Source organism: Hoplias malabaricus, chromosome 3 (genome assembly GCF_029633855.1).
Source record: "Hoplias malabaricus isolate fHopMal1 chromosome 3, fHopMal1.hap1, whole genome shotgun sequence".
Lineage (NCBI taxonomy): Eukaryota > Metazoa > Chordata > Actinopteri > Characiformes > Erythrinidae > Hoplias > Hoplias malabaricus.
The window spans coordinates 16427018-16499106 of record NC_089802.1 but is presented as its reverse complement, the minus strand read 5'-3'; the positions used below and the strand labels follow the sequence as shown (position 1 = coordinate 16499106).

The following is a 72089-nucleotide window of genomic DNA, read 5'->3' as shown; positions in this document are numbered from 1 at the left end:
AAGATTTATATGAATCAGTATAAAATACTTACCTGTTCCTACTGGTACTTTGAAAATTGGGGACTTTGTTTTACACTTTTATTCAGCAGACAAGCTCCAGTCACATTCCAGGGGATTATTATGCTTCTAATTGTCTTGTACTTCATTTTATGTCTCTGAATATCATGATGAGCACTGGCTCTGTACTTTTGTACTTTCTGTACAGACCTCCCAGGTCTGAAGGTTCAGCTCATGACAGGATGAGTAGAAAGAAGTAACCTCTGAAGTGCACAGCTATGGAAGGCTTGTCATCCAAAGACAAATATAAAACACAATAATAAGACATGCAAATCTTAATGCACATGTTTTTATATTTATTTATATTTTATTCAATAATTATAAAGAAACCACAAAGTAAGTGTTGTTCTCTCCTTCTTACACCATTAATACAGGAAAATAATAGGGAGCAGGCCGGATTATGTAGTTCCTCACAGTTCTCTGCTTCTTACAGTACAGGGAAACAACGGGGAGTGGGCTGGATTATGTAGAGGACAACTGTTATCCCGTTTTCCTCTGTAAATACACAAAAACAACAGGGAGTGAGCTTTACTTCTATGTTGTGTTGTTCAAGATTTGCTCTGCCATTGGATGGAAGACACCCACATAGAATAATATGGAGCATTTACTTTCCTTGTCTACACACAGTGCACAAAAGATGGTTAAACAACGTACCAACCAGTACCAATTTAAGATCAAGTAAACACGTTTAAAACATATAAAATAACGATTTAATTGCACAAAACATACTCAGTATATACCAGGATGTTGGAATTAAGTGGGTTAAGGTGATTTATGTTGACAATTAGAAAACAAATACATTTCCAGGCCTAAAATTAAGAAGCCTCGCCATGCCTTCTCTCAACACGATGTTATAAAGATGAGTGGGGAAACGTCCTGCTTCCCATACAGAAAGGCTATTGAAACTACGCCCCTTTGGAGAACTTTCTCTAATAAGCTTTTTTTATTTATTAATTATTTACTGTGGTAAACAACATTATCTAGACCGCTCAGTGAAATACCAAGATATAATTATTAGAAAAATAATAGTCCCTGGAATGTGAGTGAAGCTTGCCCACTGAATAAAAACATAAACAATGACTGTCATACATGTACACCATAAATTCGGAGAAATTACACGTATTTGCCCCGATAGTTAAGTACGAGAAAGAACCCGTATATGTTATATTTACCAATTCATATAAAGAATCCGTACCTTATGTGAAGGTACACTACAAGTATGAGGTAAATTTCCCTTAAAATGCCGGAATGCACACCATAAAAAAGCAAATGGATACACTGTAAGTACCAAGGATGTACACGTTAAAACACGGGCTGGTAAGTGTCTTAGATGTACTGACGCATATAATGAAGTTATGGAAAAGTACTCTGTAAGTACCAGCTAAATACACTTTAAATTGCGTGAAGGTACAGTGTAAAGTCTGGGTAAGTAAGTGTTACTGAATATAAGCGCAGCTGTGAAAATCTGTGACTGAAACAGAGCTGTGCTTATTCGGTAAAAAAAAAATAAAAAAAAATGAAGCCCTCCCTTGAGATATTGCTTACATTTCTTGCTTAAAGTTATCATTTACTGTCCTTAATTAAATCATCCACAAAATGTGGTTGAAATTGGGAGATTTTCCAGAGATCCATGCCAAAGACTAAGGTAAATTCTAACCATTTAAAGTCATATTTATGCCATTACGACATTGGATTTTCACTTAACAGGCAAGATATTATGCTGGAAATAGTTGTTTTCCAAAATAAGTTTTCCAACTGTTAACAATTACATGGTTATTGTTTGTTTTAGAAATTCACGTTTGATATTGTAAGTATGATTATTTTTATGTGACAAAATGTTATGTTTTCACACACACACACACACACACAATTTCACACAACCAATTCACCTACTAATGTGTGTTTGGACCAAATTCCTCACAGTGACCTGATGCTTGGACTGAACCCAGGACACTGAGCCCTGGAGCTGTGTCAACTGCAAGGCCTCTCTTTAATAACAATCACTGGAGAAAATCACTTAATGTTCCTTTAAATGAATAACAGGTGGGTTCACACTACTGGGTGGTGCTATTCTTTTTTGCAGCTGCAGGCTAAATGATGAAACTGTGATGAGATTTGAGGTAATCTCGAGGCAGTTGATGAACAATGGAGTCACTGGCAAAGTTTGGTAAGCACTGTGCTTCAAGTAACAAAAAGCAGTAGCAAGTAGAGAAACATCTCATGATTCACGACTTTCAACAGCGAGTGAGAGAGAGATTTGGGAATGGCAGTCTAAGAGGGCATTTAATCTAAATGCTGAATATGGCAAATGGCTGGGTGATGTTTATAGGTCTGTCTGGTTCTCTCTCTCTCTCTCTCTCTCTCTCTCTCCTATGTAAATGATGCTGAAAGTGAGGGAGATGAATGAATAAATGCACCTCTACAGAGACTTGTCTCTCAGCGCCAGAGCTTTTGATCACGCTTGCAAATGAAACATCTGCCCACAAATGTCCCCACAGCATGTGTTTCTGCTCCACCATCGTATCTGCTGCTCAGGTAGCGCAATCTTCACAGATCGCATAATTAAAAGCTGTGATTATGGCCAATAAAGATAAACGTCCATCATTTCCAAACACACTAGAACAGCGCTTATCAACCAGAGAGGAGTCATTTGTTTGGTAGATCTGCCTCATGTACATCAGCCATAAAATTAATGCCTTTTGTCCACTTCACTCACCATAAAGGTCTACTTTATAGTTCCACAATTACAGACTGTAGACAATCTGTTGCTTCAAATACTTTGTTATTCCTTTTGACTTCAATTCTTCAAAGCGGACATGTGAATAAAAAAAAACAACTTTTTTCCCCAGTGCATTAATTTGGGACTTGGGAGCATCTAACAACCCACTGGAATAAAGCAATCCAGTTTTTTGTTTATATATATATATATATATATATATATATATATATATATATATATATATATATATTATGGCAAGCCAAACAGGAAATATTTAATGAACTTTGATATATATAGAATGAACGCTGATCTACAGGGGTTGGACAATGAAACTGATAATTAACACAGTGTCTTTTTAGACTCTGATTGTAGTGTGGCGTACCTTAACATATGAAATGACTAAATTCACGTCCTTAGCTTATTTTTACCTAGACATTTTAAGTCATTTTTTTACACTTTTATTATTATATGGAAAAAAGTATAATTTTATATTATATTGATATTAATATTAATTAATTCATGTGTTTATGACTTGTTTTACATAACAAAACAAAATTGCAACCATTTATTAAACTTTATAAGTGCGTTCTTATTTTACAGTGGCACCAATGTTTTTATTCATACCTGCAGTAATATTATGAACCCATTTGATCCACTTAAACCCAAATAAGCACAGATCCTTAACTCAGCCCTGCCTAGGATGAACAAAAATGGAAAAAAATACAAGCTCCAAGTCTCTTTCCAGATTCATGGAGACTGCCTGGCCAAATATCAGCACTTTGTTAAAGCAGCCAGAGCCAAGTATTTTGCTGATATAATCACTGAAAATACTCACAGTCCACAAGTTCTGTTTATACTTTATTATCTTTACTGCACCCTGCTGTCATGGCCTCTTCAGGCAGCCATGGAGACGCATGACCATTTGTTTGATGTGTGTGTGTTTTTTTTAATAGATATGATAGCTGTAATAAGAGCAAATATTGTACCCTCTAGTCATGGTCCATATGAACTAAAAATTCACACTACCATTTTTATTCAGTTTGAACCTGTGTCCATGACTAATTTGACTATTTTAATTTGTCATATGAGGCCCACCACTTGTCCTTTGGCTCTTTTTCCCACAAAACTGTATCCATAATAAACAGCAGCATCTCTTATGGCACTAATGTAAAGGGCTTTCATTGTGGACACAAATATTCAGGTGTGAACACAGCTTATATTATCAACAAAGGAAAGCATTAAATGAAATGGGATGCTCTGCCTTGTATCCAATGTATCCGTGTTGACTCTGTAACCACCATGGCCCTGATCAGTGTGAAATAAATGAATGGTTTTCAGCAGGTATCCTCTAAACACGCTCATCATCTCCACAGACAAACAAAAGACAAAGAACATGAGTTTTTTCATGTACACTGAGTTTTACAACAAATTAATCTATAGGAGAAATTACAAAGCTGATTACACTAAGATGCAGTTACAGTAGGCTGTTAGGCTGTTTCTGTATAAATGTGCCTTTACTTCCTGACTGACCACCACTGTGTTAATGGAAAGAATTGTGACCTCACTGTATATTAATATGATCACTTATGATTGACAGATCATGAGTCACTATGGCCATAAAAGGAAATCAGATTACAGTGTAGGGTGAACAGAGAGGAAAAAAACTGCTCAAACCAAATGACTCTTTTTACCATACAGAATGTACTAAGTACAGTTAAATGGCAAGAACCAATATTAAAGTCTGACCCCTGATTCACAGACAATCAAGGACCAGTCCAAAAACCCACAGGCATGGTAGCGATCAGGGAGATTGTGTGAAACTGAATTGTTCAACTGATGGTTTAATGAATGGAGTGGAGGCAGAGTTAAACTGTTCTCAGAAAAGATTTTTATAATTTATCTCCAAAATAGTCTCTTAACAGGGGAAGGCAAAAGTCTTCTTTTTATTTTAATGTAATATATAGAGATTTTGGAGAATTGTTATTGGTCTAACTGTCTTGAAATTCTTACACAAGTTAAGAGCAGCTGTTGTGTTAAAAAATGAAACATAGATTTTTTTGTAAGGTCCTTTAACTGTATTTATGACATCTGCAGCACTGATTATTATTTTTGTATATGGGGAAGCATTATGTTGAATATAACATACAACCATGCATAAATAAAGGGAAAAACTAATAGGGTTAACTAACAAGAGAAAGAGAAGTATTAAAACTGACAGTCAATTTTTTTTTAATAAAAAATACAGTGGTGTGGCTGATATTGACAAGCAGATAGAGGCGCAGCTCTGGGGCCTTAGGAGCCTTGGTTGGTTCAGTGTCTGTATGGAGTTCAGTTAGTTCCCCCTGGTTCTGTCTGGGTTTGGACTTGTGCACTCCCGTTGCTGACCCAAAACATAATTGAAATATAAAGGTTGTGTCAGGAAGGGCATCCAGTGTATAAATTGTGTCAAGTTGTGTGTACAGATCATCGACCAGATGTTCTGCAGTGGCGACCCCTCAAAAGAGCAGCTGAAAGTGAAGCAACAATATGGTTTCCTGTATACATCATTATTGTGAGAAGAAACATTCTTTTTATTTTAATTTTGTCCACATAATTTAAAAGTACTAGCTGCTCTTAACATAGTTTACAACTTTCTCAACAACTAACAGAAATGACCAAATAAACATAAACCTATAATGATATAAGATGACTAAGGTGCTGGGTTTTACTGAATTATCAACATTTATTGCAGCATTTCCAAATAAAAATTTCTGAATATATGTACCTAGTAACAAGACCTCAGTTCAATCAGAACTTAGCATGATAAAATTCTGCATCATCCAGTCTTACATTTCTGTTGGATAGTCTGTTATTTTAGTATACAAGCAACGTCATTTGGTTTGGATGATATATACAGTTGAGTGTAATCAACATAGCAGTGGCATTAAATACCATGCTTACAGATTACTGTACCCAGTGGCAGAATTTAGAGGATGAATCATAGAGAACCAAGCACTGACCCTTGCGGTACACAATATTTAACTAAAGTATGGTGTGAGGATTTATTATTCAGATAAACATATTGATAAGTGTCAGACTAATAGGATCTGAACCAAGAGAGAACAGATCCTTTATTAGGTTTTCCAGCCTATTAAGTAACATAACATGATCTATGGTATCAAACGTTGCACTCAAGCAGCCCTTTTCAAGTGATAGATGTAAGTCATTGGCTACTCTTGAAAGGTTTCATGAATGGCATTGTTTTGTAGGTAAGAGCACAACTTCTGTGACACAAACTTTTCTTAAATCTTAGCAACAAAAGGGAAGTTTGAGAAGGCAAGAGTTTGCGAGCTCAAGGGGGTCAAGATTGTTTTATTTATTTTTTATTTTTTTTGCTCTACTGATTTTAGATTACAACCCCTGGCAAAATTTATGGAATCACCAGTCTCTGAGGATGTTCCTTCAGTTGTTTAATTTTGTAGAAAAAAGCAGATCACAGATATGACAAAAAAACAAAAGACATTTCAAATGGCAACTTTCTGACTTTAACACTAAAAGAAATCAAGAAAAATAATTGTGGTAGCCAGTAACAGTTAGATTTTTAAAACAAGCACAGGGAATAAATTATAGAATCACTCAATTCTGAGGAAACAATTATGGAATCACCCTGCAAATTTTCATTACAAACACTAACACCTGCATCAGATTAAAGCTGCTCGTTAGTATGCAGGTAAAAGGGAGTGATCACACCTTGGAGAGCTGTTGCAACAAGTGGACTGACATGAATCATGGCTCCGACACCAGAGATGTCAATTGAAACAAAGGAAAGGATTATCAAACTCCTTAAAGAGGATAAATCATCACGCAGTGTTGCACAAGATGTTGGTTGTTCACAGTCAGCTGTGTCTAAAACCTGGACCAACTACAAATAACATGGGAAGGTGGTTAAAGGCAAGCATACTGGTAGACCAAGAAAGACATCATAGCGTCAAGACAGAAAACTTAAAGCAATATGCCTTGAAAACAGAAAATGTACAACAAAACAAATGAGGAACAAATGGCAGGAAACTGGAGACAACGTCTGTGACCGAACTGTAAGAAACCGCCTAAAGCAAATATTTACATAGAGAAAAGCTAAAAGAAAGCTATCACTAACACCTAAACAGAAAAAACAAGGTTACAATGGGCTAAGGAAAGGCGATCCTGGACTGTGGATGACTAGATGAAAGTCATATTCAGTGAATAATCTCGAATCCGCGTTGGGCAAGATGATGATTTTGTTTGGTGCCATTCCAATGAGATTTATGCAGACGACTGTATGAAGAAAACATGCAAATTTCCACAGTCATTGATGATATGGGGCTGCATGTCAGGTAAAGGCACTGGGGAGATGGCTGTCATTACATCTTCAATAAACGCACAGGTTTACATTGACATTTTGGACACTTTTCTTATCCCATCTATCGAAAGGATGTTTGGGGATGATGAAATCATTTTTCAAGATGATAATGCATCTTGCCATAGAGCAAAATCTGTGAAAACATTCCTTGAAGAAAGACACATAAGGTCAATGTCATGCCCTGCAAACAGTCCGGATCTCAATCCAATTGAAAATCTGTGGTGGAAGTTAAAGAAAATGGTCTATAACAAGGGTCCAACCCGCAAAGCTGATCTGGCAACAGCAATCAGGAAAAGCTGGAGCCAGATTGATGAAGAGTACTGTTTGCCACTCATTACGTCAATGCCTCAGAGACTGCAAGCAGTTATAAAAGCCAGAGGTGGTGCAACAAAGTACTAGTGATGTGTTGGAGTGTTATTTTGTTTGTCATGATCCCATCATTTTTTCCTCAGAATTGAGTTATTCCATAATTTATTTCCTGTGCTTGTTCTAATAATCTAACTGTTACTGGCTACCACAATTATTTTTCTTGATTTCTTTTACTGTTTCTTAAAGCCAGAAAGTTGCCATTTGAAATGCTTTTAGATTTTTGCCATGTCTGTGATCTGCTTTTTTTTCTACAAAATTAAACAACCGAAGGAACATTCTCAGAGACTGGTAATTCCATAATTTATGCCAGGGGTTGTAGTTTAAATGCTGGTATAGGATCCAGTGTACATGAAGATGATTTATATGAATTAAGTAAAGTAAGCAAATAACTTTCATTGACAGGACTGAAGTAGTCTAAGTGTACGTCAGGGCTGACCTGGGGTTCATCAATAAGAGCTGATGCAACTTTGGGCTGATTTTGGATTTTCAGTTGAATGGAATACTTTTTGTCATTAAAAAAGTCATGAAATCATTGCTACAGAAATCAAAGTGGACAAAGGAGTTGACTTCTGTTTTGTTGGAAATTAGATTTCACAAAATGCTAAAAAAAAAGGAATCTAGGGTTGTTCTTGTTGTTTTCTATAAGGAAAGAGATAAGGTATGTTTGTAGTTGGTGAGGCTACGCTGCTATGATAATCGGAAACATTCTAGTTTTGTTTTTCTACATTTACATTCATGGTTAGGGGCAGCTTGTTTTTAAATATGCATGCAATCACTGTACTATCGAACTAGATTTATGTGCATGGTCAACTGTAATTGCTGAAACCAGGAGGAGTGGATTTATTTAGTGCAATGTATTCATTGGGTATAGCCCATGTTTCAAAGAGACATAATTATTTTTGTTATCTGTATAATATCTCTGGCAATGAGTGCTTTAGATGGTAGAGATTGTATATTTAAAAGGCCTAATTTGATACTGGAGGTGCTGGAGTTTTGTGTCAATTTTGTATTTTGTTTTAATTAGGCTGTTATAATTTGATATGAATGATTTTTGGGCATCTATGATAATGGGCTGGAATAAGACCTGCTGTAGCCCCAAAACTGTCCCTTGCCAAAGATAAACATTTCTTAAATCTTTAATCTTTGGCAAACCCAGATATCACAGGTGTTTCTGTCTACATAGCCACTGTGAAAACACAGCTAAACATTATGGGTCGGAAAGGATTTTTAGCTTTCTACAATCTCTTATTGAGGTTGAATAAAAAAACGTTTGAAAAACATTAGAAGCAGAAATGTAATGGTTTTCTAACTGAACAGTGGTGGTATACAAAACTATCCTTGTAGATTACTTTGAAAAGCCTCTGAGAAGAATTTAAGCTGTAACAAAGACAAAAATTGGACACAGTGGATATGGATAGTGCATTTAGTGTTATACATAGTTATCATTACACTCAAAAACTGACCCAAATCCTTGTTTTACTTACAAACAGTCAACATTAAATAAATGTAATTAACTACATCATCATCATCATCATCTTTTCTGCTTATCCATTTCAGTGTCACAGTGGCAACAGTGCGAGCACAGAAGCCCAGACATCCCGCAAAATTTCCACCAGAGGGATCCCCAGGCCAGCCAGGAAATATGATATTTTCGTCTACCCCGGGGCCTCCTTCCAGTTTGACATGCCTGGTATACCGCCAGTGGGAGGTGTCCAGGAAGTATCCTTACAAGATGCCCGAACCACCTCAACTAACTCCTCTCAATGCAAAGGAACAGTGATTCTACTCCGAGCTCCTCGCTAATCACTGATCTCCTCACCCGATCACAGAGAATAAGCCCAGCAACCTGTCGGAGAAAGCTCATTTCAGCCGCTTGTATCCACGATCTCGTGACCATAGGTGAGAGTGTGTACATAGACTGACCGGTAAATTGAGAGCTTTGCTTTATGGCTCAGCTCTCTCTTCACTACGATGGTCTGGTACAGTGACCGCATTACTGCAGACACTGCACCCAACCTACGGTCTATCTCACTATACCTCTTCACATTACTCATGCACAAGAACCCAAGATATTTGAACTCCTTCACTTGGGGAAGGTTCTCACCCCCTACGTGAAGGGAGCATGCCATCTGTTTCCGGGAGATAGCCATGGCCTAAGACTTGGAAGTGCTGATCCACATACCGACCACTTCACAATTGGCTGCAAACTGCTCAAGTGAACGCTGGAGGCCTCCATGAGAAAAAGCCAGAAGAAGATCATCATCCACAAACAGCAGAGATGCCACCTCCCGAGCCTCTCGACAGAAGCCTTCCTGTCCCAGGCTATGCCTCACTACCCTGTCCATGAATAGCAGGAACAGGAGTGGAGACAAGGCACAGCCCTGACGGAGTCCAACGCTCACATTGAACAAGCTTGACTTACTGCTGAGGATGCGAACACAATTTAAACTCTGAGAGTACAAGGACCATACGGCTCACCAAAGCGACCCTGGCACCCCATGCTCACAAAGCACCTTCCACAGAATCTCTTGGGGAACATGGTCATACACCTTCTCCAAATCCACAAAGCATGTGTAGAGTGGAGTAGCAAACTCCCATGCCCCCTCAATCACCAGTGAAAAACTAGAGTTGGTCCATAGATCCACGGCCAGGACGAAATATGCATTGTTCATCTAAAATCCTAGGTTTGACGGACGGATTCTCCTTTCCAGCACCTTGGCATAGACTTTCCCCGGGAGGCTGTGAAGTGTGATGCCACAATAATTGGCACACTTTCTCCGGTCGCCTTTTTTAAAAATAGGAATCACCACCCCTGTTTTCCAATCCAAAGGCACAGTTCCCGAGGTCCATGCAATGTTGTAGAGGCGTGTCATCCAAGACAACCCCACAGTATTGAGGGCCTTCAGTAACTCTGGATGAATCTCATCCACTCCTGGGTCTTTGCCACTGTGAAGCTTTTTTACCTCCTCAGTTACTTCAGCCAAGGAAATTCTAACAAGGGGAGTCTAACACCCCAGGCACTTCTGGCCTTACCTCCCACACAGGAGGCATGTTTCTTGGGTTAAGGATTTCCTAAAAGTGCTCCTTCCAACGCCCAACAAATACGCTCAATCGAGTTTAGACTTTCACCATCCCTACTGAGCACAGCTTGGGCAGTGTACCTCCCTCCCTCTCCTGAGCTTTTGAGTGTTTTTCAGAACCTCTCTGAGGCCGGAAGTCATTCTCCATAGCCTCTCCAAACTCCTCCCATGCTCTGGATTTTGTTTCAGCAACTGCCACAGCTGCAGCCTTTTTCGCCTGCCGGTACTCATACGCAGAATCGGAAGTTCCCCGAGTCAGTCAAGCCCGAAAAGGCTCCTTCTTGACAGCTTCCCCCACCACCGGTGTTCACCAATGTGTTCTTGGGTTGCCTCCATAACAGGCACCAACAAGCTTTTGACCACAGCTACATGCAGCTGCTTCCACAATGGAAGTCCGGAACAGTGAGAAGATAAATGGAAGCCCCCTACCTCCTCCGGAACATGTGAGAAGGTCTCTCAGAGGTGAGAGTTGAAATCCATCCCAGCACACCCTCACTATATGTTTGGACTTACCAGGTCTGTCCAGCAGCTTTCCCAGCCATTGGATCCAACTCACCACCAGATGGTGATCGGTTGACATCTCAGTCCCTCTCTTTATCCAAATGTCCAAAACATATGGCCTCAGATCAGAAGACACAACCACAAAGTCGATCATTGACTTTTGGCCCAGGGTGCTCTGGTACCCAGTACATTATAGACAAACCATGACTAGCACAGAAGTGAATTAACATCACACACTTCAGGTTCAGATCAGGCAGGCTGCTCCACACAATCACTCCTCTCCAGGAATCCCAGTCTTTGCCAAGGTGAGCATTGAAGTCCCCCAGCAAAACAATAGCGTCAGTGCATGGAATCCTCACTAGAACTCCACTCACTACCTCCAAGAAGGCTGAATACTCTGACCTGCTGTTTGGTGCATACGCACACACAACAGTCAAAATGTTCCTCTCTGCAAGTCGAAGCCACGTTGAGACAAACTGTACAGCCGCCAGCCAGGGACTTGTACGTATCCCACACCCGCCCCGTGCCTCTCACCCTGTGCAACTGTTGAGTAGGAGACCAACCCCTATTGAGGAGTTTGATTCCAGAGCCCACATTGTGTAGAGGTGAACCCAGCTATATCTAGCTGGTATTTCTCAACCTCATGCAGCAGCTATTGACACCCCCCCCCACCCCCCAATGAAGTTACGTACCAAGAACCAGTTTCTGCTGCCAAGCTCCATGACGCTAATGGCCCCTTTGCTCCAGGGGAAGGTCCCGGTAACCATCTGCCAGGCAGGGTACACTTAGTTCTAACTGTTGTACTCATAGGATACTTGGATTGTGTTTGTCTGGATCTTCACTCCAGACCTGACGACATAGCCCACCACAACAAGGCCCAGATCCAGGGAGGGTATTAACTACATGTTTTATCAATTACTTTCTCAAGTAATTATTTTTTTTGCTGGACTGTCTAGTGAGCCGACCTAGAAGAAATGGTTTCACTTACTGACTGACTGAATGGCTGGCCAAAAATGGAACAGGTTGAAATGAGTATGCGCAAGGCCTCTTGCTCCATAGCGGCAGACAGGAGCTAGATCTCAATGTGAATGAAGTCATTGTTTGTTCATGTGGGCTTGTGTCTTTGCTTGAAATGTTATTGTAAAGGGAAATAGTGTGAAGATACAGTGTTATGAATGTGCTTGTCAAACTCAGCTGTCCTGGAGCAAAATTCCCTACTCATACCCAAAATCTACTACGTTGTCTGTGTAAAGATCATGAGCATATTAAAATTCTGTTAAATTAATCAGATGGCCCCAGTATTGAAAATTGTTGTGGAAAATGGATGAAGCTGAGGCATATTTTTTTTAAATAGTTTAAAGTTCCAAGTAAATTGGCCAAAATAGATATTTTTAAAACTTTCTAAGTAAGCCGTTACGTATTTGTCGTTCTTGGGATTACTGGAATCTTGTTTCATTTAGAACTAATCTGGAGTTAATTTTTACATAAAATAAACAAAGAACAACCTGATTTATGTACAAATTATGCAATTTTTATGAATACGTCCAAATCCTGCTAATGTCTGCCAATTAAAAAAGAATTGTCTTAGCAGTTTTAAAAACATTAAAAAAAAAAAATCACACAAAGTCTTTAGAACGTTCTGATACACATAAGGCACCAATGATTTTCAAGGACCTCTAATAAGGAGGCTATGTATTTTGGACCCCAACTTTCCATTGTTGAAATGCCAGAAGACACCAGTATGACAAACACTACGCATGGGTCTAGGCTTGGCTTTCCTGGTCTTATTCTCATAAAAATGTATTATTTTTTTTTTTTTTAAGTGCAGCAGCAAAATCATAAAACCTAAATAACAAACAACTACACTTTTTTTAACACCTGTCATTAAGAAGGACCTAAAAATACTACCAATTTACATGATATTATATACACTTACATTTACACTGGCATGTTTTGCTTTTATGCAAATATGATGCAAAACGAGCTCCATGGAGTGAAAGCATGGTCTCAGTTGGTTTCTTGTAGATAAACAACAAAAAAAAAAGCAATTCAATTTCAAGGACACCTGGCACCTCGGAATCCAAAAGCACAATTGATTTTCATTTACAGGCAGTTACCATGAACAACAACAATTATAAAAAAGCAGTGTTGATAATTGTGTTGTGAGCCAAAGGGCCATATAATTCCATGCATAATTTATTACTCATAAGACACACAAAGTTCTGTTGAGGACTATTACCTTTCACGTGGCCTCTTCTCAGGTCAGGTTCTTCTAGTTGGGGGAAAAAGTAATCAGTGCAGAATTCAGTGAAAAGATTAACACTCGTAATCCAATATTACTCTTATATTAAAGGGGCAATCAGTCATGTTTACTTTGTAGTTCCTGAATGAACCATTTTCATTCATAGGGCCCATCCCTATGGCCATGGTCTGGCTATGTTTTAAACAGGCTTAGGACAGAGTCTCTGATTCATCCAAGACCACTAGATGTGAGTATAATGGTGGCCTCAAAATATGACATACTGACTGATCTTTAATCCTACGCTCCAGAGATAGCAGCAAACATATTTTAAAAAAAGATTAAGGCTGTCAAAATAACTCATTAAATTTTAAGCACTCAAATTTTTTAAATGATCTGTTAAAACCTCCTTAATTTATCAGTAATATTATATATATACTTATAAATAAATAAATAAATAAACCCTGGAAGGGAGTCAATGGACACTTTTGCATCACTATATATATATATATGTGTATGTACAAACAAAGAATGAATGTATATATATAACTCATGATAATTCTCTGATTAGAAGCCAACAAATCAAATTATGTTAAAGTTTCATTCATTCATTCATTGTCTGTAACTGCTTTTCCAGTTCAGGGTTGTGGTGGGTCCGGAGCATACCTGAAATGACTGGGTACAAGGTGGGAACACACCCTGAAGGGGGCTCCAGTATGTTTGTATATGTTTTCTTAAGGCTTTCCAATAAATTATATTTAAAGCATGTTACTAAACCTGGGTGGCACGGTGGGGGCAGGAGGTAGTGTCGTTTTCACACAGCTGGAAGTTGTGAGTTCAACTGTCTGTGAGGAGTCTTCTTTTGCACTCAATCCACACTGTTGCAGCTTATGTAATCCTGTGTAATGTTCTTTGTTGCCCTAGTGTTGGGCCTCAAACATTTAGGAATAAATCATTCAAAAAACCTGAAACTGTTATTAAATACAGTAAAAGATAATACTCTATTAATTTTCAGATAATGAGATTACTGAATGGTGAATATAAATACGATGCCAAGTCTAGTGAGCTTCTAGGATTAGATAAAGAGTCAGAACCTTGGACAGCTCCTGAAACATATTAAAACTTTTTTTTTTTTTTTTTTTTTTTTTCAGTGTCAGGACCCCAACAAAGGTTCACCTTAATTACATATAAGGTGTTCTGGATTCAACTTTTTAATGTACTTTACATATTATTGGACTGACTGTCAGGGCAAGAAATAACCCCTTGGTTGCTAATTGTGATTTATAGACATATATGGTTGTATGCACCGTGACCCTGAAATGGAGAAGCAGAAAAGAAAATGTATGTATGTATGTATGTATGGTTGTATGCCAGAGTTTGGGCACCCCTTGTCAAATGATGTTTTGACTTAAATTTCTTATTTAAGTAAGTTAACCTCATATAGAGCACATTTAAATAATGTTTCTGCCTGTGAAATATAATTATTGGAAATATAAACTTAAATACACCATGTTCCATTCTTTTTAAATATACGGTCAAGCAAATAAACAACAATAGTGTATTAAGAGGTGCATGTATCTTCTGTGCCTATGACATGTAAAATGATAAAACCTAATATATCCAGGGATGTTCCAACATTTATGAATGTATGTTACTGACATGAAACACAATTAAATAGTCAGAAATTATGAAACTGGGGCAAATTAACTTGCATTTAACCCTGTTTAAATAGAATTAGCACTAGCCTCTAACTGGCATATGTCTAGAATTATCAGCCACATTATCAGAAATCAGCTCTTTCAAAACAAATTTTTATTTACTTCTACATTTAATCCTTATTCTTTAAATTTTCTTCAAATTTTCTTACAAATGATGCACATAATTATTCCAATGTGAATATTTAAGTAAATATTAATTACAATATATGGACAAAGATTTGTGGATACGTTCACATCTGAAATCAATGTTGCTTCATTGATTGATAACTGCAAAGTTATTTAACCGCACAAGTTTGAGAGAGGTCAGCTACTGCGCTGGTGGATTACTCCTCCTAGATCATAAATATCATTTTAACTCAAATTTATGAACAAGGTAACAGTGCTCCCCAGCACAGTGATAAGGGGCTTTATACCTTCTAGCTGACAACTGTTGTTGAGATTGGTGAAATTAGACTCCGTGCACCTGGTCCCAAGCACCACATTTTGTTTCATTGTTCACAGTGGAGATTCCTGTGTTGGACATTCATTGCCACATTTTTCAGTGTTAAACACGTAAGACAAGAGCCACATATATATCCACACATATCCTTTTGTCAGTTCTTGGCCTCTGGTCTCTTACTAGCATACATCCACAAAAAAGCCCAAATAAATAAATGTATGTACTGATAAAGTGCAATAAATGCAGCATGTGCAAAAGTCAGGGGCTAAACCTTTGTTTTATATTTAATTTCCAGTCAAACCGTTTGCAAGTTTATTCACATTCAATTCATAAATATTACTCAGGAGATTAGATAAAAGATAATCCGCTTGCATAATGAAGTGAATGAATAGGGGAAATTTTGAAACTGGAATGCCATGGATTATGAGAAAGAAAAAAATTACATTTTTTTTCTTTTTGAGGTGTAGGCAAGAAGCATGGGAATATTTCTTGGCACGTTCGCTTAAAAACTAAGTCTTACTGGATTAAAAGAAGGGAATGAATGCAAAGTGTGAACCAAGTAAATACTTAACAGTTTTATACTACAATTGTTGCTGAAGCCTCTGTGTAACTTTCCATTAAGTGTCTTCTGCTTCCTGATGTAAATCAATGTGCATAATACAGAAAATGTACATATGCATAAAAAAATGATTCTAGGGCATAAACAGTGACTTGTAAGGTTTCCAAATCAATAACATTACATTTCTTTACTGATAGCATCAAATCACATGGATAAAATGGTTAATGAATATCAACAGTACAGCTCTAGTGTAATTTAGATGAGATTGAGATGAAGCAATATGTCCAAGAGACCACAGACACCTCTGCTGGTTGCTGGTATATTCAGCACAGAAGAGCACAGTCCAGTCTTTTCTGACCTAAGCCTACAGCCACAGCTCTCAGAATGGTTAAAGTGGTAGCTCTGCAGGTGTCACTAGTGTAGGTTCAGTGCTGTTCAGATCACTGTCTGTGAGGAGTTTGGTGTGTTCACGTTTGCCTTGTGCCCAGTGACTCCAGTTAGGCTTCAGACAAACTGTCACCCTGAACTGGATGTTACAAATGTATGAGCTATTAAAGAAAGTGAATAAATAAATGAATGAGCTTAGAGGTACTGCATTTTTGCTCATGGGCTCCTCCTACAGTTCATTCATTCAGTGTGAATTCAGTTCATTCATTCGCTTATCCTTTATCTGTCAGGGTCCTGCTGGGTCCAGAGCCTATAGGATATCACTGAGCGCAAGGCAGGAACACACCCTGGTTGGGATCCCACAGGGCACCACACACTTACACATTCAGTCAAACCTAGGGACACTTTTTCACAACCAATCCACATACCATCGGGTGTTTTTGGCCTGTGGGCAGAAACCAGAGTGCCCGGAGGAAACCCATGCAGACACAGGCAGAACACACCAAACTCCTCACAGACCGTCCACAGAGCATGGTTGGAACCCACAACCTCCAGGTCCATGAGAATCAAAATAATTTTTACATCAAGGGAGAGATGGGGGTGTGGTTATCTTCCCGCCTCCAAAAGTTCCATAGTGCAGTTTCTGCAGTGCTGAGTCCAGACTAGCAACGACAAAGGCTTTTTTCCCCTTGCTACATGTCAATAAAGCACAATATTAATGAATTTGAAGGTTAAAACATTACATAGCATTACTTTAAATGAGCAAAATAGATGGCGTCCTATGGCTCATAGTCGTTCATAATAAGTTTATAATCAGTTTTGACCCTGACCACAAAAATGGCACAAAATATTGCACTGAGCTGCGGCCGGTCGTCGGCCAGTAATTCAAACCAAACTGACATTGATTTCTGCGCAATCTTGCCCCAGAATCCAACGTGGAATAAAAGACGCTAGGCATCCCATAGATTAGCAATATCAACAATCACAGCGCGCGTGAGGTGCATGCGGCTCGATCAATAGCGGCGCTTGCTCATTCACACAGAGCCGCGCTCGGACTCGCTCCACTGTGCAGCTATCAGGACGCACTACAGCGTCCCGCTATGAATCCCGGGCTTCTTCCTAGAATTCCCCTTTGGGGACGCAGGCATCTCCCATACGCTCGCGCACGCACACACGTGGGTACTCACGTGCGCGCGCGCTCGTGCATTCACACATGCAGGTACACGCGCAACACACACACACAGTTCTAATGTATAATATATATTATTAATATAACATATATATAATCAATAATATACATTCATTCCGATTCTTTTGTTTGGTTCTGTTTAATAGTTTATTGTTTCGAGAGTTTTTTTTTTTTTTTTGGGGGGGGGGGGGGGGGGGTCTATGTTGTGTTCCTATAATGCAAATGACATTCAAATGTTTACAACCTACTGGAAGCTCATACACCATTCAATTCAGCAGTTAAAAATAGGACTCAACATCCCATAATTATCACTCCGCACCTTATAATAAAGAGATCCTACCTCAGCCTCTGTCGTATTATGAGATATTTAATTATTCTGGGACCTTCAATCATAATTATGAGAAGCGTTCTCGTTACTATGCTTCCAATTTTGAATGAGTGTTTATGGTTCTATCTAGGTATGAATGTGAGAGGAGTGTGTGTGTGTGTGTGTGTGTGGTGGGGGGTGAGTTTAGCGCGCACAGAATATCAGCGCAGTTACACAGAGCTAAGAGTGTGACAAACAGCATTAAGGCGGGTTTCTCTGATCTCGGGGGTGGTTTGAACGGAACCGGTTAAAGAGGCTACATCGAGATCTATGGCGCTATTTATAGGAAAGCACACGCTGTCGCCGTACGTAAAGGACGTGCCACGAGCATCTGGGAACGAATAAAGCCAGCACGTGATGTGGAATACTATGGTTTCCAGGCAGAATGTTTTTCTCGGGGTTTAATCCGCTCCGAAAGCAAAGAAAACAGAACGACAGACAATGGAAGCGGAGAGTTGTTGTTGTTTGTTTGTTTCTTTGGTCATTCGTTTGCGTAATTTCCTCCTTCAACTCTTCCGTGCAACTTTTCTTTCCCGCTGAGTGCAGCGAGCCGTCCCCGTGACATCACGAGCCAAAGGCAGCTGCGGCAGCGCGCGGTCTCTCGCGCCTCTCCGGAACTCGCTCCGCTGCGTTCGAGCCAAAACGCACCGTCTCGGTTTAAGCGCGGCAGCAACAACAGTAGGTGCATCCGCCAACAAATAAAGTTCAGCAGAAGCGGAGCCGGCAGCTGGGAGACATGAACGTGAGCGGTAAGTCCGGCGGCGGGAACAGCGCTGGAGCCTCCAGCTCCGACGAACTGCTCATCACGTCCACTTTCGGCACGCTCCTGTCACTCGTCTACGTAGTCGGCGTGTCCGGTAATGTGTACACACTCGCGGTGATGTGCCACTCCATTCGTTTTGCCACCTCCATGTACGTGTCCATCATGAACCTGGCGTTCGCGGACTTGCTCTACTTGTCCACCATCCCGTTCGTGGTGTGCACCTACTTTCTGAAGGACTGGTACTTCGGGGACGTGGGTTGCCGCATCCTCTTAAGTCTGGACTTGCTGACCATGCACGCCAGCATCTTCACGTTGACTGTGATGTGCACTGAACGCTACCTGGCTGTCACAAAGCCTCTGGACACAGTCAAGCGCTCCAAAAGCTACCGCAAGGCCATGGCATTGGGCGTGTGGCTCTTGTCCCTTCTCCTGACCCTGCCCATGGTCATCATGGTCAACCAAACCACCAAACGGGCATCAGATGGGGCTCTGAAGCGGCTCTGTGCTCCAACCTGGGCACCGGAAGCCTACAAGATCTACCTTACCGTCCTCTTCTGCACCAGCATCATGGGCCCAGGGCTGGTCATAGGCTACCTGTATGCTCGACTGGCCAGGACCTACTTGGAATCTCAGCGGACGTCAGCGGTCAACAAGGGCAACAAGCGCTCGCCCAAGCAGAAGGTCCTAATCATGATCTTCACCATTGTGCTGGTGTTCTGGGCTTGTTTCCTGCCATTCTGGATCTGGCAGCTCTTGCCCCTGTACCACCCCCAGCCCCTCAGACTGGCCTCCCACACACACACCTGCATCAACTACCTGGTGGCTTGTCTGACCTACAGCAACAGCTGCATCAACCCATTCTTGTACACTCTCCTGACCAAGAACTATAGGGAGTACCTCAAGAACCGCCACAAGAGCTTCTACCGCTACACGTCATCCTTCAGGAAGCGTCCCCCAAGCCTGCACTCGTGGGGGAAGTCAGGGTCCTCCAGCAACCAGTTTGAGTTCAACTCTGAGACACTGGTCATGGCACAGCTGAAGGTGCAGTGAAGCTGCAGGTGGAGAGGAATAAGGTGCAGTCACTCTGAGGTAAACGCTCTGCTCAATGCCTCATGAAATAAACAGGAGTTTAAGCCCAGGGTGAACACTGGATAACGTCAGATGGAAAAAAGTAAACTCAAAGTAAAGATTGTCCAGACTGATTGCTCCTGACCTTATCTGCAGTCTGACACGCTTGTTGTTTTAACTCAGAAAATCCTGCTTTGGAAAATATCACACATCAGGCATTTCAAAAAGCAGAATTTCTTAGTTCAGCCAGGTAAGCTTAGCCCAAACTGAGGATTAAACAACATATACATGTCTGTTAGCTCCTCTGCTTTGGACTGTCTTACGTTTTGGGATAAGTTATCAGGCTAAACCAAAGGTTTTCAAATCCGGATTTGGATCCATGTTCCAGACCAGGATTTTAAAATGGCTAGCTGATGTAGTGACGGAGGCATGACACTATACCTGGCCAGTCAGTTACAGTATCATTCATTTATTCATTCATTATCTTTGGCAATACTGGCTGGCCATTTTAAAATCCTGGTCAGGAACATGTATTCTGCTTTGTGAAATACCTCCCAGGGGCTTTTATTTTACAAAAAAGGATTATGTTTGTCAGTCAGACAAATGGGTCCCCTTAGCTTCTCTGCTTTGGACAGTCTTGGGTTTGGCTTTACATTATCTGACTAACTTCAGTCATAAAAAAGAAAAAGCACTTGCTGTCATGCTGGTGTTCTGGACATCCTGCCGTTCTGAATCTGGTACCACTTGCAGCCCCTCAGACTGGCTCCTATCCAAAGGACATGGTGTACGTCCCCCGAAAAAAAAATAAAAATCCTGCACTCATTGGAAGAAGTCAGAAACCTCCATTAAAAGTTCAGGATGCTGCTGAAGATTCAGTGAAGCTACAAATGGAGAAGAAATGGTGTGGCCATGCTGAGGTAGTTTTAAATCAACCCTATTAATATTAAACATAGACAAGTGTGTTAAAGAATGTAAGACTATTATGTTAAAACACTCACTGTATTGATTTAACACTGGTGACAGGTCCCTTAGCTCTTCTGCTATCAGACAGGTTTTAGTAAAGGCTTTAGCTATCAGGCTAACTGAGTAAGCTAAAATAAGCCTGGGAGCAAACATTCACAAAGCAGTATTTCTCTTTTAAGCTAGATAACTTAACCCCAAATCTTTTCCATTAGTGGACAGTGTGTTTTAAGATATTTAGCTAATTAGAAAAAAATAATTTATTAAATATAATATTGGAAAGAAGTTCATATACCCACATTTGCTAGATTACTGAGGTCTCAGCTTTTCTGCTATGGACAGGTTTTAGTGTTAATTGGTCACCTGGCAAACTGAGAAAATCCTTCACTGCTATCATGTGAATTTGTGAGTTGAATGCAGTATATATATATATATATATATATATATATATATACACACACACCTACTTAACCTACAGCTTAACACCATTCCCAGTGAAGTTATAAACCTTCTGACACAGGGCAGTCTGGGACAAGGTCAGTCACAACAAACCTTATATCTGTTTAATTCTAAGAGATGCTGGAAAATGGTTAAAGTTTCTGAAAAACAAAAGCATTCTGACTTTTGGTGCTGACAACTGTAAGAAGACATCAGAGCAAAAGAAAATGTAAGATATGGGCCCTATAAATATCTCCCAGGAGACATTCACAAAGCATGTTTTCTCAGTTTGGATAATTTGAGTCTGAAATGAGAAGTATAAAATTAGCTCTGCTTATCTACTGTTGCACAGACCTGAATTTTGGGAGAAAATTATTTAGCTTAACTTCTAACTGCAGTTTTAAATATCCTGCATTTGGCTCCTGATCTAAAAGCTGTGTTAACAGTTGTCTTCACATCCAGCCTGCACTCGTTCAGTCATTTAAATTTAGATAAAATTTCCTATTCAGTTAGTCGAGTTAAATGAGTTTATGCAAACAATGTGTGTAATATCAATATATTTTCTGTGTAAGTGTCCCCTGCCCTGTTTATTCTGGAGGAATACATAACAGCTATTATGTTCTTGCTCATCACACATTGACATTTCAACTCATAATCCACACTATCAGTGCAAAAGTTTATTCTGTTATTTTCAGCATCTCACTGTAGATGTGATGTGATTGAGTTGTGTAAAAATGGATTGCATAATTTCCATAGAAAGGCAACTGAAACAGAAATGAGACGTTCTAATCAATGTTTCTAATACCAAGTGTGAGACAGAGGGGCAAAAAGCCTTCAGAATTGTGCTGTGGATCAATAGAACAGCATTCTTTAGCGTGATGAAACTCCGTCTATTACCTTCAGGATAAGTTGGGTTGGCTTTTGTGATCGAGACCTCATCAACCAACACTGATCAATTTCGCACAGCAATTTTCTGACTTATAGTCTATTGCCTTCCCATTTACTGCTGAAAAGGAGGACAAGCGACTTTTTAATGAGCTCCAATGTCTAGAAACATTAGCTATTTAATGTATATACAGGTTATAAACAGGATCACAGAGAGTGATGATATGCACATTCTTACTCTGTTAACTTTAAACTTGACTTTGAATACAGGTGCAGAACATGAATAACATTTTCTTGAAAGTCTGATTTAAACCCATTTTTGTAGAGTGGCAAAAGTCTGTCCCCTAACTGTTCTTCATCAAATGCACCCGAACACTACCAGTCACGCTGTAAATACAACCACAGACACAGCTTGAGGATGTTGCCTTGTGTCTTTTGAGCCAAATAGGTATGACTTAAGTCTTTCTGGCAGTCTTTATATACAACCCACCAACAATGAGCCATGCTGAGTACTTGTGTGATGTAAGCAAGGTCAGCTTTTAATCAGTCGGCCAGACAGAGTAATTTGTGTCTCCCAGGAATGAGATGAAAAAGGAACCAGCTAAGGTCAAGCAGTCATTTTTGCACTCTTCTCTGCTATGCAGCTCTGCACAAAGCCTGCTTTTTGGCCAAGATAAAGCTAAAAGCAACAGGCAAAAAGGAATGAATGAAAAGATGGCATGTTTAAAATGTCAAGTTTTAGGGCTGTCATTTCTCAGATCTGACATTTCTGAAGATGTAGCCAGGAGAGATGTTCCCAATGAAACAGAACAAAGTTTGATGCAGTATGTAAACATTGTTAATGTTTGACTGCATATGATCCACTCGACTATCCTTTCAGTTCTTTTGAAATGCAATAACTGCTGTTTTGAGTAAAGTGGTTTTGTAGAAGAAAATGACACCTAGCATTTTCAAGTCATGTCCAAAAAAAGGGGAAAAATACAACAAATCATGGGACTGACTAGCCTTTGTTTTGACTTTATTCTACAGGGCCTACTAGAGTTTAGCATTAACCCCTTCACACTATATTTATTCAACCCACGCTGCTCTGTGAATGAGCCACGACACAGATCAATCAGGCAGAAGGTCAATTAGAACTTTCTCTTTTTTAGTTACAGGAGTTCTCAGTCTTCAGCCAGAAAAAATACTCTCAAGGTGTTCATGCTCAGTGCAGTTATTTGAGGAGCATAATTGTACCTTCTTTCATAATTGTAGATTTTAAAATTGTGCTGATTTCATATACCCAATTTCATCTCCAAGACTGTAATTACAGGAGGACAAGCAAGAGATGGCATTATGGGTTTCATTGCAACTCTTTTTACTTTAACTATTTTTTTTCTGATTTGGATACACTTGTGAAATTTTCAACATCTGACATTTTTCATTGAAAGTGCTTCAATTCAGCACATCAGCCAGCTGCTGGATTTGAACCCAAGACCATTCAGTTACAAAGCCAACTGCTATGAGGTAGCACTATTTGCATTTTTGGCATGTCACTGCATTCATTACACTATTCAAAATTTAGGTCAATATATAGTCATGCATGAATTTATTCATTATTTCAGAGTACCAATTTTTGAAGTCATTCCATCAAAATGTACTTCATTCTATGTTCAATTCGTAAAATTACCTTAAATGAGAACATTTTTGACATTCCAGTTTAGCCACTTAAACATCTGTGGGATTCAAACCTAGATGGTCTAGTTCCAAGATCAATCACTAACAGGTTGGTCCACTTGTGGAACTTGTTTGGACACTTTTTCATTGCACTCTTTTAATGTTTGGATGAATAAGGAGTCATGCATGAAACACACCAAACTAAACATCCACAGGATTCAAACCTCTGACTATCTGCATTCAAAGTAAAGCACTAAAAGCTTGCACCACAGCCTCCCTCAATCATTAATTACACTGTTTGAAACTGAATATCAGTAAGGAATCAAGCACAAATTGAATCATTGTTTAAGAACTTGCAATTACTATGAACATTAAATGTCTTTTCATTCTAACAGCTTCCTGTAACATTCTCTACATATAACACTGCCACAGCAATTGTAACCACATTTTTCAATCACTGCAGCCCAGCACAGGATTCAAACCCTGAACTTATGGGTCAGGAGGCAGTTGCTCTCATGTTAAGCCACAAGTGACTTCTGCAGAGCCCCATTTTGAGCCTGTTGAAAGGGTGGAGTAACATGGAAACAAGCTAAATGTTATAAAACATTAGTGCACAAGGTAAAGACAGACGTTTAGCATCCTTGGTTTTTCTGAATAGTGCCACCTTGAGGTTGATGGACATGACATTTTACAGGCTATTAAAACATGTGGATATATATACCTATAAATTTTATGACGACTGGGCTATGTTAAGTCTCCCAAATGACTGTAAGGGCTAATTGGCTAATGGCAGCCATATTTTTCAGTTGAAGGTGTTGCCTTTAATGGACTGGTCAACAGGTAACTCATGGATGCACCATGCAAGATTTAATTTCAGTAGGACCATCAGAGGCTGAGAAACAGATTTTTGGATATTACAGTGCCCCCTATAGGTCAATTGGCTGCCACATTTCCGCTTATCCAGTTCAGGGTCATGGTGGGTCCAGAGCCTACCCGGAATCATTGGGCGCAAAGGCAGGAATACACCCTGGAGGGGGCGCCAGTCCTTCACAGGGCAACACACACACTCACACCTACAGACATTTTTGAGTTGCCAATCCACTTACCAACATGTGTTTTTGGACTGTGCAAGGAAACCGGAGCACCCGGAGGACACCCACGCGGACATGGGGAGAGCACACCAACTCCTCACAGACAGCCACCCGGAGCTGGAATTGAACCCACAACCTCCAGGTCCCTGGAGCTGTGTGACTGCGACACTACCTGCTGATAATTATTATTCAGGAGACTCCCCTGAACATTTTGATACCTATCTAGGACTAGTAGAAAAATTATGGTTTTATGGTTTTTGCCAAATATGGCAGTGGTGGATGTGAGAGGAGCTAAAAACACCCAATGAGGCAAAAATGCACAAAACTTTACTGAACAAAATGCAGCAAGAATTTTCAGCCTTGGTGCCATCATTAAAGAGATATGGGCCAAAAGGCAAAACGTTGCTCTATAGATACACCATCAGGCTGATTGCGGTAATTTTACATGTCTGAGTAGTGATTAACGAACTGCACCTACCCTCCAAATGTGGGGTCTGGATGACTTATGGTTTGGGCTTCACAAACCATTTTAGCGGAAAAGAAAAATAATAATAAAAATAACAAAAATCAGAGCAAAAGCAAGAGTGGTGCTTGGCCCCCTAAATATTAAATATTCTGTAGAACAGACTGTAATGTACTTCTAGGGAGCATAACTGGACTTGAGCAGTGTTGTACCTTTAAAAATACCATTTACACTACTTGTACCCTTAGTGATCACTAATATACCTCTCCCTTTCTTTTCTGAGAGTGTGGGAGGTTGTGAAATCAGGACTGCATGCTGGCTGGTACCTGTAAATGAACTGAACATTTAGACACATGCATTCTTTAAGGGGACATATTATGTTAAACCCAGAGCTTCTGTCCCTCGCTCCTTACTTCTCAGCTCCCCTAGAAGCTTCTGAGCCAAAGGATATTCACATCGGTCATGACTGGCTCACTGGGTTTTTCATGACAAATGCATACACACACACACACACACACTATGTGCCTCTCTCGCTCACAGACAAACACACACACACAACCCTCACTAATAAGGCTAAAGTTAACTTCTGCAAACCCTGGCTCACTTATCAGTAACCCTCAAAACTTAATTATAACACTTTCATCAACAAGACTACGAAGAAGGTATCTTCGTAGTCTTGTTCTATCTCTATCTTGTGTCCTCGTGTCGTTTTCAGCTCACTCCACTCAGTAAAATTAGTCCTCACTCCCTCTTTCTACTCCCTGCTTAATCTGACAACTCTGTTTTTGTTGCAGCCTCTGCCATAATGTCTGTACCACAAAAATGAGCTAAACATCCATGAGATATGTACTGTAAAGTGCTATGAAGCTCTAGCGAGAGTACTCTGCGCAAAGATTCTAAAGTTGGATAGTCTGTTTTTTAGAGAAGCAGCCCCAGACGCCAGTGTGTGAGGTGCTATTCTCCCAATTAGGAGGAGTGTCACCATCATTTTGAAGCTGTCATTTTAAGGCAAAAATACTACATAGTGTTCCTTTAAAGGCTGTTTATACAGGGGAAAGAAGTGTTGTGTTGCTGGGTGGAAAAAGTCTGTGATATGCTAAATACCACAAGAAGACAACAACAAAGCATTGTTCTTCCTCTGTCTAATCAGCCCTGTACAGATTTCAGATTTCAATGGTTTCAGTGCCTGATCCTTTAAATGAGAATGAGTTTTTGTTTCAGAAACAAGCAATGACATGAGAGTCCAGGAAGGAGAAACATGGGTCCCGCCCTGTGGTAGAAGAGACTCAGATGAAGAGGCAGGACAATTCTGGAATGCATGCAATCTACACAAGACAGAACACACAATCAGCATGAATCATTTTATCCCATGTTTGAGCAGATCACAACCAACTGATTGGGTGGTCTTGTTTCACAATTTGTTTCTTGGTAGATTCTCCAGATTCCCAAATAAATGTGCACATGCACTGAAAAAAGTGAAGAAAAAAATCTTAATTTACCATATTTATAATTTACCATAATATATTTCCAGGATTTCAAATACTTGCTCTTGTGTTTTTTTCTTTTTTTTTCTGTCTAGCACATTAAAAATTACAATACATTTTCAAAAGCAATTTAACTTACCTGGAGGTTGTGGGTTCGATTCCCTCTCTGAGTGACTGTTTGTGAGGAGTTTGGTGTGTTCTCCCTGTGTCCGCGTGGGATTCCTCTGGGTGCTCCGGTTTCCTCCCATGGTCCATAAACACACGTAGGTAGGTGGATTGGTGACTCAAAAGTGTCTGTAGGTGTGAATGAGTGTGTGTCGCCCTGTGAAGCACTGGCGCCCCCTGCAGTGTGTGTTCCTGCCTTGCGCCCAGTAATTCTGGGTAGGCTCTGGACCCACTGCGACCCTGAATTGGATAAGAGGTTTCGGATAATGAATGAATGAATGAAATACTGCCTATATCTTTGTATGACAGGGCTCAGAAAGTTGAAACATGAAATATATTATGAGGATTGGAGTATCAGGCTCCATCTTTCAGGGGAAAAAAAATCAGGAACATACCAGCTGGCCTGTGATCATGTTCCTGGTCACATCCGTAACTGTGACATTTGTTTCTGCTTATCTCACATCTCCTTCTTTTGCATACACATGGCAAAGGAACTCAAATACTTGCACTGGTGGTTCAGAAGGATATAGCAGTTGGTTATGGTCACATTTCACACCTTCCCATTTTAACAGAACATACACCCTGCTGCCAGAGGCTTGGAAACAGGAGGCATTGTCTAGCACCAAAACCTTGGAGCTTGCTCTGACCAGTTCTCTGAATACACTGGGGTTGCATGGTACATACAGAATGGCATATTACTTTTATATTCCAACTGCGATAATTATTTATTCTACAAGTTTACGCATACAACATTCTCAGTAGCAATAAGGGGTCTGTCAGTAACAGCATCTACACTTCCAGGGAAGGCTTAAAACTACACTGATTGATCACTGGATTAGGTACACTTACCTTGCATCTACATTTATTATCCATTTTGACCATTGAAGATGAAGGGAAATGGGTGGAATGGGGATAAGAAAGTATGCAGAGAAATCGATGGAGCAGTCTGTAATTGTGAAACTACAAAGTGCTACTGTATGGTCCTGGAGCATTAACATTATCCAGTAGGTCTTCATCACTTCAGAGATTCACTGCTCCAGAGCCCAATAAAGTAAGCAGTGACCTTAGGTTCATGCACAGCTACTATAAAGAATACAATTTAATTTCATGCTTTCTGTGGAGATTATACTAACTGTGAGCAACAGGTTAACATGCAGATGTATGACTTACTGTGGTCTAGAGTAAATTAAAAAACACAGTTTAGTGCATGTGGTGACCACATTCAGATTACATTTCTTATTTCTGTCATTTATATTTTGCAGGTGATATTCACAGTGGTCCGAATGATCACTCTTTTGACAATTGGTGGTCTTGCTCTATTAGAACTACTGCCTGTAGGTACTCACAGGTGCTGATTAGGAGTATTTTGAAGGATCTGGGGGTGGTGTCGCGTGTAGTGTCGCAGTCACACTGCTCCAGGGGCCTGGAGGTTGTGGGTTCGATTCCTGCTCCGGGTGACTGTCTGTGAGGAGTTTGGTGTGTTGTCCGCGTGGGTTTCCTCCGGGTGCTCCGGTTTCCTCCCACGGTCCAAAAACACACATTGGTAGGTGGATTGGCGACTCAAAAGTGTCCATAGGTGTGAATGTGTGTTGCCGTGTGAAGGACTGGTGCCCCCTCCAGGGTGTATTCCTGCCTTGTGCCCAATGACTCCTGGTAGGCTCTGGACCCACCGCGACCCTGAACTGCATAAACGGTTACAGATAATGAATGATCTGGCCTTGTCAGAGTGGCTCAGGTCTTCCCATCCTGCCAATTTTGTTCTTGCCAACATGTCAGGAGAAACAACAGATCATTTAGGGGGTTCCAGACAGGGATTAAACACTGTCCTGGACTATATCACTAGGTCACATCATCTTAAAGTTTTGGTTTGGTGTATTATGGTGTGTCCATAAGGAATGTTTGAGCAAGATAAGAAACATTCTAGAGGTGTATTAACTTGGGGTGTCACAATACACATCTGAGCCGTTTTTCAACCCGCGTTATTGAGCTGCAGCTATCTGCAGAGCATGACAGTTCTGAGACGTGCTGTAGTTTCATGCGACATCTAGTGGTACAGTGTGTAATAGGAATGCTGAGTTACTATGACGACGCTGGAGAAGTGTTTAGAGCTACTGGGTAAACAACACCATGCTATTGTTGTGGTTAGCCTGTTGGACGATTAGCTGGATTTGAAATGGCTAGCGGAGAGAGCAAGGTTGGGCTGGAAATAGTGGTGCTAACCGTCCCGTATTTGTACAGTAAAAAATGTGCGTTCCGTCTTGAACCAAGACGTGCCGCTTTTTGTTCCTTATTTTTGAGGTTATACTGTTACGGCGATGGTTTGAGACAGAAGCACGCAGCTCTCTCTCACCGAAGCGAGGGGCAGATACTCCATGGCTCCTAAACAGAGAACGTGCTTCTCATTGGTCGTCACCTTTATTTAGTCAATCAGCAGCCAATGGAGTCACAGTACCTCCTATAGGGGGTTGTTTTGCTGCAGCGCTGAGAGCGGCAGGTCAGTGCTGAAAAACTGGGAAATTGAAGCTCTGCTTTTAGATAGAACTTATGTTAGCACCATATCCCCATTTTTATATATCAGTATTCCTCCTATTTCGGGCCACTGCCGTATATGGTGCAATTCCGCTCTCTCTCTTCGCCAATCGCATAGGGTAAAACAATAAAACATAAGATCAAGCCTTAGTAGGGTATTTAAACATCAGTCTTGCAAGAAATCACACATCTAAACAATATTTAAGTATCTCTAACAGTGTTGTAATTCTTTGTGTGCAAAACTGCATGTGGAACACAACACATTTCCATTTCGCGACAGATATTTCTCTCAGTGTAAAAGTTACCGGTTAGCTTCCTTTTCTCTGAGGGGAAAATCTACCGCCATTGTAATCCTTACATGTAGAGTACGGATACTAACACAGGACAAACGTAATCTCATCGTGAACCTCCCAAAACCACTGAATGTGCTAGCAGTTGTCTCTTTGACTGTCACAAGCAGGGGAGGTGGCCGAAGTTAGGGGGCGGCAATAATCTTAACAGCATTGGCACCTACTTCAACAAAAGCGTTTTTATCTAAATACATATTTTCTTTCAAAGTCAAGCAAGTCTTGGACATTAATCTACACATATTTGACTCCTGAAAAATGTTGATTTGAGTGAGTAAAGTACTTATTTATTACATATATTTTATATTTATTACATATATTTTATATTTATTTACAGTTAGCTAAGATTTCCAATATTGTAATTAAAGTGGCCAGAAATTGGGGTAATTATGCTATATTTTAATGTTCTCTGAAAATTTCTGGTACCACTCATCCTTTATATATATATATATATATATATATACACACAGACCCCCATAGGACTATGACAGAGCAGGTATTATTTGAGTGATGGCTCATTTTTGGCTCTGTAAAGACACTGAAATGTATGTTATAGCTGATATATTTATTTTTCAACATGAGACAGTTCAGTAGAAGGTATTTCTGGACACCTGTATCTTTCAATATACTGAAAACACTTAGTAAACACTACAAAGACTGGCTTGGATTCTATTTTCTTAGAAAATATTTACGTTCTGTGTGGCACGGTGGCGGAGCAGGTAGTGTCGCACAGTCACACAGCTCGACAGACATGAAGGTTGTGGGTCCTGCTCTGGGTGACTATCTGTGAGGACCGGGTGCTCTGGTTACCTCCCACGTTCCTAAAACATACGTGTTCCTCCAGGGTGTGTTCCTGCTTTGTGGCAAGTGATTTCGGGTAGGCTTCAGTCCCACTGCGAGCCTGAACTGGAAAAGTGGTTACAGACAATGAATGAATAGTTACATTGTATGAAAGCCTTGTTTTATACAATCTGGGATTGGTCAAGATGATTATAGTACTCGATAACACACTTATTGATTAATTAGAGGCTCATCTGCTCATAGCACACAGCTGCAACCCCCTGTGAAGGCTAATGTTGTAATAACATTCATTCCTTCATTGTCTATAACTGCTTATCCAGTTCAGGGCCACAGTGGGTCCAGAGCCTACATGGAATCAGAGCTGTGTGACAGCGACACTACCTGCTGTGTCACGATGCCGCCCTGTTGCAATAACAATTAAACTATAAGTTAAATTTTACAGCACACACACAGAGGAACATAGACCATACACTGTGTATTTAATAGAGATTAGTGGCCTAAACATGTTACTTAAAAGAAACAGTGATCCAATGGTATTTTACAAGTCATCTCCACAGAATCAAAAGGAGCTGTGAAAACAGATAAAGCCTTGAAGGTTTCGGTCTTGAATCAAAGTGGACTCAGCTCTCAGCAGTATTGAGGAAAAAGAAGAAACAACATGGCTCACTCTGTACTGTTTGTGCTTCTATCCGGCTTTGACAAGAAAGAGAGAATCTTACAGTCTCCATGTCTCTGAGGACAGTAAAAATGCACAAGGCTCAACGCTGGGACGTTTCATGCAGCCATCACAATCAAAAGCTGAGCTGAAACCCAGTCCAGGGTCAAAAGCAATGATAAGGATTTTAGAGCAGCTCTTGGAGCTCTGCACCTCACTGGCAGACAGTTGAAGTATCATTTATTAAAGAGGGATTAGCTCAAAAGTTATAGATTTGAGGCAGATGTGCCTTTTAACAGGATCACTTTACCTTATGGCAGTGTGAGGGGGAAACTATGTATGCTTATTAACCAAGGTCACAGGCCACACAGAGAAAGAGAGGGAGAATGCCAGCAGTAAGCCCCAACATTCAGTCTCTTGGATTTCCCCAGAATTCATCCATATCCTCCCATGTTTCTAATTACCAGGTTTAGAAAACAGGCGCTTTTATGAAATCATTCCTCCATGACTTCTGTGTAAACATCATAGCAGTTTATAGCAAGTCTACTTACTCTAACCTACATTACAGCAGCATTTTAGTTTAATTAATGTACACAGAGTGCTGTGTGAATCCTTTCTTTCTCCTATTCTTTCATTATCTGGAAGAGTGCAATAGCACTTTTGCATTTCACAAAAGGAACTTCCAACAGAGTGGTTTCAGCTGAGCTCCTTAAAGGGCCTATTATCTCTTTTTTATGCTTTCTTGTATGTCTTGTATTTCCATTCCTATCAGCCATTTTAATGGCAAATGGTAATGGTAGTGTTGTTATGGTTCAATTCACTGTGCGTGTGATGTGAACCGAGTTTTTTTGTGTGTAAATCACAGCGCTCATAGGCCACAAAAGCAGCAGCATTAGCCATTTTGAAACTGCAGCTGGCCGTACTGCAATTGCAGACCTCAGAGCTTCTTTTGAATCTCTAGTATGGCAGTTTTTTGGGTTTGCTGTTAAATCTAAAGAAGGAAACTGCATGCTAAAAATGCTATTCTACGTTGAAAATGTCATGAACAAGGCATTTACGCATCTTCAAATATGTTGATATACAGTATTATTGACATAATAACAAATACAAACTGGAAGTTAAGAGGAAAAACTGCAACACCAACAGCAGTGCAAACGCTTCCAGCAATGTTCTGTGCCAAAATCTTCCCTACCCCTGATCCTGCTCAAGCAATAACCAAGGCAATAGGCCAATTCAAGACATTTGATATGCTCTCGTTTTAAACAGAAAGAAATAAAGGATTTTGATAACTGTTAAATGTGTTCGAGTCATGGGATGAAGCTGACTGCATTTCAGCATATGTGTGCTGCCAAAGATGTACAAAGAACATGAACACAGCTATTGCCATTTGTCCAAACTGACTGAATAACATCTATTTGTTGGCAACTTCTGTTGCCAGGGAGAAGGTTTTTCTCAACTGCTGGGTAAATTGTTACTGCACAAAGAGCTGCTGCTATCTCTGAAGATAATGTTGAATGTTCATTTTCTTGAAGAGAAATCTTGTAAATTTACTGCTGTGGCTATGTGTTCTATCTGCTACTCTCATGATAAGAAGTAACCTTGAAAACAAACTGACAGAATTATTGCACGTGCTGATTTTACATTTAATTGGCTGCTTGTATTTTTTAAAACCTGGTGATTAGTAAAGTAGTTCTAATTGTTTTATTCAGATTATGTAATAATTTAAAGAAAATTTAATTTATATTTAAAAAATAATAATCTGGCATATTTTGTATATCCTGTATGAAGTTATATTTTAAATAAAAATGTCACATATCAAATTTAAAATGGATAAATCAAATAAATAAAAACATGGCCCAGAAATTATGGTCTGAAATAAACAATGAAAGGGTTGAATTCTTGCACAACTAGTTAATTATTCATAGTTAATTCCTTATGCATTGACCAGTGGAATGGGATGCACGGAAGTCGGCACAAATGACCCTAACATCACTTTACCTAATGCCAGTTATTAGCTAGAACACATGTAAACCCCTTGGCATTGGCCTGTGGAGTAGTTCTGCATTCTCTGGAGTGATGAACAAACATGCAAAACTTTTGCTATGAGTTGGAGCGGGTTTCTGAACCAAAACCACTAACATCTATATCCATCAACATTACTAAATTTCACACATGTTCTCAAGGCAGATTCTCACACTAATATTTCATCATCCAGCTTAAAGCCTTATTCAGAACCGTCAAATAAGGGACAATTTCCCCGTTGATACCTCTTGACTTGACAAGTTTAGATCATATAGTGCATGCAATAGGATTTTTCATTTGTTGAATTTTTTTTTCTGACCTCAAAGTGACAATGAATGTGTTAGAGGGGTCTTTTTATATATATATATATATATATATATATATATATATATATATATATATATATATATATATATGGGCTATGTGCTTTGGGACGTGAATGACATGATTTGAAACTACATTGACAGACAATATGCAACTTATTGAATAAAAAACTCTTAACTTTAGATTTTCCACTGAAAGTGTCTTTAGAAATCCAACCTTTTTTTTTTTGGCAACTTTATTCATTACTTTTTTTTTAAGCGCAGAATTAAATATGACTGAAAATGTAGTTGCTGGAAGAAATGTTTAGTTTTCTTCTAAGACATAAGAACAAAAATAAAGGAAAATATTCAGTGCCTTGCAGGGCTGATATTCTTCTTTTTCATTTATTGCACCATCTACTAATCACTGCATCAAATTCAGAGAATGATCATCTCAATCTGCTCATAATTCTTCAAGGCCAAATCCCACTATGGAACGGGTAACCAAATGAGACTGGAGCATCTGAGTCTATTTTTGTGGATTCTTATCATGTACATCAAGAGTGTAATGAGATTAAGACTGATGTAAGATGAAGTTAAAAGGATTACCATCCCACAGGGGCCACAGAGGTCGAACTGCTTTGTAAGACTTTCTTGCTGCTGATACAATCCTCAATTTGAATCAAATGTGGTTTGTTGGTAACATCAATACGCTACTTCTTTCATATTGTGCACACCAGGCTGTCAGGGCTGTGAAGAGAGTTGTGCATATTAACTGAATGCATCTTTCATCTCAAAGTTCTTTGGCAACATAAAGTGCAACTTTTTTTTAAACTTCTCCTAGTCAACTATGAACATCATATAAGGCCTTATGCCAATTTGATATAATTCCCTTAGGTAAACATGCTTTCGCCTTGAATCATTACATATAGGCCAGCAGGCATAACTTCAGCTCATCAATCCCAGAGATCAATGGACGGCTTACAGTGGATACAAATTACGACACTGTTTTTTAAGATCCAATGAAAAAAGACAGTTATTCACTACACACAGATATTACAAATGTAAGAGTAGCTCCTTTGGTTTTTGTAACTGCAAATGATTGATTTATTCTCAAACTTAAATGATTGATTTAACAATCATCACATATGTATTCACAGCCACTCCCTGCAACGAGTTGAATCAATGTATAATTCATTATGCAATCTAACTGACATTCCTAATTAGCCTCCAGCAGATACAGAACATCATGTAGCATCAAGCAAATTCTTTGTGAATCAATGCATGGCTGCCAATAAATGAAAATCCACAAATACACAATGTTCTGCTTGCTGTCATTATAGTGAAATAATACAAGTGTGCAGTCGTCAGTCAAGTAACTGCAAATGGTTGCGTAGAAAATACGTCCACAGTTCATATTATTTCATGTCATATCTCCATAGGCCACGCAAAATCAAACGCTCATTGGAACACAGTGTTACCTTCTCATGGTCAGTAGTCTGACCATGATCATACTTGCATTACAGCAGCACCACGTAATAATGACAAATTGCAGATGTGTTCTTTTCTGAGAAATCAGGAACCCATAAGACTATCATTTACGACCACTTAAGTACCACAAGCTCCACTACTTGGTAACCAATTCCGTCTCTGAGTTTCGCCAGAATGCATCTAAAGCAGTTCTTAAAAGAGCAGATGGCAGCCCTCAATAACAGAACAATAAAAGTGAATCTGAGACACCAAGGTTGTTCGTCATTTTCCATCATCTTCTAAAACTCTCTGGTCTACAGTGATGGAGACAAAACAGGCAGCGGATTATTTTTGACAGCTATTTGACAGATAGAGACAGCTTTGAATCCTTCACTCATAAATAATTCACCATACGGTTTCCATTGACAGCTGACTTTAGGAATGTATTAATTGAAGTCTTTTTGAAGGTAAAGTCTCTTGGGTGGGCACCCACCAGTGGAACCCACTTCACTTCAGTATGTGGCCAATGCAGCGAGTAAATAGAAAATTCAGGGCCATAAGTTTATGCTGAGTAGCTCATACCGTCCACAAAGGGTCAGAAAGCTAATAAGCTAATATCTCACCTATGTTAAACGTAGACGTTGGCAAGAGTTATTTGGAACAATGCCATACAACAAACATTGATTGTCCCCTGAAAAACCAATAGATGTAATAGATGTGCATTTTTAAAGGACCATTTTTCTTCTTGAATATTTATGTATTTTTTTATTTGATTTTTGTAAATACGGATAAGTATAGTTTTTAAAGTTACAGAATCAATTATATATACCATCTACAAAGTAGCAAACAATATTTAAAACTGATTGTTATAAAGTGCAACTCACATGAGATCAAAACTGCTTTTTAAGCCCTGAATGAACTAGTTTATGCTTCATAGTGTGGATCCCACACAGGTGGTGGCCATGTTAAATGTAGGTTTAGCACAGAATCTGTGCTCCATTATAAAAACAAAAAAAAAAGTAAAAAATGTGAATGATCATTTAAAGAATCTCCCCAACATATTGATGTTCTACAGGATATTAAAAAGCTGCCCATAAGTTTATACTTATTTTTAATAAATATGAGAATTGTAATTTGAAACATGAATACGGGTTGATTGTTTTAAGATTGCTCAGCAAGAGAAATCATTGACAGAATTGAAACAGCACATTAGGCAGAAGTGCTCCATTCCATCTGCAGCACTTAGATCATTAAATTACCTTTATTACAAAGATCACTCAGTCATTATTTGAATTGGCAGAATTAATTCAAGATTATTTCATGCAGTTTCAGATAAGTGGCAGATGGAGACACGATTTTCTGTTTGACATGGCAGTTAAGGCTCAATCTGAATATTTAGAATTAATTAAGTTTTGCATTAGAACAGCTTGTTTGAGCCAAAAAAAAAAAGGAGCAGTGATTATAGCTGTGATATACTGCAGAGTTTCTGAAATATATTTGTTCAGTAGACAGCTTAAAATAACAATTTCTCAGTGTAAGAGATGAAACCTTTGGTAACAAGGCCACACAAAGTGATAAATGTGAAGCCCCACTGTTCTGTATAATCCCTGGTGCTTGGCCAGAGGCAGTACAAATGACAAAGTTCAGCTCTTTGGCGGTCATCTGGAGCAGGCTTGTCTGTTAAAAAAAAAAACAAAAAGAGAAAAACTCTAACCCAGAAAAACAATACAATCTAAGAAATGAATTTTGAACAGAACAGGTCATTTGAGCAGGTTAAATGTTAAGCAATATGACCAAATGTTTGTTTTAATCTGAAATGCATTTCATTCATAATTGTTTTTTCACTTTTGCTGAAGTAACCTTTACTGCATTTTTACTGGATATTGAAACATTCCTGCGTTTGGGGGGCAATCAGTTTTAAGCACATCAGTTAGGTCAGGAACTAATATTGCATGAATAGTCCTGGTCAAAAAAAGCCTCTCAATCTCACTCATCTCAGTGGTGTTAGATGAAAATGGATCAAGCTGAGCACGGTCGGGTTTACAAACCTTTGGCCATATACTGTAATTCACATTTATTAAGTGAACTATGGGAGCTAAATTAATGACAAATATTTGAATCTGAATTTTGAATATTTGAATTACATTTGTCTGAATATTTTCCATCTGAGTTACTTTTGAATGGCATTTGATAAACTTGAAATTTTTAGGTGGTGAGGTGGAAGTTTACATTTTCCCAAGAAGTCTGCTGGTTGACCTCTGGCCTAAATTCGCATTTTTCCAATCAGAATTTCCAATTAGATTCAACTTGAATTTATGGGTCCATTTTTTAAAAATCTGAATATTTTTTACTCTGAATTTTTGTAATCTGAATATTTCACCATCTCAAAAGTTTATCAAATTGTGTACAAAAATAATTAAATATTCAAACAAATATAATTAAAATATTCAAAATTCAGATTCAAATACTTATGTCATTGATTTAGCTCCATAGTGAACATCCTAAAAGTTAAATTTAGGTTTATATATATATAAATAAGTAAATAAATAAAATGTGTTACAGATTGTTCAGACTTAGCTTTTACTTTCGCAGGAAGATATTATACAGTCCAGGACATGCACTTACTGATAAGCATGTGTGTGTGCATCAGTAGCTCTGCTCTTTGTGAGTTTTTTTTTTGTGTTTGTTTCAAATCACTTCTTGAGAAATCCCACTTGTGCCATTTATCTGATCCAGCTGTTATAACTAATCCAACTGTGACAAAATGAGACCAGAAAGGAAAGAAACTCAGCCAGGAAAAGGAACGAGGCATTCAAGAAAAATAATAAGAGTCTGAGTTAAATCCAGACACAAAAAAAACAGAAGGTCCACAAGGCAAACTTTGATCAAACCTCTTTAAAAAATAAAAAAGTCAATGACAAGAATAGCATTTATTTTTTTTCATTGTCCCAATTCAATAATTCTCAAGAAAGACATTGTCGACAAGTTCCAAATATCTGTCTGGAACAAAATGGAATGGCTTATCAAATATGTGCTTCAAAAATATCCTGTCTTTGTGTTTTTGTCCCAGGGCTCCAGACATGGACCTGTGTTCTTATCTGACGACTGAACCCTGAGGCAAAGTGGGGTCTTCTATGGCATGGTCAGGGTCACAGGTGAAGGAGACAGTGATGGCGTAGCGTGTGCCCCATTCAACCTTCTCTACACGGTGGAGATTCTCTGAGCCTGAGGAAAAGAAAGAGACACGTCCTGTGGAAAGAAAGAAGAAAGGAGAACAATGAAAAGTCAGATAACAAACAGCAGAGTGGAATGGGACCTAAAAAGGCTTGGACTTAAGTTTTGTTCATGGGTGGGAAGTAGCACAGAATTAGTCTTTTTACTTTATATTTTATACACAAAAAGAAGGGTTTTATAGTTCTATTTGAAGCCTTGCTTTTGTATGTATTTTAAAGTTCATGATGTATTTGCTGTTCTGGTACTAGGTAGCCAACACAAGAGAGCTGATAAATCGTTCAGAAATCTGTGGACAAGATTAAAGGCCATATTCATCATTGAGTATTAATTCCATAGGTAATTTTTTAAACATCCTCTTGTCCACTATCCACAAACAAGCATCATAAACATTAATTAAACCAATGGGAGCATGTACAGGGAGAAGAGTGCTGCTGCATGAGACAGGGGCACAAAACGATTTGTGACACCAAACAGGAGACATTTAGGAAAAATTGCAGGCTGTTTATGCAAATTACCTTCGCTATGTCTGCTTATCATTGACCCCAGCAGACAGCTATTTAGCATGAAAATAGGTTTGAATCTTATTAAGATGTTAAACTCTCCTTAACATGGCAACTTCTGAAAGGTGCTGAATATATGTGGTGTTTATTTAAATAAAAAGCTGTGTGGTCCAAGAAACTCCTCGGCTATCTCTGACGCTCTGGAAGTGCACAAACAAGTAATTACCTTTTAACTATTGCAAAATTAACTGGCCTTACAAGTGAACTTGTAGATATTTATGTTCAAAGACAGATAAGATATAAATGTAAGTAAAATTACAGATATTCAGGAAATTTTAATTATACATTAATTAATCATATTAAGAATCATTTTAGCAGATTTTTTTTAATACATTGAAGTTTGAGCAAATGCAAGCTACCCTTTAAGTTAAGTAAATATTAATGCAAAGTTCACATTGGAACTAATCAGTAGAGATGCTATGAAAGATGTTTCATATAATTTAAATAAACCTTATAAAGAATTTTACAAATGCAGGAACTGTACTGGGATGGGTTTCCCAAAATATTCATAACTCTAAGTACAACCCCAATTCCAATTAAGTTGGGATGTTGTGTAAAACATAAATAAAAACAGAATACGGTGATATGCGAATCATTTTCAACCTATTTTTAATGTATATTTCTAAATATATTTAATGTTCAAACAGATACATTTTTTAAAGTTTTTTTGCAACTATTCACTCATTTTGAGGACTGCAACACATTCCAAAAGAGTTGGGACAGGGGCAACAAAAGATTGGAAAAGTTGAGGAACTGCGAGAGCAAATTGTCCAGCAGTTTAAGAATAACGTTTCTCAATGTACAATTGCAAGGAATTTAGGGATTTCATCATTTACAGTCCATAATATCATTAATGTTTCAGAGAATCTGGAGAAATCTCTGCAAGTAAGCGGCAAGGCCAAAAATCATCGCTGAATGCCCGTGACCTTCGATCTCTCAGGCACTGCATTAAAAACCGACATCATTCTGTAACAAATGTTACCACATGGGCTCAGGAACACGTCAAAAAAAACATTGTCAGTGAACACAGTTCTTCGCACCATCTACAAGTGCAAGTTAAAACTCTACCATACAAAGCGAAAGCCATATATCAACAACACCCAGAAACGTGAAATCATGGACATCGTGTCCTCCAGGTCAAAGAGGAGGTTGTTCAGTCCGGTTGTTATCAGCGTAAAGTTCAAAAACCAGCATCTCTGATGGTATGGGGGTGTGTTAGTGCCCATGACATGGGTAACTTGCACATCTTTGAAGGCACCATTAATGCTGAAAGGTACATTCAGGTTTTGGAACAACATTTGCTGCCATCCAATGTGCTGCCGTCTTTTTCAGGGATGTCCCAGCTTATTTCAGCAAGAAAATGCCAAGCAACATTTTGCATGTGTTACAACAGAGTGGCTTCGTACTAGTTATTATCCTACTAACTATTATGAGCACAAAGTACAACCCCCGGGAGACCCCGAGCTGAAGTTGTACATCAAGCATGAAGGGGAAAGAATTCCACCTACAAAGCTTCAACAATTAGTGTCCTCAATTCCCAAACGCTTAATGACTGTTGTTAAAAGGAAAGGTGATGTAACACAGTGGTAAACATGCCCCTGTCATAAGTTTTTTGGAGCGTGTTGCAAGTCTCAAATTTAAAATGAGTGAATGTTTGCAAAAAACAATAAAGTTTATCCATTTGAACATTAAATATGTTGTCTTTGTAGTGTATTCAATGGAACATAATTTGAAAAGGATTTGCAAATCATCATATTCTGTTTTAGTTTATGTTTTTACACAACGTCCCTACTTTATTGGAACTGGGGTTGTACTTTGAAATCTTGTACTTAAGAACATTTTTAAAATTGTGATCTTTTCCAGAAACCCTTCGTAACTAACATAGTCCTTAAAATAATATGACCCATTCGTAACTCACCAAGTACTTCTTTTCTTAAAAATAATGTGCAGTTCTACCTCAAATACAATAATAAATAATAAAACCAAATAACATTATTCCAGTAAGTGTGATATTCTGTGTGTGAATGTGTTGGTTTAACTTTTTCCAAACGTTCTCCTCGTGGCAGTCCATAATATTTGAGGTTATCATCCAATACCTAGTTATAGTGGTAAATAAATAATTATTTTAAATAATGTGCTTTTGATTGATCAAATTTATGCAATCAAGGTAGAAACTGAACAATACTTCAAACTCACACACACCTACTACTGGACATTGTGTGTGTGTGTGTGTGTGTGTGTGTATAAAACTATAACAAATGGTCCTACTAAACTTCTTACCACTTAATCAATCATACTGACTGACTAATCCTTTTACACCAATTATGCAACCAAAGTAAGCCTGACAATAGTGCTTATTAACTTGGCAGCTTTACAGTCTCCCCATTTCTGCTTATTATCTTTATTTGTTGTGTTGATTTCATACACCCAATTTCATCTCCAGGACTTATGTTCTTTTATTTTACACAGTTCTATATTCAAAGCTTAAAAATATTCACATATTTTTCTGGAGAATGTATTGTAACTTTAGAGAACACAACTGGACTTTAAAGCCACTTGTACATTTAAAGGTATATTTACACTGTTTGTACTATTGATGCCAATAATGTACTTATACCACTGCTTTATTCTGAGTGTGTAGGAATTGCAAGTGTGAGTTTTTTCATATTTCTTTTGTGCTATCAATATAAATATTTACTTGTAATTAGCTTTTTACAATAATTATTTCCAGGTGGCGCAGCAGGTAGTGTCGCAGTCACACAGCTCCAGGGGCCTGGAGGTTGTGGGTTTGATTCCCACTCTGGGTGACTGTCTGTGAGGAGTTGGTGTGTTCTCCCCGTGTCTGCGTGGGTTTCCTCCGGGTGCTCCGGTTTCCTCCCACAGTCCAAAAACACACGTTGGTAGGTGGATTGGCGACTCAAAAGTGTCCGTGTGTGTGTGTGTGTCTGTGTTGCCCTGTGAAGGACTGGCACCCCCTCCAGGGTGTATTCCCGCCTTGCGCCCAATGATTCCAGGTAGGCTCTGGACCGACCGCAACCCTGAACTGGATAGGCAGTTACAGGCAGTTTTATACCCAAAGGCAGTGGCAGACTCAACAATGAACTACTTAAAACTTTGTAAAAATTCGTAATTTTAGAAACTAAGAAGACTTTTGAGAAACACTCCTAAAACTGCCATTCTTAAAGCTACATCTTTTTAAAATGTTGTTCATGAATCACTAAGATGATTCAGGAAATGCACTCTTGGTCAGTTTAATCTGCCTGATTAATTAAGATAACTTTCAGCAGCTAAATTAAGCTAAGCAGAAGAAATTTTAATTAGCTAACTGATCTTAATATGATTTGGAATCCTTACGTGTTTTTAGAAATCATATTTAAAATGTGTAAGCGTTATCAAGACCGTTATCAAGACAATAGTTATCAAGACCGTCCCAGGAAAAAAGAAGAACCCACAGTATTCTCTCATATAACTTGAAACTGAATACTTTAAATAATAAATGACAATGGCATGAGCAAAAATTATGTGAACCGTAAGCTAGTAGTCTGTAGCCCAAACTGTATCAATCACTGCAAACAAATGATTTCCGTAACTCAGTGAATGATTTCTGCACCAGTTGACAGATAGTTTGGCCCAATATTCCTGAGCAAAGTGCTCCTGTCTCAGGTGTGCAAAGTGCCTACTCCAGGGTTCATGTTTCAGCTTTATCGAGAGATGTCACTATTTTATTGAAAGATCCGAGACCTGTGACACAGAGCTTTCTGACACAGGGTAGTATGTTTTGCTCCAGACAGCCTTGATCTTGAGTTTTTGTTGTGCCCTGCACAGAAATCAAAGCAACCTGTGCCAGGTACAGAAAGCAACACCAAAATATACTCAATTCTCCATGTGTCACACTAGGTGTCCTTTTATTGCAGGTGTTATATTTTTTGTCACAGAGATGATATGATACCAGAAAACTCAAAGCTTTATCTCCTCTGTCCTAAGTACATTCTCCCAGATGCAACATTTCATTTTAGCATTTTCTAGTCCTACTGGGTCTCCTTCCTTTCTCTAGGAGTCGAGCTTGTCTTTTATTGGGAGTTTTCCTTGGCTCTTTGTTTAACAAAACCCTCAAATTAGTAAAAAAAAAAAAAACATGCATTACTAAAAATAAAAAAAGAAATACAGTGGTAACAGTAATAAAAAGAAATAAAAAGTTTTAAGTGGTTACATATCGCTACCTTGAAGACGTGACGACTGGCTGGAGGAGTAACACAGGCACGGGCTGTATGACGGGAGGTGGGGGGTGGGTGGAATAATGGAGAGTAGGCGGGTGAATGTGGGGAGACGAAGCGTAGATACGGCTTAACTTAGCACGAATTTCGATGCCTATGCGCATTGGGAGACTCGCCCATTGGGGTCAGTGGCCATTTCCAGCCGCCGGCTCGGTGGAAGCTCGGGTTCCTTTCTAGAGTCATGGTTCGTTGGTGGAGGCAAAAAATATTCAAACGCCCGGTTCATATCTTGGAAAGTTCGTTAGTATAGGCGTTCGTTAGTAGAGATTCCACTGTATAATGAAATTAAGCTGCAAAATTCTACGGTGTTACAACCAATAAGAAATAATTCACAGATTTATATCCAAAACAACACACAAACAGACATTCTGTCAGTGACATTTGGTTGAAGTGCATAGACAATTGCACAAGAAATTGCACAAAATTGCAGTGAACCAATTACACATTGCCCTTGTAAAAAATGAAATACTGCACAGTCACATGTTATATAAAATGAATTTGAAAAAAAAGACCTCATATTGAATTATATTATTATATTATATTATTATTTAGTGCCCATACAGCAGTGGGTTAAAAGCTATTTCTGAGCCAGTGGGTCCTTGTTTTAATAGTTCTATACAGTCTGCCTGACAATAACAGCTCAAAAAGATGTCTGGGGTGAGAATTGTCTATAACAATTTTGTGGGCTCTCTGAAGACAACGGGAACTGTGTAGATCCTCCAGGGTGGGTAGAGAGCACTCAATGATCTTCTCTGCAGACCTCACAATCCTCTGTAGTTCTTTTTTGTGTGCTGCAGTGTAGCTGGAGAACCACACACACAGTCTGTGAGAGAGGATGCTCTCTATGGTAGAAGGACACTAGCAGTCTATTTAATTTCTCCTGAGAGTCCTTAAGAAGTAGAGTCTCTGCTGTGCCCTCTTTGTAAATTCTTTGATGTTCATGACCCAGGTTAGGTCCTCCTCATTGTGAATACCCAAGAAGCAAAAGTCTGTGACCTTTTCTACACAGTCCCCACTAAAATTAAGGGTTGAATGTCCTTTCTCACCTTCCTGAAATCAATGACCAGCTCCTTTGTCTTTGCTGTATTGTTGTCCGTGCACCACAATGACGACCGCTCCACTTTGTCCCGGTAAGCTGTCTCATCGTCTGATTCCAAGTATGGCATTAGCATTTGCGAATTTGACGATGGTGTTACTGGTGTGAGCAGTGGTCCAGGTGTAAGTGCAGAGGGTGTAGAGCAGGGCACTCAGCACACAGCTCTGAGGGGAGCCTGTACTGAGGCTGATGGGTGTAGATGTGTGAGGTTCTATTCTAACCCTCTGTCTGCGTCTCGTCAGTTAGTCTTTGTTCCATAGACAGGTGTGATAATGTTCCATAGACCAGCTGCTCCAGGTGGTTTAGGGTTTTATGAAGGGCAGTATCCACCGCTTCCTCTGTAGTCCTGCCAGCTCGGTATGCAAACTGATGCAGGTCAAAGGTGGATGACAGTATGTGATTTCTAACCAGCTTCTCAAGGCACTTCATCACCACTGGTGTAAGAGCAACTGGCCAATAGTGATTAAAGCTGATCTGAGATCTCTTTGGTAGCTTTCTAGGGTTGAGGATTATAAACAGGCTGGAATGGTTGACTGTGAAAGTAACCTGTAAGATCTGAAAGATCTTTGTGAGGATCCTGGCAAATTGATTCAGCACATGCCCAGTGACACCATCAGGGCCTGCTGTCTTTTTTGGATGATGGACTTCACCACATCCTCATACACGGTGAGTGTAAAATCAATGTTACTGCTAACCACTGGATGCAATATGACGGTTTCCTGCAGCTCCTTATCAAAGAGTGCAATGTCTGCCAGTGTAGCGTCGTCCTCAGTTCTCCCATGGCTGTTCTTATAGATGGTTGTTGATCATTTTTTTCTAAGCAGCCTTTGCCATTCTGATGCCTTATTGCAGGTTGGAACATGCCGAAATTTAGAGAGCCCTGTTGCCCGTCTTGAAAGCAGTGTTCCTTTCTTTAAGCAGCAGTTGGATCTCCTTTGTCATCCAGGGCTTCTGGTTGGGATAAACTCTGATGTTTTTGTCCACTGCGACCGTGTCAGTGCAATTCTTTATGTAGCATAAAACACTATATGTGTGAACACATCCAAGTCCTGATCTTTAAAAATGTCCAAACATGTAGTGCTATAAGAGTCCTGCAGCTGCTGAGAGGCTCCTGGGGTCCATGTGCAGGGAAGATGGCTACAGTAGCATGGACCTTAAACTGTTTATTGATACCTGCAACTGCAGTCACATAAATATTAAGCTGCTTGGAGATTGTTTAAATCATGTACATTTAAAGGTGAACTCACGATTGTAATAAAAAAATAAAATAAAAACACATTTTATAAAATACAGAAGATGTTTCCTCACCATTTGCTCCAGTCTGTTTCGAAATGGGTCTTATTGCTTTTATTCGAAGTCTAATGTGTTTACAAAGTACTATGTACTATTACTGATTATTTAAGAAACCAGTTTACTTGAAATTTCATTGTAATCCAAATAATTATAACATTTTCCAAGGTGTAAAACAAATATGTCCTGGCATTTTTTAAATATCTTTGTAGAATAAGTCATAAACTTAATAACTGGCCCCTTTTCACACTTTCTTTGCTTTACTCTATGACACACCAAAGGCATACAGGTTTACATGAGACTTGCCTGAGAGTTGCGTTTAATTGCATCACTTTCAGGAGGAATGAAATATTGTTTCATGAGCTGTAAGGTTACCAACAAATTTATCTTTGTCTGTGAATAAAGCCATGTTAATTTACCCTTGAGTCTGCATTAAGTGTGCATTAAAAGTTTTCTCATTACATAGTGTGTACACAAAGTTTTACACAAAGATGTTTTACCTTTTTTTCCCCATTTTACACGATTGACCTAAATAAACACACCCCTTCAAGATGATCTGAATAGCATGTTTTTTACTTTTGGTGTTTACCTATTTCTGAGTAACATTTTATCACAACCCTTAGCTCCACTTTAAATAGCACATGATGTTTAGAAATGACACTAATTAACTGGGAGACTTGCTAATCTTCATTTTGCTAACAGTCCATTAAGCACAGAGCAAAGAGCAGGTCACATGCTGAAGGAAGCACTTAATATACAAGGCCAAAATCAATTAACACCCTGGCTAACTGTAATCAACTTCCCCCATTCTGTAAGCAAAGTACAACTCAGTTAGCTCTTTACAGCATTCAAAAATTCCACCTACACAGTCTTAGCTAATGATGGGCAACAAATAATCCGAGTGTCTTCCACAGAGGAGATTTATGTAGAACTTACATTTGTCTGAAAACATTAGTCAAGGTGGGGTACTTACATTAGTAACAAGATCATTTGTAGTGAAGTATTTTAATCCGTGATGCTCAAGGACCAGCAGGAGCTACCCGTACATTTATTCAACCAATACACTCCCCCCCCCCCAAGTGTTTGTAGACATCATTTATAATTAGTGAATTCAGCCAATTTAAGGTGCAAATGCTGTGGAACTTAAAATGTATGCTCACAGCTTGCATAAAAATGACCATTTTAGTTGTTTGACTCTCGTCTCCAGAATAAGGAATTTGAAGTGAAAAAATTCAGAGTGCACAATGTTTAAATTCAAGGATCAGTGCTCTTGATAATGCGCTGCCATATTTGGAATGCAGCCTTTCCCAGTCCCTGCTTGTCTAGGGTGATTTTTGCCTTCGGGCTGGTCTTCAGTAAAAACCATGCTCTACGAGGTTCAAACAATGTGATTCACAAAACATGTCAAGTAAATTCTACTTTGTTTAAAGTAGAAATCTACTTTGAAAAAAATATATACTTCACAAGTGCTTTAGCTCTATGCTCTGGATTGCAAGGCCATCTTACTGCAGGGCCATCCACTGAGTTTTGAGGCATTTAGTTGGGCAGTTAAACTGTTTCTGTTCTATTATTAATTCATCCCACTGCTGCTGGCACTTACTCCAACTGTCTGTTACTCAAAGTTATCCCATTCCAGAGGCAGCCGTACACACTACACCTTGCTTCACACATGGGTTAGAATGTTTTGGATCATTATCAACACTTTCTTTATTTCTCCACACTTTTTTTTCCACCATTCCAGTCCGGATTAATGTCTGTGTCATCTGTCCAGAGACTTTGTGCCAGAGCTCTGTAGGGTTTTTATGTACCTGGACTTTCTGGTCTCAAAATTTTCCTTTGATTTGAATGTTGTAGTAAACTATATGACATTACGTTAAAGAATGTAGAACATTTAACAGCCCAGGGGTGTGTGAGTGAGACGGCAGCTTTTCACACTGACAAAGTGTGTTTCAGCTTTTTTACAATTTTCAAAAATTGTAGACACACTTGGGTGTACTGTAAAATACATTGTTTGGACACCCCTGCACCCCTTTTTTTAATCATATAATAACAAACATTATATTTATCAGCTTCTCAATTTATTCTTAACTGGATTCTATAACTAATGACTCATGGGACAAGTAGAAATGGGCTGGAGATTTTTAAAATCTGTACTTTCTCAGACACATAGAAAAGTGACCCAAATACAATTTTCTGATCATATCCATATATAGATCTGGATATATACATATCCAGATCATATCCATATTTTCAACCACTAAAACACATTTTGCACTGTGATGCACTTGAGTCGCATAATGGTAAGCACTGGTTGCAAAAGTAAAACTGAAATAAAGCACAGGTGTCACAACTGAAACACAGCCACTCTAAATTGATCACACATGTGACAAATGATGTGAAGAAACCAATAAGCCCGGTCATAGACATTTCACTGTGGATAGAAACAGTCAGAGAGGAAGAGTAAGGGTAAGAGGTGGAAGAGGAAGAAGAGGGGGGACGAGATGAAGAACAATAATTTCAGATGAAATACTGACAACCATCATTGACCACGTATTTGTCCATGGATTGACTATGAGGGAAGCCCAACCTGAGTAGATTCATTGTGTCCACCCTAGTCCGAACATTCAGAGAGGAGAAAAGGTAATTGCTTTATTCATTTTGTATATGTTTACAGTATGACTCAATACAGATCTGTAAAAAGGTGTTTCATTACTTGAATTTCCTAAAACATTTGTAGGCTTAGTGCTGCATGTAATAATATCTAATGGCATGTTCTTTTGTAGAATCGCAAGACTGCCACATCAGGGGTGGAGGATGTCTATGTTAAACCCACACCAAGAGACCCTCATTGTTGACATGGTCCTTCAGAAAATCATTGACGACCATGTCAACTGTGAAGGCATCAACAGTATCAGCCTTTCCACCATTGATCATGTCCTAAAATGCAACAGAATGCAGATGAAGCAACTGTCCAGAGTACCCTTTGATCGCAACTCAGAAAGGGTCAAGGAGCAAAGATTCCAGTATGTACGGGTAGGTGTTGAATACTGCAGTCTACTCCACAGGACAAGTCTTTGTCCTTTCTGTACCACTTACAAAGCTTTATGTATTTTTTCAGAGAAAATGTTTCAACTGGATTCCTCGGACCATCCACATGAACATAATTATATGGATGAAGCTGGGTTCAATGTCGCCAAAAGGAAGAGGAGAGGCAGGAACATGATTGGCCAATGAGCCATTGTTGAAGTCCCTGGCCAGTGTGGTGGCAATAACACGTTATGTGCTGCCATCAGAAATCATGGGGTTTTCCACCATCATGACACATTGGGGCCATACAACACTCAACACCTCTTGGCATTTTTGAGTGATCTTCGAGATAATGTTTTAGGGCATGTTTTAGGGCATGAGGGCAGCAGGATCATGAATAGACAGGGTATCCTGGGATCATTTCCTGGGACAATGTGAGTTTTCACCATGCCATCCAGGTCAGACAGTGGTTCAATATCAACCAAAATTCCTAAATGTTTTTCTTCCAACATACTCCCCTTTCCTCAACCCAACAGAGGAGTTCTTCTCTTCATGGCATTGGAAGGTTTATGACAGGCAACACTACACCAGGGAAAATCTCTTGCAGGCCATGTAACTGGTCTGTAATGACATAGGGTGAATGCATGCCAAGCATGGATCTGGCATATTAGGAGTCATTTCCCACGCTGCCTGGCCAGGGACAATGTGTCATTGTTTGGTTTTGAACACTGCTTCAACTGTTTTTCAGGAAGAGTCAAAGGTTTTGTAATTTAGTGTGTGAATTGGGTTTTGTGTTTACAGTTTGGAGAAATGGATGTATGGTTTCAGGAAAAGTGTCTTGGCAATTGAGAAAAACTGGAATATTACAACATGAACTGCCTTTGATAATTCCAGGATTATCCATAAGCTGAAGGTAGGTATGAAATGTCCTTAATTCTTTGAGTGAAATTGCAGGGGTATGTTTAAAAAACAAAGAGTAGATGATGAGATCCGAAGTTTTTATCAGGAGATCCACATTTAAACTGCTTTCATACCTACATGAAAACTGATATGTTAGGTATGTTTAATGTTGGATCTTTTCTCAAACACTATAAACCAACTTCCACAAGCCTTTTTTTTAAATAAATGAATGAATAGATTTTATTTAACACATGAAACTGGGTTAAGACATTTGGCATGTTTTGATGTTTTAACAGTGTGTTTCCACTTTAAATCCTTCAGTTTAAAATGAAAATGCTTTGGAAAGAAGGTACACAGACCATTCATCACTGATATAGTCCACCTTGACTTCCAAACAGCATAAAATTATGAGGTAGGTGTGATTAGATTTGTATAAAATGGAAATCAAATCTGTCTTTTCAGACTGGAATTGAAAATGACAGATTCTGTGTTATTTATTTTGCTGTTCACATTGCCACACAGATAAAGACATCCGTGAAGAAAAAGAAAGCATTTGGGCCATTTTTACCTGCTGTGTGATTAAAGCATTTGCAATAAAATTAAGGTGCTTAAATGGTTCTTGGCTTGGAAAATAATGTTTTCCTTAAAAAAGAATTAATAAGACAAATCTGCTGCAAATGGTAATGTTTTGCAAAGGCACAAAAAATCTCTGCTTCCCTAAAGATAGGTAAAAACCTTCTAAATGTCTAAAAGAACCTTTACACAGAGTTTCATGGAACCTTCAGATTATGTGTAGATTCTTTAATCTATTAAAAGGTTTGTCAAACTTAAAATCTTAGTAGTTTCTATAAGTCAGTAAGGGTTGAAAATTGGTCTATCATCTTCAAGTTACATGGATGCTCTTCACACTGGTACATTTCATTTAGAAAAATGGAGCTTTCAAGTCCTAACCACTGATAATCTTATGGGAACCAATTGTGCACCTTTACTTCTAAGAGTGTTAAGGATGTAAGAGTAAGAGTGTTTGCCACTCTCCTCCTCTCTTATCCTTCCTTTCAGACAAACACAGAGCACAGAAACATGTGCCCACCATGCATTTAATGTCCCCATCTGATATGAGAAAGGAAACAGCAGGAATACACCTGTCACTTCCTATTAACACACTGGGTATTGAGTGAATGAGACGCATGGTGGGGCAAGGCCATGCTGTTCCTCTGGGACTGGTGGCTGTGATTCTCCAATCTAGGAAAGCAGCTGTTCTCCCTCTGGATTCCACCAGCACTGGGGCTCAATTTCCCCGGCTGTGACTGTTTGACGTGCCCTTTTCCCAGCACTTCAGTCCTCTATTCGCTTAGGCCCTTTTCATCTCAGTTCACCCTGCAGGCTTATATCAGTTTTATCCCTATGACTACTTCTTCACCTGTCACTCTACCAGGCTCATTTCTGTGCCCTTCACAGCGACCCCCTTCAAACCTCTTGTAATTTCACACACTGTCTTCCCAACAGACTAATGCCTGCTATTGTTGGCATCCTCCTGAGTGGAGGAGGGAGGCTGATTGTCAGTCTCACTGTGAGTAAGTTCTGTCAGGGTAGTAATTACCTTGCTATGGTTCACAGGTTCATCATCCGCATCACTATGGCTAATCAACACACTGGCAACAACCACAGCAGCTGTTTTAATCCCCCCTGTCCCTATGAAAGAAAGTACTGAGCGCCAAATGAGCACTAAGCTAATGAATAATAAATGAGAGGTGCTTCTCTGAGCACTGACAATAATACTGTATACATGACAGTACTTTTGAACTTTCTGATTCCTTTATGTTATTGATTACTTGCCATCTGTCATATTTTCTTTTTCCTTCCCAGCCCCCTAAGCACAGTGTATGTAGAAAATATAGGCTTTTCACGAAGCGTATCGACAAATCTTCACTCGCCCTTCACCTGCCAAACCTTTCTTGAGCTCCTAGAGCAGAGTGATCAGATGTCACACTGAGTGACAAAGCACCATGTCTTCTCTCCAGCCAAGACACTTCAGAACGAGAAACAAAATTTCACGGACAGTTCAGATTAATGAGGGGAGCTAGCCTCGTCTCTAAGCGTGTAGTTACTCTCAAATATGGATTCTTTGCTGAACTGATAAATCATTATCATTTGCAGTAATATAAGTCGTTATAAACCAAATTCCAAACAGACAGCTTGCTAAATGCTAAAACATTCCAAAAGCAGTCATTTGTAAATTATGTATGAACTATATTAAGTAAAAAAATGATTTGCAAAACACAATATTAGATGTGTACCCATATTCCCCAAATGCTCTTTCCAAATATGTTACCTGCAGACACACGTGCACCTGTGTTACTTAATTATTATTTTTTTTAATTATCATTTTGGTAATGAAGACATCAATTAGTCCCATATTTAAAGCAGAAATAAAATAAAGCAGAAGCATCAACTTAAAAAAAATAATAAATAAATAAAAATTGTTGTTGTTACTTTGCAGATTTTTCAAGAAGAGACAGAACACTTATGTCTTAGTCATGCTGTTGTAGCATATTCAGAATATGTCTTGGTGTTTTTTCATGCTTAAATAAGTACATTTCAAATACTCAAAACTTTCCTGCACGGATGAGGATATATTCATCGCAGATTTTTTTGGTTTTAATGCAGTAGTAAGCAGATACTTACAATGTATAAAGACGATGATGAGATAAAAATTTGTCTTTACAAATCATTTCTTTGTTTTTATTTGCAATTCCCTTGCTGTCTCAGCTCCATTGAAAATAGAGAGTTTATATTGCAAAAAGCTTCTCACCAAATTGTCACGCCTTCGTTCTGTCAGTCTGTTGTCCCCGCCATGTGCTTTATTCGCACATGGCTATGTTTTGTTTATATCCTTGTCTCCGCCCTCGTCCCGCCTCCTCGTCCGTGTCATGTGTTAGCCCGTCCTCGTTATCTGTCCAGGTGTGTCTCGTTTGTGTCTGTATTTAAGCCCTCTTGTGTCACGTCCTGTTTGTCGTTCATTTCACATTCTCTTTTCTCCTTTGTCATGTCAGTCATGTTATCTGTCTGTCTCCGTAGTTTCTCTCGTCGTCGTTTCGTTTCCCTAGTCGTTGTTTCGTGTCGTAGTTTCTTTTCCTCTCTCGTGCCTTTGTTTACTCTTTAGTCTGTCAGTCCTGTTTGCCCTGTTTAGCTCCCCTTGTTTAGTTTAGCCTGCTTGGCTCCCTGTTTGTTTTCGTTTTGTTAAAGTCTCTTTGTTTTGTTGTTTTCCTTTATTAAATATACCGTGTTTTAGCAAATGCGTCCGCCTCAGTCAGTCCGCTCCGTGATTCCTGACAGAATGAACGACCGCAAGGACGCAGCTAGCGCGGATTATTTCCTCAAAGGGTGTGCCGTTCGCCGGACTCCATTCCGCACAGGCCCCAAAGATCCTGTGGGGGAGGCTTTGAAAGCGGACTCGGAATGGAGTCGCCGGCTCCAGCTCCTGCTTGGCGCTGTTCCGGATCCTATAGCGGAGGAGTCGACTCGGGAATCGAGTAGTTGCGCCAGTGGGAGTCGAAAGAGTCGGCGGAAGAACCGTGCTGGAGTTCCCCCCTCGCTGGAGGATTACCCCCTCAGGTCCGGGGAAATTTTTGGGGAGGCGTTAAGGGTAGGGGCTGTTAGCCTCACCTCCGTAGCTCTGAGGTCTGAGGCTAACAGGGGCGCACCTCGAGGGGATCTAATGGGTGCGCCTGTGAAACCCCCTAAACCCTTTACAGCTCCAGCGCGAGCCCGGCGAGCAGCACAAACCCCTGTCCTCGAGAGCGCGGCGCGCGCCTCTCCTGTCTTCGTGAGCGCGACGCGCGCCTCTCCTGTCTCCGTGGACGACGTTGCAGACTCATCTGCCTCCGTGGACGTCGTCGCACATTCTTCAGTCTCCGTGGACGACGTCGCAGGTTCCCCTGCCCCCGTGGACGACGTCGCAGGTTCCCCTGCCCCCGTGGACGTTGCTGCGGGGCTTCCTGTGTCGATGATGGCGGCACCCGCCGCTCCAGTCTCCGTGACGGCGGCACCCGCCGCTCCAGTCTCCGTGACGGCGGCACCCGCCGCTCCAGTCTCCGTGACGGCGGCACCCGCCGCTCCAGTCCCCGTGACTATGGCGGCACCCGCCGCTCCTGTCCCCGTGACTATGGCGGCACCCGCCGCTCCTGTCCCCGTGACTATGGCGGCACCCGCCGCTCCTGTCCCCGTGACTATGGCGGCACCCGCCGCTCCTGTCCCCGTGACTATGGCGGCACCCGCCGCTCCTGTCCCCGTGACTATGGCGGCACCCGCCGCTCCTGTCCCCGTGACTATGGCGGCACCCGCCGCTCCTGTCCCCGTGACTATGGCGGCACCCGCCGCTCCTGTCCCCGTGACTATGGCGGCACCCGCCGCTCCTGTCCCCGTGACTATGGCGGCACCCGCCGCTCCTGTCCCCGTGACTATGGCGGCACCCGCCGCTCCTGTCCCCGTGACTATGGCGGCACCCGCCGCTCCTGTCCCCGTGACTGTGGCTACGGCCTGTCCATGTCCGTAGGTCGGCCCGAAGGACTTCAGGGCCGACCCCCAGAACTGTGCCCAGGCTGGTTCCTCAGACTGCCCCACAGACATTAGCCAGTCCTGGGCACCCCCCTGTTATTTTGGTTCCCTTGTCTGTCCCTGTCATGGTTCCCGTCTCTGTCCTTGTCCCTGTACCCGTGTCTGCCTTTGTCTCTGTCCCTGTCCCGGTCACTGTGTTTGTGTCAGTCCCTGTAAATGTTCTTGTACCTGTTCCCCTGCCAAGTCCAGTCCAGTCCCCTGTCAGCCCTGTCCAGTCTCTGTTTCAACCCCCTGTCTTGTCTCATGTTCAGTCCCCTGTTAGTCAGGTCCAGTCTCCGTATCTGTCCAACGTCCAGTCACCCGTCTTGTCTCCAGTCCAGTCTCTGTCTCAAACCCCTGTCCCGTCTCCTGTCCAGTTTCCGTTCCAACCCTCTGTCCTGTCTCATGTCCAGTCCCCAGTTAGTCATGTCCAGTCTCCGTATCCGTCTAGTGTCATGTCACCTGTCTTGTCTCCGGTCCAGTTTCCCTTTCAATCCCCTGTCCCGTCTCCGTTCCAGTCTAGTGTCATGTCACCTGTCCTGTCTTCTGTCCAGTCACGTACCCCTGGCCAGTCTAACGTTCCTATCCTGTCCAGTGTCTTGTCACCAGTCTCTGCTCCCGTCCAGTCCCAGCACCAAGTTCTGTCACCTGTCCCGTCTTCTGTCCAGTCCCTGTTTCCATCCAGTGTCATGTCCAATGTCAAAAACCCTGTCAAGTCCCATGTGTCCACTCCTGTCCTGTCCAGTCCGTTCTCGTCTCTTGCTGCCCCCCTTTGTCAGTCTCCTGTCATGTCCCATGTCCCGTCTCGTATATTCGGTCCTGTCGTGTCCCCAGCTCCTGTGTCTGTTCCCGTCCTGTCCTGAGTCCTGTCACCCGTTGGTTTGTTGTCCTGTCTTGTTTTCCGTGCCCTCTCCTGTGCCAGCTCCTGGGGGGTTTAGGAGTACGCGCCCGGGAGTTGCGCGTTCTTGGGGGGGGCATCTGTCACGCCTTCGTTCTGTCAGTCTGTTGTCCCCGCCATGTGCTTTATTCGCACATGGCTATGTTTTGTTTATATCCTTGTCTCCGCCCTCGTCCCGCCTCCTCGTCCGTGTCATGTGTTAGCCCGTCCTCGTTATCTGTCCAGGTGTGTCTCGTTTGTGTCTGTATTTAAGCCCTCTTGTGTCACGTCCTGTTTGTCGTTCATTTCACATTCTCTTTTCTCCTTTTTCATGTCGGTCATGTTATCTGTCTGTCTCCGTAGTTTCTCTCGTCGTCGTTTCGTTTCCCTAGTCGTTGTTTCGTGTCGTAGTTTCTTTTCCTCTCTCGTGCCTTTGTTTACTCTTTAGTCTGTCAGTCCCGTTTGCCCTGTTTAGCTCCCCTTGTTTAGTTTAGCCTGCTTGGCTCCCTGTTTGTTTTCGTTTTGTTAAAGTCTCTTTGTTTTGTTGTTTTCCTTTATTAAATATACCGTGTTTTAGCAAATGCGTCCGCCTCAGTTAGTCCGCTCCGTGATTCCTGACACAAATAAACCAGACAAAAAGGCATCTCTTTTTTTGTCCAGGCTAATTAATTGGATATCTGGGGACATGTGACATGCCCCAGTGTTATATAAAGAGAGGATAACAACATACGAGTCAACAAGTCTGTTTCCAAAACAGGGAACTCTGAATGAGTGATTCAGGGAAAAGACAGAGGGGTCAGAGTTAAAAGCCTATACTGATAATTATGACCAATTCTCTGGTGATACCCTGAAGCCACACAACCCCTGAGATGAGTAAAACAGAACATGAGGAGGGGGTATAGGGTTAAAAACATGTGAAGTTGTACAGAGTACAAAATTTCAAGAAGGGGAGAAAGTAAAAACACAACAGGAGCAAATACACAATGGCTTAAAATAAGCACCAGAAATGCTCTGTATGATTTATATACATACATACCGACACAAACAATATTATATTATACATTCAGGATAATATTTTTTATATAGATCAGGAGCATTAACAGATGTTCTGTGAGGTAAGGTGGTGCTAGGCCTTTTAGAAGTTTAAAAATAACATGTAATTTACCAAAGGTGTTCAATTACTAGTTTAGGCCTTGTCCCAAACATTGAACACGTTAGAAAAGAAAAGAGCACTGCTTACCTGTGCGAGGCTCTACTGTCCGGTTGCTGTTGGGGTCCATGAAAACGAATCGCCCACCTCCGAAATCCACACCATAATCTGTCAAGTACAGTAACGATGTGTAGTCAAAGGACCCATATGTGACCTGTATCAAAATATAAGAAAACATAGCTGCAGAAACTAAAATTCATGGATGAATGCCATCATATCCTTACATAAAAAGTGTAAAGTCTTCTCAGAACAGAAGAAGCCGTGACTGTAGCAAATGATGGGGGGGGGGCAGTGAATACCCTTGATTTCAGAAAAATAATGTGTGCATACCACACAAGATCAGGTGTTTGTGTAAAGATCTGAACATTTTCCACAAAAATACACCTTCAGCTTTGAAGGAAAGTCTGAATGTATCCAAACTAAACCAATTTCATGGTTCTAAGTGGAGAACTACTGCTTTTACTACACCATTCATTTCCAGATATGAAGGCTGTTCTGTTCTCGACTGTTTCCAATTTTTACTTCAAAAAATTTTAGAGCAGAAATCCCAGTGGAACTGGATCCTTTTTCACCATATTCAAAATCTCTTCTGAAGTCTCACAAGGGCAAATGCTGCCAGCACATAAAATGGCAACATGTTAACACTAGAGTGGTATAATCCATTTCTATGTAAATGGGGGTGGGCCTGGGGCAATTAGGGAAAGTGTGGCAGGGAATGACAGATGATGGAGGAGCTGAAATTTCTGAATGCAATTTTTTTCTTGGCTGCCTCAGAAACGTAAACTGTGTTCTGAATAAATGAACAGGCAAACAACTGTACCCTCCGCCCCACCTCCACTCCAAAACCACCACACATACACCATCATCCCTCTCTTATGAGCATGCAGTGAAATAAAACGGCAGAAATGAAGGTGTTATGCATCTTTGCGTCTGTTATTGTCATCAAAAGTAACAGCTCGTTCTTTCACGATCAAAGCTGCTTCCCAATAAAGAGCCTGATAAATTACACTAATGCACATGAATATTCAATTATGTCTCAAACTCATTAAGCATGCTCATGGGTACTTATCTGTGATCACAGTAAAATGAGGTTAAATCACAGTTGGAAGATCTGTGTGATCCAAGATGCTTTCAAACTTAATAGCTATGACAGCCATGTCCATATACTTATATTTGAAATTCTAATGTCTAAGTCTTTAATAAACAATAGACCTATTTCTAATCTTCCATAGGTAGGTAAAAATGATTCAGACAGTTGCCATTACTCAGCTCATAAAATTCTTAAATGAACATTGTTGTCATGAATTCCAATCAAGTTCTCATCCACATTACAGACATTTTATCATGTTGTATTACAGTTTTTCTCCACTGAATACACAAAAAAATGGAACTATGCACACGATTTTGAAAAATTGAAGTTCATGTAGCAACAACATGACTCTAAACTGCTAAGCCCCAAGCACAATTACATTTGTTTTCACTGAAATATACTAAATCACAATGTTAAAATCTCTAAACACACACTGCATCATTTAGGAAACTTTGGTCACCTGGAAACACTGGCCTTCAAAATTAAACTTCCTAATTCCCAATTAGTCTCACTCATGTTGCACCTGTACAAATTCAACAGGGAGAAGACTTTGATAATTTGTAAGAGTATAAAACAGGCAGGATGTAGAGTAATCCGTTTCATGCATTTTGCAATAAATACATTTCTTTTGTGACCTTTTTTTATCTGCTCTTTTTTCCCTTGTAGTGTTTCTCATTGTTTTGCTACATACTATCTAAAATGGGTCACATTTGTGTTACATATCCATATAGTATTGTAAATGCTGTTTTGGGACAAAGAACCGTACACTTCAACAAAATGAGAAAAATAGACATGCACTTGAATATGTAACATGTCCTTATTAAGCAAAAGCATATATCTATATGTTTGATGGTACTGTTGAATTTGTCATCAATCAATCAATCAATCAAATTTTATTTATATAGCGCTTTTCACAACAGAAAGTTGTCACAAAGTAGCTTTACAGAGATCCAGGTCCAAGCTTCCTATGAACAAGCCAAGGGCAACAGTGGCAAGGAAAAACTCAGCACACGAGGAAGAAATGTTATAGAAATCATTAAATGGTTTTGAACCAAAATGCATTACTGATTGAAGTGTACTAACCCAATAGGTGACGGTCAGCTAGTGGTGGCCACGGTCAGAATGAAATGGTGAAGGAGTCATTACACTGACAAATGTTGAAAAAACTCCCAGATGATGTCCGACATGCTCCAAATGTAGCCATATTTAAGTCTAGTTCAAAGGCATTTTTGCTTTCTTGTGTTTTTAGTTTTACACTGCACTTTATATTTATAATTTTTTTCTTTTATTTTTTCCCTTGTTTTATTCTCTATCATTCCTATTTTTATGTCCTGTTTTTCGTTCCTTTAGAAAGTATTTCTTTGCAATCAATTATAAATGCTTCCTCCAATAAACAGATGGGAATTATTATTTCTCTGGCTCTTCCGTACAGCTCATAGATGCTCTCATCACCTCAGATGATGCGGCTTTGAAGTCAGGCCAAGTGTCAAGCGGTACCCCACCCCAATTAGTGGAGAAGAGAGCAAATTGTCTCTTCTGTTAAAAATAACATACAGCCCAAATATTCTTATCACAGTACTGTCCATAGCTGGGATCCTCAATAAAAATCACTGAATAACTGAGCACTTGACTTCAAGTTAATTAGCTAGTAAATTAATTTATTCAATCCTTGTTTTAATCAATACCTGAGTCCTTCGCCTACATGAAAACACTAGCCTCAAGGGAGGAACACACAAGTCGATCCCATTTTGAAAACTCTCTCTTTGTTTATACCTTTCACATTAGGTCTACCAAATCAAAACTGCTGCACATGCCAAGAGTGCCAATCAGACCATGTATCTGTATTACTATGGAATAAACAATTCACCAACTGACAATGAAACCAGTTGCCAATTATTGTTTTCACAGATTTTTATCAACTTTGTGGATTAGTTATTGCAGCCCTGGAACGAGCAATCTTACTGGCCCATAGAAGCAACTCACTTTCATGCAGAAATTAGGTGTTGAATGACATGGAATGTTTTTGAGGTCCAATCTTGTATGATGTTGACTGATGAAGTTTGACTGATGCCATGCAATAAGGAACAGCAGATGTAAATAAGTAATGACAAAAAAATGCTATGGAAGGACAAATGGTAGAACAAAGATAAAAAAAAAATGTACAAATGAAAAACATAATCAGCATGCATGGCTTTAAAAGGAAGAAAATTAATAACCCTTTGAAGTCATTTTGTGTACCATACATAAATAAGGCTGGCAGATATAACTTGAGTTCCCTTTGTATGACTGGCAGCATCATAAACAGTTCCTCCTTAGGGAAAATAATGGAACCTGGAGTGATGACAATGATTTGAGATTCAAATCATGTTAAATGACTAAATAAACAAACAAAAACGCTGCAAAACACCAGCAGCAATAAATAAACCTCATGTTTTGTTTTACATTTGTAACCAGGTGCCTGTTAAGCACCTGTTGTGTTTTAAATATATTGAAATTATGCAATTTCTTCTGATCACTTTCCACATTTTAACATAGAAGGTACCTTTTATATTTAATGATTTGGTATTTAATTTGCAATGGTAGTTAAGACTTTCCAGAAAAAACAGACACACATAGAAGGGTATTCAGAACATACATACATTTTCTTTTCCGCTTTTCAATTTCAGGGTCGTGGTGGGTATTCAGAAAAATTTAGGATAAAAATTTTGACTGAGCATTCCTCTGAGATATGTGTGTCTTACCTTGTCAATGTGTGGGTGCCAGTACTCATCATGAGTGGTCTTGGCATTAGTGCTGTTGATGCGGGAGAAAAATGTAGGCTTGGTGAGGAACATCTGAGTGGAGTCCAGTCCAAAAGTCTCAGCAATAACCCTCTGAATACGACCACGCACATCCCTAATGTAGAGCAGGACACACATTCATTACTGAGTACTGTATGGAAAAATCACTATTAAGAATGGAAACTTACTAAACTTTACTAAATGTCATTTAGTAAATTAAAAAACAATAAATTAGTTGGGATATAGTCATGCACATGGGCATCTAAACTGACCTTAAGATGTATAAGTTAGAATCAGTCATCTTAATACTGAATAAATCATGCACCATATTGAATGAATTTATCGTTAGAATTTGAGATGAAATGAATATTGCTCAGTTAAATATTTGCACAAGTATTTGTACAAAGTGGCAAGGAACTACAGTAACCACATATAACAAAAGCAGTCATAATTAATATTATTGTAATTAAACTATGTAGAGCTCAGAGAGTCAAGCCCACGCCCCCAAGGGATAGGACATTGCTTTACTTTGCAAATATTTTGCATACCCTCTCAAAAAAAAAAAAATGCCCATATGTACACAAGAACATACGCAGTCATATGAGTCTGGGGGAATGCTCGTGCACACACACACACACACACACATAAATATGACTTCTTTTCTTTGTGGAGTTTGTTATTTAAATCAAAATGCTAGTCAGGAAAGAAGTCTTTTAAATTTTAAAAATATGAAAAGTAATAAAAATGTAGCAGTGCTTCTGGGAGATAATGCCCCCACATTTTCAGAATGTTGGTACCGTCCTCCTCAGGTCTTTAAATGTACACTGCACAGCACAGTATCATACAGTAAGCAAACAACATTATATCTGTGAGTCAACGCAGTTCAACGAATCCTTGACCTTGAGATAGTAGGCTGTTTAGTCTACAATGATATGTAATGCTTTGCTGGCTGCTGTGTGACATTGTGTGGTCTTATTTATGCTGGTGTGCATATGTGGTCATGTTTTAATGTGTTTGCTTGAACTTCAGGCCCTTCGGATGACAAAATGAAAGTAACAATTTGACGTTGTGGGGACATTCTTTTCCAGAACCAGATTTTTATCACATTTCCAAACTCTGAAGTTTTCAAAATGGTTTCTTTCCAGAGTGGCATTTTGAAATAGAAATTGCAAACACCACAAAGAGAAACAACAAACTAGAGAGCGTGTGTATGTGTGTGTGTTATTGCAGGCCTGTACTCATATGCCTGTATCTGTCCGCGTGTACGCATGGGCATCACCCTTTGTGAGGGAATACAAACCTTTTGCGACAGTACAAAATTTCCATAATTTATTTTTCCCCTGTCTCTTTAGGGGACTGTACAGATCCACCACAACCCAAATGAATAAACTTAATCTTTAAAAACCGTTTATGCTCCTAAAAATATATTTGAATGCTGGGACTATGTTGACACTCCTTACATAGAATGATTCTTGTGAGGGAAGCACTATTTAAAGTGATATCTAAATGAATGTTTGGACTGATGGATGGATTGATGGATGAATGGATGGATAAATGGAGAGATGGATGGCTAAGTGGGTTGTGGGATGATTTATGAGAGCATATGTGCAAATTAATGTGATAGTTTATTATCAGTTATGTGACATGCTGGCTTTACTCTACCTGTAGAGTTTAAAATCCTCCTCAGTGAACATGTTCCCAATTTGGTCACTAAAATACCTAAAAAAAAAAAAAAACAGGACGCAAATGAGAGTTCTATAAGACTATGAACCAGTTTAACGGGACTGAAAATATAGGAATAAAATAACGATAACACACTGAAGTGCATCACACAAACTGTAGCAAACTGTGCCTGTCAACACATGCCAGATGTCTTGCCCTGTTGAAGCCTGACTGAGGGCACAGTACTGAAACCTTCACTAAACAGAAGCTTACAGGAAAACTTCCACGTGTCAAAAATAAAGGAGAGCAGCATGAGAAACCTAGGTCTAGCTCAGTATGCAGTAAACTCTGTCTTAGGACTCAGGACCCTGAGGCATACTTTGATGTGCAGATGAAAAGTATGCCGAGACTGAGGCTGATAGAGCTGTGCTAGGCCTGAGACACTGAGGTGAGTCATACACATGCACACGCACTTACACACACACACACACTTTGAGAAGTTCGACTGTGGCTTTCTGGCTCACCTGTAAATATTGACAAACTTCGTTCCCATCGACAGAGCTCCAGAGTGAAGGTCCAGGATGGATGCCTAGAGACAATGGATCAAAAAGATGGAAAAAATACACCTACAGATGTTTTATACAAGAAAAAGTAGCCTGTACTCAATAACACAAGGGAGAAAACTTTGCATTGATCCAAATGGGCATGTGAACTGAAGCCACAGGTGATTGGCTGCACTGCTATCATAAAATCTGATATCTCAGAAACAGTGGTGGGCAACATGAAAATACTTCTTGTTCCACAATATCATTACAACACCCTAGCTGTCCAAAATTAAAGAAATTTTAAAAAAATTACATGCATCTCTTTTTTTTTTCAGTTATTTTTTCTACATCATCTGGACACTGCTTGTTGCTTGTAGCGGAAATTAGTTTGTCGTTAAAAAAAATCAAACTGCTCGTCAGGAAAGAAATCCTTTACATTGTAAAAATACGAAAAGTAAAAAAATGTAGCAGTGCTTGTTGGTACCATCCTCTTAAGGACTTTTAAGGATACAGTAAGCAAACAACATTATATCTGTGAGTCAACACAGTTCCACAAATCCTTGACCTTGAGATAGTAGGCTGTTTAGTCTACAATGATATGTAATGCTTTGCTGGCTGCTGTGTGACATTGTGTGGTCATATTTATGCTGGTGTGTATATGTGGTCATGTTTTAATGTGTTTGCTGGAACTTCAGGTCCTTCGGATGACAAAATGAATGTAACAATTTGACGTTGTCGGGGCATTTTGAAAAAAATTGCAAACCCCACAAAGAGAAAATACAAACTAGTGTGTGTGCGTGTGTTATTGCCGGCCTGTACTCATATGCCTGTGCCTGCTCACGTGTACACATGGGCATCACTCTTTGTGAGGGAGTGCAAAACTTGTGAGAGAAACATCATTTATTTTTTCCCCTGTCTCTTCAGGGGACTGTATTTCCAGAAACTACATAAAGAACAAACAAAAAGAAATGTTTGAAATGCATTAGAACTAAAGAGGGTTTCTTCTTTCTCATGTAAGGATAAAAATTTAGTGATACTTGTTTTTCTTTAGGCAGTGATGATACTGATAGGGACAATACAGGGGTTGGACAATGAAACTGAAAACACCTCTCATTTTAGTGTGGGAGGTTTCATGGCTACATTGGAGCAGCCTGGTGGCCAATCTTCATTAATTGCACATTACACGAGTAAGACCCTGTGCATCCAATGGTTCAAACATTGTGTCCTGAAGGCGGTGCCGTGTATCAGGACGACAATTCACCAACACACACAGCAAGACTGGTGAAAGATTGGTTTGATGAACATGAAAGTGAAGTTGAACATCTCCCATGGCCTGCACAGTCACCAGATCTAAATATTATTGAGCCACTTTGGGGTGTTTTGGAAGAGCGAGTCAGGAAATGTTTTCCTCCACCAGAATCACGTAGTGACCAGGCCACTATCCTGCAAGAAGAATGGCTTAAAATCCCTCTGACCACTGTGCAGGACTTGTATATGTCATTCCCAAGACGAAATGACACTGTATTGGCTGCAAAAGGAGGCCCTACACCATACTAATAAATTATTGTGGTCTAAAACCAGGTGTTTCAGTTTCATTGTCCAACCCCTGTATGTTTATGTTTTCTCCGGCATGAAATCTGTTTCCTTTTCTTGAAAAAACAATGTATTGTATTCTGTAGAAGAGAATGCATAAGAATCAGTCAGATATCTTCTGAAGATTAAACAAATGAAAAAAATATATATAGACCTGTATATTAATGCATATCAACTCAATTCTAATATGATTCTAAAAATGAAAAGATTTCACAACAGCTTTGACTATTCTAGGAAGGATTTACATGCAGTGCTGCAATATATATGTACAATGTTTATGACATTCAGTCAAAGAAACATTAATTAGTTAAGGTAATTTTTTGGAAGACTGTAGATCACAAAAGCCATTCAAACACATCCCAAAGGTATTGCATAGGTCTCTCTCGTTCAAGAGAAAAGGGTTCCACTGCTTGACAGCCCAATGCTGGGGCATTCGTACTCAGCTTGGCTTACTGATGCTTTTATCTGGCATAGAGACATTAACAGCGTGTCGTTAAATACATACAAGCTGAATCCGTGTTCATAATGGATGTGTGTTAATGCTGCCTACAAACTTTTGGACATGTCTGAAATATGAGTGTGGTAGATGATGTTGAACATATCATTGACATCATCAGTGTTTCAAGAACACAGACTAATTTCATGTTTCATTACAAAGACAGCTTATGTTTTTATGTGAAGCAGTGAATATAAATGATTGTGTTGTGCACTTACTACATTAACTAATTTTGTTACCAGTTCCAGCTTACAATGATGTAATAATTTTGATGTAAAACCCACCTCTGCTTTGAAATTGTAATAAAATGGTAAGGAAAAACATGCATGTACTGTATGCAAGTGTAGTCATTTTACACAGTAATCCTAAAACTATTATGTTGGCCACTTCATCAGAAGACAATTTCAAAAGAGATACAGAACTGGTGTGACGTATGAATGGTAGCAGTGCTCTTACAGGTATATCATGCTGTAATAGTAAGAGCACTTGTGCAAAACATCTAACCTTGTATTTATCTATTTCTAAAACATGATTAAAATGATAAATAACTCTGCATAAATGCAGCTGACATATGCAGTGAATGTAAAAGTAGATCTGGTTTGAATCTAAAAGAAAAGGATCTACTGTGAAAAATCTATGTGCTCCACTACTATGGAGAGTGATGTTGAATTTGCCTGAACTCGCAGCCAAGTGTAACTCAGCACTGCCAATTTATTTAGTGATGGCTCTTGCTACAGATCCGGCAAAATCAAGGGACACTGAAAGAATGATTTCACTGAACTATTCACACACTATTTAACAGGCAGTGAGTAAGAAGCGTTTATAACTAAGGGTTTGTCAGCATTTCCAGCTAAGTGTTACAGCACATTATACTTCTCCAGACTGGTAACCTGCTTTGCCCAGACTGCACATTAGAACAGAACTGGAGAACACATGACAGCTGTCACATGGCAGAACACACGAAATGCACACTATTCCTTTTTTGCCTTTTATTTCTAATTCATGGATGTGGTACAGAAACCGGTTTTCCTTATAGAGTCAAATCTAGGTCAGATCTTAGAATTGGTGCTATGGCAATAAACATTGTATTTATATAAATAAAAAAACTTTAAAAATTCACTGCAGTTAATTGCAATATTCTGAACTGAATCTGCTCTATTTGTTCTTAACACTCAGGAAGGCTTATTGTCCATCACAATAACATATTTTGACCAACAAATTTAAACTATTAAACATTAAATTGTCATACTGCCCAACACTGATATGAACGCTTTTTATTCATTCATTCATTCATTGTCTGTCACGGTGGGTCCAGAGCCTACCTGGAATCATTGGGCGCAAGGCGGGAATACACCCTGGAGGGGGCGCTAGTCCTTCACAGGGCAACACACACACACACTAACACTAACACTAACGCATTCACTCACACACTCTCACCTACCGACAACAATCCACCTCCCAACGTGTGTTTTTGGACTTTGGGAGGAAACCGGAGCACCTGGAGGAAACCCATGCGGACACAGGGAGAACACACCACACTCCTCACAGACAGTCACCCGGAGCGGGAATCGAACCCACAACCTCCAGGTCCAGAACACTTTTTAAATTCACCTAAAATTAATCAAATTGGATCAGAACTGAACTAAATCCATCAAATCAGTTGTAAATCAAAAGTTACCCATTTACCTGAAACATTTTTGTATCATATGACAAACTGCATAACGAGAAACATGATCTTAAAGAGGAATACACACAGCTTCACTTACACTAAATTTCCATACATGTCTTATTATTAGTGAGCACAACTACTTTAAGGTGTACCTAATACGGACATGATTTGTATAATCTCAACAGAAAAGCATAACATGAAATGGGACACACAGAAGCAGCTGCACATGGGCCTAAGCTCAGAATGCTCAATGCCAAATAATGATTTGAGGTGTAGAATCTCAGAAAAATTGAGTTACAGAAAACGGAAGCTGCATTTGCTGGAATGATGGAACTCCATTCAATGCCTGTGAGAGGAGCTGAAGTCATTTTCTGATTCGAAATAAATCATGTATCATTAGTCCTTGACCTCACTTATGTTCTAGTGGAAAAAGCCACCCACTCTTCACAGCAATGCATTAATGCCTAGTGTAAAAACATTCCAGAAGGATAGAGGCTGTTATTGCAGTAAAATCACTTTATAAATATCTTGCTAACTCCACTGGCTATGAAGGTGGCTGAACACAAGCTGAGATATTCAGAAATTAAGCTGCGGGTCATAATTTTGTTAATCCACCACCATTACTTCACTGCAGGGCACCTTTCCAGACAGAAATGTCAGAGACTGACTGTTTTTATTTTTTCTTATCTCAGCAAATCAGTGGCATTAAATAAGAAAATATATAAGAAAACAAGGTAAACATCACAAAATGATATTTACAGCAGTTTGATTAAGTCCACATTCTACAGAATACATAATGGAATACTGCCCTCTTGTGTATTTTATTGGTATGTACATTCATTACTAACATATTAATGACAGTTATGAATTCATTCCACACACCTGTTGTTAGTTACAGAAAGAAAACATATAATTTCACATGCCCTTAATGTGTACAGCCAAAGACTCTCCTCTATTTTATGCAGAATTTCTGTCAGACATTCACTAATCCAATAACAAGACCCTTTCTCCTTTCCTTAACGTTAAGATTTTATTCTCAAAATGATATTGTCCTTTAGAACCAAATTTTCTCACAAAATATATTATTTTTAATTTGTGAAATCAACTTTTGTTTGTTAAACTGCTGTTGAAGGTTTTAAAATATTATTATTCACTTAAACTTTTTTGCGGATAAAGTAACGATTGTTTATACATATGCCACTATGTATTAATTAAAACAATTCAACCACTGACTGATTTACAAAAGAATGTTTACTCACCCCTCCGCCTGAGCCACCCAGAGAGAGTCCCCTCTCAGCTAACCTGTGGAGTTAAAGACTACATTAAACACCAGTGTGTGTGTGTGTGTGTGTTTTAAAGGGGGTGGGTGTATGTTCACCTCTTCAGGGCCTGTGCTTCCTCCTTGGTCACCACGCTGTCGGTAACAGCTCGGCCACATTTCTTAGGAGTACAGCCTGAGGACAGAGAATATTCCAGACAGAGTTGAGGATGTAAAACTTTTTATACAGATTTGCAGAGGTTTATTTTCTAAGTGAAAATATGTTCACACTTCTACTCCAGGTGCATTTTAGTCATATTCTGTTTACAAAATATGGCCACAATTTTACAGACTCTCTCATGCAACACTCGTCCTAATAACAAGCATGATAATAGGGAAGTTTGTTTGCCCCTTTGCTGTAGTAACACCCTAATTTTCTGGGAAGGCTTTAGACTAGAGACTGAAACGTTGCTGTGAGGATCATGAGGTCACTGCTGAACTTCTAAAATCACTTCTACCATCTGAAATCACGTTGTATTGCCACCAATTACTGTGGCATTAGGAAAAAATATAATATTACGTTGTGACTATGTGTAACCCAGCTTTAAAATCAGATAAACATTTCTATGACATTCTGACATTCTGCTCCTAAAATTGATTGTTAGCTGTCTCTGGAATTGAGTGTTTTTCATTTTTCAGCTTCCGTTCCCTCCTGCTTATTTACAGCTAGTGGAGGCTGTTGAAGAAGCAGAGAAGAGCTCATTAACTGTCTTTGGGGTGTGTTGGGTCTTTTGATGCTAGTGACAGGGCTGGTAATGAGTTCCATACGGAGTGATCACAGGAGTGTTCGGACTGTCACTCACAACCTGAGCGCCTTACACAATATCGAACTACACAGCTTTAATGGTGCTCTAATGGTGTTTTGGGTTTGTTTAGTTAGGTACAGCTATGTGTTCCTGTCTCCATAAGCAAAGCTGCCTTTAAGCTCGGTCTAATCCACTACTGGAAAATATCCTTAAATGATGTATCTGCTTCTAAACACCTCATAGATTAAAGCGGCAGTGTCGTTTTTTAAACTGCACACAGCATGTGGGAGATCTTGTTACTCTGATTGCGCTTTGAACCCCTTCCCGCAAGCAGATAAATCTGATCATTGTGAGTGTGTCTGGAAGAGAACATATAGAAGACATGTATTCCAAGGTTGTAAATCTTGTAAGTCAGTCCGGCCTTAAGAATTACTGAGATAGTCTGCACTGCAGTCCTCATAGTTACTAAAGAATGAGCCTTAAGGTTTATGTTCCTCAGTAAATTGATGTTAGGGCTTTTTATTATTTTCATCTGGATCGCTGAGTCTTGGCAATTTCCCTGAGAACTGGCTTGAAATACTCCAGTTTAAACTGACGGGTTCAACTTAGACCTGTTCTCTGATAAACTGATAGAGCTGAATTTCAATTTCACATACCATAGTGCAAGTCAAATAAGGCTGTGTCATTCAAATCACACAAACGTCTTTAGCAAGCCTATGACATAGCTCACTGATATTAATAGAAACTGTCACCTGCTGAGGCTTTTGTCACAGTCATTGTCTCACAGACAGTCCCGTCACAGTCATTACAAGAGACTAATGCAACTTAATTAATTTTTTTAACCCTTGATGGGCAAGTAATTAGTGCCCATGTCAGTGTCAATTATTCAACAAGAAATCAAGTATTAAAAAAGTTGCAAGGATAAATCAGCAGACTAAATGTTTACATATACATGAATTGATCCCAACCATGAAGTAATTTTACAGATCTCCAGCTTCAAATACAAACAAAAACAATGAAGCTTTGAGTTAGTTAAATAACTATTAATATTCTCACTGACATTTTTTATATGTTTCATGAATTTAACTCTCAGTGCTTGTGGTCTACTTGTATCCTACACTGTCAGTAGTACAGAGCATAGTTTGCAAAAATAAAAAAAAAACAAAAAAAAAAAAAAAAAACTCTGAGGTTTTAAAGCCATGGGGGTTTTATAAATAGTATGTCATGATAATGATGTTTTTTACAGATGCATTTATGGTAGAGAAGATACCTGGAAAACGCTTGTAGTTGTCATAATCTTCAGAACACTGGACAAGGAACAACCTGGGCTCCGTCAGGACTTCTCTTCTGGAGACCAGAGTTTCTGTGACGTCATCATTCAGACTCACATAGAGCCAGACCACTGCAGCACTGAGGCTGGTCAGCAGCAGCGTAACCAGCACATAGCTTCTCCAAGTGAAGGCCTGTCTCTGTGCATTAGCCCTGTTTAAAACATCACATAGTTGTCTAAAGGAGAATTGTACCCATTTGGCCAATGCCATGCATAATTAAACTGTTAAGATTTACATAAGGTCACTCAAGAGTAGTTTGGTGTAATATGGGCCTTTGTACAGTAACTTACAACTTCACTGTTTACAGGCGATGAACAAAATGAACAAAAACAACCTTAGGAAAGCTTATTACCTTAAACAGTTGCGAATGTACAGTCTGATGCCAGATGACTTTGTTTTTATTTATTTATTTTACTGACAGGATGATAACTTAGACAAAAGTGTGTATTTGCAATATATATATATATATATATATATATATATATATATATATATATATATACCCACTATATGTCACTATATATACTATATATCACTAATATTATGCCACAATCAGCATTACATTTAGAATACACAGACATTATATAAATTTCACGAATCTAAATTTGTGAATACAAGCTTTTCCAGTTTTCCCTCTAAGAGTAGTGATTGGCATTTAATTTTCCTTCCAGTTCCAATGATCCATAACCCAATGCTGTGTAACCCAGTGTTACAGTACCTGACAAGTGGCATTGCATACTGACTTTAGGATAATGAATAGCTGAAACAGAGCATCTCATTTCAGGGTATAGGCTACACATTAGAACATGTGTCCACAATAACTGCATTTAAATTAGCTCTTATGATTATTTGGATTTTGGCGGCACCGTGGTGCTGCAGGTAGTGTCGCAGTCACACCGTTTCTGGAACCTGGAGGTTGCGAGTCCCGGTCCGGGTGACTGTCTGTGAGGAGTTTGGTGTGTTCTCCCCGTGTCCGTGTGGGTTTCCTTCGACGGTCCAAAACAGACGTTGGTAGGTGGATTGGCGACTCTAAAGTGTCTGTCGGTGTGAGTGAATGTGTGAGTGTGTGTTGCCCTGTGCAGGACTGGCGCCCCCTACAGGGTGTGTTCCCGTCTTGCGCCTAGAGATTCTGGGTAGGCTCCGAACCCACCGCGACCCTGAACTGGATAAGCGGCTTCAGACAATGAAAGGGTGAATGAAATATTTGGATATGGAGGGTAAGTTCGCTGATGAATACATTTGCACTGTATTCAAGTACAAAATGCACCGTTTCACATTGTGTCACTCTGGATGACTTTCTGTGAACATATTAATCATTAAATTATGCAGCATTTCGATGGCATTATTTTGCTTAAAGATACTAAAATATCATAGCACCCCCAACCCTCCCTCTTTCACACACGCACACAAAAACACCTGTTGGAAGTGTAGAATACACATAAAGCCCACGCTTTCAAAATAATAAAACTAGAATCTTCAAAGCTCGGTACATTAAAGGCTTAAAATCACCAACTGTAGCAGCTATAACTTAACAGCTTGTAGAACATTTAGGTAACAGATATACAGATAAACCACAGTACAAGTTACACCTACACCTAGCGGTCATACACTTATGAAGATCCAGAAGAGTTGTTGTTCTACATTAATTTAATTTTTATATTTTAAATTTCGTGAAATGTTTTTGTGCTAAAAATCTAAAGTGAAGTTAAATAGACTGCAACATTTGTGCAATACTAAATGAAATTACGATGGTGAAAAGCAATGTTACCTCTTAATTTTTTTCTCTATGGCGCTACTCTCTGGGCTTTTATGGTTTCCTCGGCGTTGTACAACCATTTTAATGCCAAAAATCTGTTAAAATTAATATAACACCACCATTCATTCCTCTCAGCAATGCTGTCAATGCTGAGCTCCACAGAGGGAAGCTGAGAACCGGGGTCTGTCTCAAATAATTCCATAGTCCCTACACTTAGTGCACTACTTAGATCATGAACAAATATCTAAAAAAATAAATAAATAAAAGTGTATAAAATGATAAAATGTAGAATACACGGCCGTTTACTTTCAGGGATTGGCTACGCCATTCTTTATGTAAGATTCACAGCATTTGTTGGATGTAGAAATCCTAGAGTCACTGTAGTTAACTACATGGGGCGCAAAGAACAATTTGAGATTCGGCCAATCAAGTTTTGTCTCCTTTTCAAAATAAAAGTCACGATTAGAACTCGAAAGTCTAACGATTGACAGAGAGATTTTACAATAGTGCATGTGTTTATAAACTATCCTATTTTTAGTATGCTGCATCCAATATTTTTCTTCCAATGTCTGAAGTGTACGGTATGGCTGCATAGTTTAATAAAATAGGGCAAGTAAAGTAATTTATAAGTGTGCTGTCTCTAAAAAGTGGTTAAACTGTGTTTAAAGACGATGTCCTTGGCGATGTGATGGTTTAAAAATGATAATAGTTTCATTGAATGGGCGGGTGGTCATTTACATTTCATCTACAATGAAATGGTGTCGGATAGTCGATTCCTTTGACTACGGCTGCAGGATGTGAGAGTTGTTGTGAATTGGTGTCAACTCCAACATGTGTTAAAGAAGTAATAAAACCACACTAGAACCCCACAGGCAGTCGGTATGCAGCCGCTTGTATCAGAACTGAGAAGTTTGTTTATTTTCATAGTAAACGTCATA

General features: G+C 39.5%; 2 protein-coding genes across 2 annotated transcripts; one reads left to right on the top strand and one right to left on the bottom strand.

Annotated features, from left to right (window-relative positions):
- The first annotated feature begins 18738 nt into the window (after positions 1 to 18738).
- Positions 18739 to 38880, top strand: LOC136691732 (urotensin-2 receptor). The gene is made up of 2 exons (XM_066664469.1): positions 18739 to 19854; positions 38172 to 38880. Exon 1 carries the CDS (start codon positions 18739 to 18741, stop codon positions 19813 to 19815), a length of 1077 nt encoding a protein of 358 aa, XP_066520566.1. The 3' UTR covers positions 19816 to 19854; positions 38172 to 38880.
- On the bottom strand, positions 36024 to 71292 carry ogfod3 (2-oxoglutarate and iron dependent oxygenase domain containing 3). Its single transcript, XM_066664470.1, has 9 exons — positions 71164 to 71292; positions 69335 to 69546; positions 67379 to 67454; positions 67260 to 67302; positions 62222 to 62286; positions 61698 to 61754; positions 59997 to 60150; positions 56196 to 56319; positions 36024 to 38350 (listed from the first exon to the last, which is right to left on the bottom strand). Exons 1-9 carry the CDS (start codon positions 71229 to 71231, stop codon positions 38196 to 38198), a joined length of 954 nt encoding a protein of 317 aa, XP_066520567.1. The 5' UTR covers positions 71232 to 71292; the 3' UTR covers positions 36024 to 38195.
- Between the last annotated feature and the right edge of the window lie 797 nt (positions 71293 to 72089).

Excerpts from the sequence above, each read along its gene's own strand:
- ogfod3 (XM_066664470.1), bottom strand. The coding sequence starts at position 71,231 with ATGGTTGTACAACGCCGAGGAAACCATAAAAGCCCAGAGAGTAGCGCC. Across the intron at positions 62,287-67,259 it reads TGGGTGGCTCAGGCGGAGGG|GCATCCATCCTGGACCTTCA; the intron begins GTGAGTAAACAT and ends CATTGTCTCTAG. Across the intron at positions 61,755-62,221 it reads AAGTTTGTCAATATTTACAG|GTATTTTAGTGACCAAATTG; the intron begins GTGAGCCAGAAA and ends TTTTTTTTTTAG.
- LOC136691732 (XM_066664469.1), top strand. The coding sequence starts at position 18,739 with ATGAACGTGAGCGGTAAGTCCGGCGGCGGGAACAGCGCTGGAGCCTCC.